The 67,664-nt window shown below is 52.8% G+C and overlaps 2 protein-coding genes across 3 annotated transcripts; one reads left to right on the top strand and one right to left on the bottom strand.

Moving 5' to 3' along the window:
* The first annotated feature begins 7,079 nt into the window (after positions 1 to 7,079).
* Positions 7,080 to 36,275, top strand: TTLL9 (tubulin tyrosine ligase like 9). Its single transcript, XM_044455464.1, has 14 exons — positions 7,080 to 7,094; positions 11,740 to 11,786; positions 13,705 to 13,797; positions 16,621 to 16,732; positions 18,118 to 18,303; positions 25,806 to 25,874; positions 27,129 to 27,219; positions 28,156 to 28,196; positions 28,298 to 28,385; positions 29,624 to 29,682; positions 31,224 to 31,420; positions 34,313 to 34,426; positions 35,431 to 35,552; positions 36,166 to 36,275. Exons 1-14 carry the CDS (start codon positions 7,080 to 7,082, stop codon positions 36,234 to 36,236), a joined length of 1,305 nt encoding a protein of 434 aa, XP_044311399.1. The 3' UTR covers positions 36,237 to 36,275.
* A 2,496-nt stretch (positions 36,276 to 38,771) lies between these two features.
* Positions 38,772 to 49,744, bottom strand: PDRG1 (p53 and DNA damage regulated 1). 2 transcript variants are annotated; one of them, XM_044455639.1, is made up of 5 exons: positions 49,631 to 49,744; positions 46,356 to 46,431; positions 41,885 to 41,959; positions 40,541 to 40,621; positions 38,772 to 39,252 (listed from the first exon to the last, which is right to left on the bottom strand). In XM_044455639.1, the coding sequence occupies exons 1-5, from the start codon at positions 49,715 to 49,717 to the stop codon at positions 39,170 to 39,172; spliced, it is 402 nt and encodes a 133-aa protein (XP_044311574.1). In that variant the 5' UTR covers positions 49,718 to 49,744; the 3' UTR covers positions 38,772 to 39,169. The 2 variants fall into 2 exon arrangements, with proteins under 2 accessions (XP_044311574.1, XP_044311575.1); XM_044455640.1 differs by lacking the exon at positions 41,885 to 41,959.
* Positions 49,745 to 67,664: the final 17,920 nt, after the last annotated feature.

Genomic DNA, 67,664 nt, shown 5'->3' with positions numbered 1-67,664 from the left:
GCTGAGGCGCGCGGGGCCGCGCCAATGGCGCGGCCCCGCGCGCCTCAGCCACAGCTACCGGCGCGGGCGCGCGCGGCGAGGCCTAGCGCCGCGTTTCCGCGGCCCGTCCGGCGCAGGGAGCGCAGCCCGCGGGGAGGCAGGGGCGCCGCAGTGCCGGCGAAGCTCCTGCTCCTCCCGGGAAGGCTCTGCCCGCGAGCCGGCCGAGGCGCGCCTGCCGGAGAGGCCCCTTCCTGCGCGCGTCCCGCGCCTGGCATGGTGACAGCCGGCGAGGCTCCTCCTGCCGTGCCGCGCGGGGGTGCGGGGCGCGGCGGCCGCCTGGCGGAGCCCGTTGCCCCGCTGGCCGTGCGGCGAGCGAGGGTGGCCAAGCGCCCCTCCGGCGCAGCGGCCCCGCGATCCTGGCCCCTTCCCAGAGCCCGGGGTGGTGGGAGCGAGGGCGGCCGTGCGCCGGGCGAGCGCGCAGCCCCGCGCGCGGGGCGCACGGGCGGGAAGCTGGCGCGAAGCCCCTCCCGGGGGCTGCGGCCCGTGAGCCCCCCAGCGAGGAGCAGCTGGTGAGAGCGGGGGCGTCCGTGGGATCCGATGTTCCCAGGGACCGGAATGTACCGGCAGCGCAGGGCTCGCCAGGTCTGGTTACAGCCCTGGAAGCCGCAGCACGAAAATAAACGGCACTGCCAGGCTGGAGGCCACGCTGGGGGGCAGAGAGCCCGTCAGCTTGGGGGCAGTTGGCGCCCCATGTCTGCTTAGCTGGGGGGAAAGCTGCAGCGGTTGAACGCAAGCATCAAAACTCCCGAGCTGCCTTCCCAAAGCCATGCTTTTAAGGTGCAGCCCCTTGCAAGGTTAGGCAGAAAAAAGGCCGACAAGCTCAGCATGTCTGAACTTACATAGGACTGAGGCCTAGAATGTCAGAAGCCCAAGAAGCATCTCAGTTCCTGAGGTATCTGTGATTTGTCCTTTAAAAGTAGGAGATTTCCCTAAAAATGGCAAGACCTGTATGTGCGGAGGATTCAGCTCCATCTTTTTAATTCCTCTGTGCTTAATGGGATTTCATGGAACTTCAAGAGGTTACGGAAGTTTGAAAAGCAGATGAGAGCGCTTTCTAAATAAAAAGAGGTGAATGCCCCATTGGCACTGTTTTCATGTGTTTATTTTAGGAAAACTATTTGATGGTTGTTGTTGTTGTTGCAAGCTGTCATGTTGTCTCCAACTTATGGAAACCCCGTGAATGGAAGCGCTCCAGAGTGTCCTATCCATGACAGCCCTTCAACTCTTCCTTCTCATATTTGGCCCCTTCCTTTCGCTCCTGCCTTCCATGCTGCCCAGCAGGATGGTGTTCTCCAGGGAGGCTGGCCTTCTCATGCTGTATCAAAAGTATGACCGCCTCAGCTTTGTCATTTTCGCTTCTGCGAAAAGCTCTGGCTCAATTTGCTCCAGGACCCCCTTCTCCATCTTTCTGTCGCTCCAGGGTATACACAGAGCGCTCTTCCAGCACCATTTCTGGACTGCAGCCATTTCCTTCCTGGCAGCTTTCTTCCCTGTCCAGCTTTCCCACCCTTACCTTGGTGTTTGGGACTACAAATAAACAGACATTTGTTGAGAAAAGCTTGGGGTGGTGACATCCCTGATGCAATAGCATGGACATGGGTTAAAGGGTAAAATGTTTAATTCACAAATGACACTCCTTTTCAGTTCAACAGGTGATGATCGAGTTTGCTGGTTGTTTTTTTTATTCTGGATGGGAATGATATGGATAAAGTAATTATTGTAATTGATGTAGATGCATATAATGCCTCTCTGGTTATGCTTCATGAATGTTTTAGCAAATCGTTTGATAACACTTAGGATTGTTTGATTGAGCTGGGGACTTTCATGAGATTTTAGGCCCTTTGATGGATAGGAGCACACCTGCCCCCAAGAGGAAAGGCTGGCCAGCTCTACACTTAAGCCTTATATGGCAGAACTTGGTTTGATTGGTGCTTGGAAAATTTTGGATCCTGGCAAGAGACATTATATTTGCATTTCTCCAGTCTGTCAGAATTACTTTTGATTAGATTTTGTTTGGTTTTGTAGCTCTATTATGTAAAATGCATGTTTGCAAGACTGTCTGTCTATGAACAGTTTGCTGGGAGTTCTAGTTTTTACACTTGCTCCCCCCCACACACAGAATCCTTGAATCTGGTGCTTTAATGTTTCTCTTCTGTTTAACACTCAGATTTCTGCTGAAATACTTGGCTGTACTGCTGATTCCTGTGCCATTGGGGGGGGGGGGGACAAGTTCAGCTTTTCCAAAAGGCCAAATTATTGCTTATGCTTCCCACAACAGAAATAATCAAAATATAAAAATATTCCCCAATAAGAAGCTGAAATATCTTATAACGCCGTTTGCCAACTGCACAACTTTGTCAAGAGCTTCGAAGTAGCAGGCAGAATTTGTCTTGTTTATGACAGGCGTATTGGGAAAATGGTAAACATCCCAGTAAGATTCTGGCACATTTTCTTAAACAGAAAAAAGGGGAAACAATGTCATTTCAGCTATTAAAGAGGAGAGTGATGTGTCATACTACTTTTTCCTAGACATAAACCCATAATATTTAAAGTGTCATTCAGATTGGTTTTAAACAGGTGATGAAACTCAAGATTAGATCCAGATGCTTTTTGCCTTGTTTTAATCTTCTGTGTTTAGATTCCTGACAATGCCAGCTTCTCTTGGCTTGCACGTAGGGAGGGATACTTGGAAATAGCTTGGTCTGGCCAAGTTTCCCATTGAGTGGCATAAAACATTTTCCAGCCTCCTACTTCCAAAGTTGTATCGTCTTACTAACAATATCTCTGAATTAATCCTCCTTCCTTCATTGCTAGATGATGCTTCTGTAACAAAGAGGTCCGAGTCTGGCAAGGCTCACACTGATTCTGCTAACTATTGATCTGTTTTGTTAATTAAGGTGGGTATTACATTATTAAGTGAAGTTCTGCCTCATAGATTGCAGCAAGTCATCACAACACTGGTTCAACCGAACCAGGTGAGATTTATTACACATAAGCAGGAGGCTGATCACCATAAGGAGCAACCCTAGGGTAACTAGACAGCATAATGTGGACAATAAGCTTGTTTGGATGCGCTATTGTGAGGTGCATCCCCCAGCATTTATTTATTTATTTAGAAAATGTGTAGGCTGCCCATCACTGTTGTCTCTGGACAGCTTACAACATTATTTCAGTCCTCAATAAAATAAGTTAACTGTTCCACACGGAGCATAAAACTAATCTATTTAAAATAGATTAAATAAATCTAACACAATTAAAATTACTGTATGTAAAAATATTGGTCAAATAAAAAGGTCTTGACCTGGCGCCAAAAAGCATATAATGACGGTGCCAGGCGGACCTCTCTGGGGAGCGCCTCCCATAGTCGGGGCGCCACCGCAGAGAAGGCCCTCCTCCGGGTACTCTGTCTCCTGACCTCTTTCGAAGAGGGTTCCCGGAGGAGGCCTTCTGTTGCCGATCTCAGGGGGCGGGAGGGCAATTAGGGAAAAAGGCGTTCTTTTAGGTATCCTCGTCCCAAGCCGTTTAGGGCTTTATAGGTAATAACCAGCTCCTTGAATTGAGCCCGGACTTCAATGGGAAGCCAGTGGAGCTGATAGAGGACTGGGGTTATGTGAGAATAACACCCAGTCCCCAACAGCATCCTGGCAGCTCTATTTTGCACCATCTGAAGGATCCAGACTGTCTTCAAGGGCAGCCCCACGTAGAGCACGTTGCAGAAACCCAACCGGGAAATAACCAGTGCGGGTGTCACTGTTGCCAGGCAGTTCTCCTCCAGGGAGGGACGCAGCTGATGGATCAGCCGAAGCTGAAGGAAAGCGCTCCTCGCTTTTAAGGAAGTGTTTGTTTTCGTTTTCCAAGGTGCAGAACTTGGATTTGTTCCCGCTGAATTTCCTTCTGTTGTTTTCAGCCCCGTGCTCCAACTGCTCAGGATCACCATGAATTTTCTTTCTGTCTTCCAGGGTATTAGCTCCCCCGCCCGGTTTTCTGTCATCTGCAGATCTGATAACTGTTCCCTGCACTTCCTCATCCAAATCATTAGCAAGAATGTGGAAGAGCACTGGGCCCAGGACTGAACCCTGGAGCACCCCCATTTATTCCCTCTCCCCAGTTTGAGAGGCTGCCATTGGTGAGCACTCTTTGAGTCCGATTCTTGAGCCGGCTTGGATCCACCTGACTGTTGTTCCACGCAGCCCATTTTGAGCTAGTTTGCTAAGCAGGAGATCATGGAGTCAAGATATATTACGGCCACGGTATTCCCACAGTCCATCAGGGAGGTTTCCCAGTCAAAAAATGAAATCACATTAGACCGGCAGGAATTGTTCCATGTTAGCTTCTAGTAATAACTGCACGTTTTCAAGGTGTTTGCAGACTGACTGCTTTATAATCTGCTCCAGAAATTTCCCAGGGATGGATATCAGACTGACTGGTGTGTAGTCCCCAAGTTCTTGTTTTCCTTTCTTGAAGATAGGGACAACATTAGCCCTTCTCCATTCACCTGGAACGTCTCCTGTCCTCCATGATTTTTCAAAGATAATAAACAGTGGTTCTGAGAGTTCTTCCGCCAGCTCCTTTACAACTTCCTGGAGTTCATTCTGAGTTCATCAGGGCCTGGAGAACTGAACTCATCCAACCCAGTTAGATGATCCTTAAGCATTTGCCTACCAATCTTGAGTTGCTCTCCTGTTCCATCAGCTTGGACTTCCCCTTCTTCAGAAAGGTCATGGATCTTCTTTTGGGAGGACTGAGCCAGAGTAGGGATTGAGGACTTCTGTCATCTGTTACCATTTTGCCATCCACACTGAGTGTTTGAACTGTTTCTTTCCTCTGCCTTTTACTTTGGACATATCCAAAGAAGGCTTTTTGGTTGCCTTTAGCATCCCTCACTGGCCTCAGTTCATTCCTAGCTTTAGTCTTCCTGACGCCATTCCTGCAATTCCCTGCAACCTGCCTATATGGCCTTCCTTCCACTTCCTATACATGTCCTTATTGTTTTCAAAGCTTTTAGTGAAGCCACATGGGCGTCTTCCGTTCTCTTCTACCCTTTTTCCTTGTTGGAATTGTTTGTAATTGTGCCGTTAGAATTTCCTTTTTAAAAAATTCCCTCCCTTCTTAGACTCCTTTTCTCATTAGAGTCACTTGCCATGGGACTTTACTTCTCATTGTTCTGAGTTTAGTAAAACTGGCTTTCCTGAAATCCAAGGTATATGCTTGGCTACATTTAGCTTTTGCTTCCTTTAGAATCAGGAATTCAAATATGGCATAGTGACTTTCCCCCAGAGTTCTTGCAGCTGCCACTTCATCCACCCCGTCTTCCCTGTGGTTAGTATCAAGTCAAGGATAGCCGCTCCTCTTGTTCCTTCCTCCGCTTTCCCTTGGAATAAGTTACGTTATTCCTAACACGTTAGGAATCTCTTGGAGGGGCCATGTTGGGCAGAATTTGTCTCCCAACAGATTTGGGGGAAATTATTATTATGTTGTGAGCCGCCTCGAGGCTTCGGCGAATGGGGCGGCATAGAAATGTTTTAATAAATAAAAATAAAATAAATAAATTGAAATTCCCCATCGGGCCTCCTTGAAACACGGGCCATTTTTTTCCAAAAGCTTCATCCTCATCTTCTCCTTGACAGGGAGGCTGGTAATAGCCTCCGGCCACTGCGTTCCTTTCATTCCTTGCTCCATTGCCATTAATCCAGACGCACTTGGAGGGGGTACTAAATCCCCCCTCACCTTCCCTTCCCGCAGGATTCTCTCCTTCTGCCTCAGCTGGCTGCTGCTCTTCTTCCTTCTGCACTGCTCTGAGCTTGCAGGCTCACTGCTCTGCCTCAAAACTCTTCGGCTTCCTTTATTCCCTTGAGGGCGGACACTCGTGGCTCCGGTACTTTCACCTTTTCTTTGAGCAGGGCGACTTGCTGGCTTGCGCGGTACACCATGTTGCCCTCAGGCAGGAAAACAAACACTGCACAGACGTCGCGGGTCACCACCATGCGGAGCCTTTCTGATTTTTCTTTGCTGGTCCCGTTGCAACACCAGTGGCTCCTCCTGTCTCTCCCAGAGGTGAACAACACCGCCTGACCTGCGAATAAGGGTGTGTTACAAGGGGCGGTGGCGGGGGGGGGGGCTTTGCTTCTGGCTTTGTCTCCTCTTTCGCTGCAACTCCGCCACTGCCAGTCTGTTTACTTCCTGGAAGCTCTGCATGTACAGACTCTGATTTGGAACCTCTGTAAGTGGCACGTGCTCCCAGGGAAACACATAAAAATGCTTCTGATCAAGATCCATGCAAGCGGAAAGCAGCTGATCTATTGCAGCTCATGTCATGGGATTTCTGAGTATCCACCCTTTCCCCCTTGCGAGGAACCTAAGCAAGTTTATATAGTTCCCCATTCTGTTTTTATCCTCACAAACTGGGATCAAACCATGCAGTGTTCAGGGGAAAGCACTCTTTATATCCTCAGAGTCACTCCTGCCTCGGTAGTAGTGGAACCAGTGTAGTGCAGTATTGGACTGGAACGTCAGAGGCCCGGGTTCTAGACTCCACTTCTGCCCTGAGCACCTTGGTGACCTTGGTTCAGTCACTCCCGTGCAGCCTCACCTACCTCACAGGGCTGCTGTGGTGAGGATAAGAACACAGCGGAGGAATGCCGTGTAATCAGCCTCAGGTTCTTGCATGAGGAACGAAGGGCAGGATATAAATGCGATGTGATGAGGAGGAGGGGGGGGGAGGAGGGGACTTTGAGCCAGCCCCCGACTCTCAGCCTGACCCACCTCGCAGGGCTGTGGTGAGGAGAAATCGGGGAGGAGGTCCCTGCAGGAACACGCTCACGAGAGAGAGCGAAGAGGCGACCGGGGCAGAGAGCGGCGGGCAGCACTCCCACGCCCAGAGCCGCGCTTGGCCCGCCCACGCCCCGCCCCCAGGGCCTGCCAGGCCCCGCCCCGCCGGGCCCGCCCCTCCCGGGCCCGCCTCCCGAGGCTCCGCCCACCCGGGCCTGCTCCGGTTGCCGTGGAGACGGGACGCGCCGAGGGCGGCGGAGGCCGAGCGTGCCATGGCCAAGAACAAGGTGGGGCGCCGGGGCCGCGGGGGGGGGGGGGGGAGCGACGCCGTCGAGGTGCGGTGGCAGCCCTGCAACTCCCAGCAGCTGGGGATACTGGGGGTTGTAGTCCAGCCCCTCTGGAAGGCCCCGGCTGGGGAAGGCTGCTCTACGGCGGGGGCTGATACCCCGTGGGGAGAAGAGACTCGTGCGGGGGGCGCGTACAGAAAAAGGCAATTAATCAGTTTGCAATTTGTAAAAGGAGTGGGGGAGAACGTGAAGAGGGGCTTGGGTAGGTGATAACAGACTTTTTCACCCTGGTGCCTCCCGGAGGTGCTGGACTGCAACCCCCATTCTCCCCAGCTGGCACAGCAGCCCGATCTGGGGACTAGTGTGTTTGGCCATGCTGGGGAGGATGGGAGCTGCAGTTCCACGTATCTGGGGAGCATCAGGTAGGAGAAGGCAGATTGCTAAGAACTCAAGCAGAGTTCATCCACAGCCCAGCAGGATGAAAACTAAATTAAGAGGATGCTGTGCTCATAATTCTCCAGCTGCTCACTTTTTCTGTCTCAGAAATGTGATGGACATGAGTGTCTTTCTTTTTATGGTTATATTTACCTCACCCATTACCTCCAAGGAACTGAATGTAGTTTTCATGGCCTTCCTCCCCGTTGTATCCTTACAGCAACCCTGTGAGGTAGAATGCACTGACTGGCCCAAAGTCACACAATGGATTTCATGGCTGAATGGGGATTTGAACCCAGATCTCCTGGGCCCCAGTCCTACCTTCTGACGACTATGATCAATGTATGTAGCTGATACCTACCAAAAATTAAGAGTGTGTGGGGTGGACAGGTGGAGAAATTACGGGCATAGGCAGCAAAAAGGGGGGGGATCCACCTGCCCATCAATGTGCATCACAAAGAACAGTCCAGGGTTAATGTGAAATTGATCTCTGCCCCTTCCTGATTGTCCTGTATCTGCCAATACTGGGAGTGCCATTGATTTCTGTTACTTCCAAATGGTTCCCAGTATCATAGCAATCAAGCCAGAAAGTGAGGTCCCTCCATATGGTCCCGTGGTACATCCAAGAAAGTACATTTATTTTATCATTTAGATGGATTCCCTCCAGCATTGCACAGATGGAAAGGGATCGTATCTGCACCCCCAGTTCTTACGGAGAAACATCTCATGAGGCCTGAAGATTCTCCTCTCTCCTCTCCTCTCCACATGACCATATCCTGTTATTAAGCATATCATGGCCTCCAGGGATTTAAAAGCATAAGAGTGTTTGTTCTTTTCGTTCTAGACATACTGGGAAAAACATAAGTGCCCCCAGTATTCTGTAACAGTGTGTTCTGAACAGTTCGGACCATACGTAATCTCAGCAGCTGGAGATTTGTGGTCAGAATTTTCTTTTAAACATATTGGTGGCCACATGTGGTACGTGTACGTGAGGGGGTGGTTGGGGCCACAGCAACGAGGGAAGAGAAACGTTCACCATTTCCCATATTTTGTTTTGCCAGTTTGAATTGCACTCTTCTGATCTGTTGTTTGCCTTGCAACACCATTTAGAATTGAATCCAGGATCGCCCGTCAGTTCCATCACCATAGCAATCCTGAGTTTGGTCCTAAAGGGTGCTTCCTAGGACCTACTGTGAGACGTAACCGTGTTGAGCCAGTTGGACAGAGTGACAATCCTGCCCTCAGCATGGATATATATCATTCGTTCTAGGGTGTAGGAGACCCTCCCTGGCTTTGTGTGTCATGTGAACCCAGGCAAGAGCCAAGCCACAGCCAAGCCAGGAACTGCACGGGCCCTTTGGCTCTCCGGCCACCCCATGCCTCTTCCTGCTCAAGCCCTGCTTAGGTCTTGAAACGGGAGGTGTGTCCTGGGGAAGGACACACCTGGCAGCTCCTCCACTCGCCCTCTGCAACCAGACCGCCCAAATTCTTGCTGGTTGGGTCAGGAGGAGCAACCCTGCCTGCCCGTCCCATGCACACGCGGGGCACTAACGGGCAGAATTGACTTGTCCAGTGAAAAGCTCTAGTTCTGAAGATAAGTCTGTCCACACCTAAAACACTGCCCGGTTCTGCCGACTGCGCCTGGCAAAGGACACTGTAAAGCGGGGGAAGGGGCGGAAAGGGAACTTTCTGGAACGAGCAAAGGGCTGGAGCAGCTCCCCCATGAGGGAAGGCTGCCGCACTGGAACAGTTTGGCTTAGTAAAAAGGCGAGGAAGGACAACGTTGTACAAAGTGTACAAAATCACAGGTGATGTGGAAAAGTAGATAGGGGGAGATTTTTCTCCCTCATAATATTTGATCCTGGGTCATCCCCAAAAGCTGACAGGTGGGAGATTCAGGACAGGTAGAAGGAAGCTCTTAGCTGCTGCAGTGCAGTGATTTGGGTAGCTTTAAAGGGGGAGTGGGCAAAATCATGAAGGAGAAGGCTACCATGGCTACTAGTCCTTCTGGCTGTATGCCACCTCCAGATCGGAGGAAGGGTGCCCTTGTATCCTTCCATGCTGATGGGGAGCATGAGCAGGAAGACGTTGCTCCCCGCAGGTCCGGCGTGTGGGATCCCGTGGGAGCTGAGTGGCCGCTGTGAGCAGTGCTGGCTTGCAGGGACCCTCGGTCTCATCCAGCAGGGCTTCCAAAGGGCAAATAACCTTAGTGAGGAGGGCGGAGTGGCTGCCATTTTTTAAAATCGTGGGCAATCAGAGATTTTCTACGTCTGGTTTGGCCCTTAAGGCTTCCCCTGCATGAATATGCTTCCACGCAGATGCAGACACCCTGCACCCCGAGACTCCACTCCCTCCCAGATCCCAAGGTGGGGAGCTTGGCCCACTCAGGCAACCAACATTGGCTCGGGTGCCTTTTCAGCAGCTCAGTCTGCACCTCCAGGCAGCATGTCCACTGTTTGAGGATGATGGGGGTTGTAATCTAAAAATGTAGAGGGCACCAGGTCGGGAAAAACTGGTGAGGCTCAGCAGAGGGAGCCGAACAGAGGAACTTTGCGGTAAGATGGGGCAGCTGGCGTGCGTGTCAACGTCACACCTTTCTGTCAGCCACAGAAGGATTCAGTGTCGCCCCTTGTGCAAAACACACTACGGGTGGGTGTGAAAATCACTTTGCATTCAGCAGCCCCAACAAGTGTATGACCAGGCTGCGGGAGGAGGCTGTGCCCTTTGTCCTCAGCTGCAGAGCACAGCGATTTCGGTACCAGGAAAAATTCCCTGACACTTAGAGCAGTGCGACCATGGAACCGATGACCTAGAATGGCTGTGAGGGTGCTGGAGGCACCCTGGACGCACCTGGACAGCCCTCCGAGAGGGATGGTTTAACTGGGAGTCCTGCACTCAGCAGGGGCCTGGATCCAGTGGCCTCCTGGCACCTTCCAACTTGACTATTCTATGATTCCGCGATACTCAGAAAATGGATTATCAGTGTACCAAAAGCACAAGTGAGGCGCAATGAACATATATGTGACAGACAGGAGGATAATTATGTCCTTAGGATACGGTCTTGGGGAAATTCTTTGCTGTGCTGATGCCGTGAGCTGTCTGGGCAATGCTTGAGCCAAAGGCTGTTGAGCACATTGAGCACTGACCCGTCTCCAGCCAGGGTGCTCTGAGTCTGCTCTGACCATTTGCAGGGCCTCTGTGCCAGAAACGGGCGGAGCAGGAAGCAATTGTCCGGCCTCCAGCCTGTAGCGGAGAGCGTCTGGCCACCAAGCCTCCTTGCACTTGAAAGACTCTCCGCAGCCCATGCTAGCGCTTGGGATGGAGGTCCTTGTGGTCCTACAGCGCAGACCATTGGTCCAACAGAAGGACTTTGCTGACGTCCGTGGAAAGTGCAGCAGCAGCTTCTGTGATGAGAATGCGGAGCCCTGGTCGGCTCTGTTGGGCTGGATTATTCCAGCTCTTCACAATGATATACAGCCCTGCTTAAAGTGTGTGTGTGTGTGTGGTGTGTGTTTGTGTTGGGAGCAGCATGTTCTTTAGCAAGATGAAGGGGAATTCTTTTCTTTTTTTTACTGTATCTTTTATTTTCATAGTTGGATGAGTAAACAAGTGTACTGCCAACACATTGCAGATTTTTCAGCCAATTAACTGCCTGATGTTCCACCAATTTATAAATTAATTAACCAGCTAAAGATGCATATTACATTTCCATGATGGTACTTTTTGAGGCCACCCAAATGAAGATGGCAGTATATCATAAGGATGAGGTAAATTACCATTTTAAACAGCTTTGCAGATAAACAAATCAATAAACACCCCCACTGATTCACTCTGTATCTGTATCTGCACCAAAGCACCCCCTACTGCCAGGACAAAGAGGATGCGACTGGGTTTTCTAAACCTGTGATTATCCTTAGTAGGAAAACAAAGACCTTACATCCAAGCATCACCTTGTCACCACTGTACTTTCTTTTCGGGAATGACTGACATGAGAAGCAGAGCTGTGTAGAATATCGCAAAGGGTTAAACATCACTATCAAGTTCCTAAAAGCTAGCGCCTCCAGACCTGCATGGAAAGCTTGTTTCTGATGCCCTATTCCTTGTATTACATTTTAGGGGATCCTGCCATTTTTCAGAGAAGGAGTGCTTTGGGGTGTTTTTCTTATTTTACAATCTTAAATCACTTGCTTCTCCAATTATCTCATTGCAGAACATAAACTATAAAGGGCCTTATGGTTACCAAAAGCTGAAAGAAAGGTGAGTGATGTTTCTCCCTCCCCCTCATAGAATGCACCCAGTGCCCCAGTGACAAATGTCCAAGTTAAGAACACCCCTACTTACAAATGAGCAAACCTGGAAGTCCCACGTCATCCTCAGGTGGCAAGGGGGCGCCCATGGGCAGCAGGCGAGCGCCAGGTGGCAAAGAGAGGAAGGAAGGGAAGGAGGAGGAAGAGAAAGGGATGGGGGAGGGAAAAAGCGAGCAGCAAAGTCAGAACTAATTCCACTGCAGTGGTAGAACCACAGTAATTTTTCATACTGCTATATCCTTTTTCTTTACCTTACTCTTTTCTTTAGGAATGAGAGAACAGGAAGGTAATTTTATGAATCCACTGCAGAAATGTGGATCTCTTCAGGCAGAACAGCAACTTCTAAATCTTTTGATGCAGGAAAAGCAAAGCTGAAATATAATGCAGACCGTAGAAAAATATGCAGAAGTTTCAGATAGGCCTGTTTGCCCAGTACTGTCAAGTATTTCACAGGAATAAGCCAGAATAAACCCCATGGAAATGATTGCCCTATAGAATAAAGTTATTACTGTCCTGTCTTTCCATATACGTTCCTAATTTGTCAGTCTTGTGTTACCTGAGAGAGAGAGAGAGAGCGCGCGCGGGCGCGCACACAGCTTTTTGTAAAGATTTTTTTCCCCTAATCACCTGTAGGCAGTTTTTACTCACCATAAGTGCATCACTGCCTACCAGCCTTGGAGTGAAACTAAGTAGAACTGCTGTAGCTCTGGAACCATCCATATAAATGCTGTGGAAGATATCACTCAATCTTAATGGGACATTGGAAGCTGCCTTATGTGAGGCAAGCCCTGGCTCCATCTAGCTTAGCAGCCACTGCTCTGCCTGGTTGCAACAGTCAGAGATTCAGACAGGCATCTTTTCAAGTCCTACTTGGAAATTCCAGCAGTGGCTCCCGGGAAAGGCCTTGCAAATGGAGATACTGCTTGGATCCAGAGAACCACGCGTAAAACTCCTTCCGTGGGCACCAACAGGAATTTTAGATTGGTGTTGCTCAGACGTTACCCCCTACTTCTGCCTGTTGCACCTCTTCTGAAACAGAAGTGCTTCGGAACTGTGCTGCTCTCCCCTTTGGTAATCACCACTCCAAAAGGCTTTGGGTCAAGGCCATACTGTGTAGCTCTCTTGGGCCAAGCTGAGCACGATGCTGATGGGCAGCTTTAAACCACTGTAATAAATCAATCAATATTAATGCTAGCTTGAGGGGAACACTTGTCCTTTCATCTCGAGGATTCCTTTTGGAGCCCATGTTGCTCGTGAGAAGTATAACCGAGGAAGGATTGTGGCAGCCAGTGCAGTCCAGTGAACCAAGAATGGTTTTCAGAAACCCGTGTGCCAGAATAGCATGAAGTGCTTTATGGTTCAAAAGCGCAGCGTGAATGAGGAATCGCACGCTTTGGTAGGAGGCGCAGAATTCCTGGGGAGACGCTGAGGCAGCTAAACTGCTAGAAAGCTGCGATTGGTTGGTAGAGCACAGAGGCCTTTCTGCTCACACTGCTTCTGGAGTGCGGGCACAGTGTGTCCGGAGGTTTCAGAACCATGAAGTGCAGCGATGGGAACCGCCACAAGAGCAAGAAATAAGGCCGGGGGGCGAGATGTTTTCCGTGTTCCTCCCCGCATAGCTGTTGCCAGCCGTCCACCGCTCCTCTTGAAAAGCATCTTCATAGAGTTCCGTTCCCCTCATTGTCAGCCATCTTCAAGCCTGTTGTTGAACCGAAAGGCAAGATAAGGAAATTTCATAAAATAATAAGCAATTTAATTGGCAAGATTACTCTGAAGGTGATTAAGTGGCTTGTTTGCAATATTCGTGGCGCATTCACAGTCCTGTGTGCGGTGGGATGTTTTTAAAAATTAATTTTTTTTTTTTACAGAGAACCCCGAGCTTGCATCCGATTCAAGTGTGCCCTCACGAACACCATTTCAGACGTCCTCCGGCAACGGCCAGGATGGGTCGAAGTGAAAGAGTAAGACCTGCGTTCTTACTGGTGAAGGGAATGGCAGACAGCACATTTGGGAGATCAGGGCAGGCTTTCCTCTCTTCATCCGGGCTGTGACAGAGAGAAAGGACATGTGTCTGGGTTTAATAGGTCAGCGCCCTAAGATTCTCCTGCCCAAGGTGAATGTGAGGCTCCTCTCTCAGATCGATGAGTTAATGGATCCCATGCCTAATGGAGCGTTACAAGCCGTGGTGCTTTCCTCACTCAAAAGGTTCCCACAGATTTCCCATGTACGGAGAAACGCTGCTAAGAAAATACACCGGGGTTTGCTCCTGAGGGGGAGGCTGAAGCAGGCATGGTCAGAAGTTGGATTCGAACCTATTCGTCAATCTCTAGGTGATTCACAGTAGATACCAGAGCAGTTCTACTCCCAGCTGTTTAACAGCTCCTCCCCTGCGTCACTCTCAAGTCAGGATGCTGGAGCAGAGAAAGCTTGCAGTGTGAAGTAGGCTTGGGATTTTGTGTGGAAGGACAAGGACCGAAAGCTCATTCCTGGGCTGAGATTCACTCGGACATACCCTGCTCCTTACTGTGAATGGATGCCTTTGTTGCTGAAGGCTGGACATTTGGCACATGGCCAGAGACACTCTCTGCCGTACTCCCTTTTCTAGAGTGGGGTCCTGGAGCACTGTCATGAGTAAAACTCACTCCACCGAAAGGCTGCCTTCTTACAGACCAGTTGAAGGCCATGTGATCACAGAGGACCTGGACTGAACCTTTTCTGAAAGACAGGAAAGGCAGCCGGGGAAGGTGGGTGGAGCAGCAGGACCACAGGAAGGTGTGCTTTGCCCTTCCCTCCCCTTCCGTTCACCGTGCGGAACAGTTTCACCATGATTGCGACTTTCTACAAGTGTTACTTCACACAGGCACAGAGCTTCTTTATTCAAAGTAAGGAGAGGGCATTCAGTGTTCCTTCTTCTGGAGCTGGGAAAGCTGTTCAGAGTTCATATTCTTTTGAATGCAGACTTTGGCCCACGGGGAAGGGGTGAAACTCCCCCCTCCTCAGGGCTTCAGTCAAATTCAGAGTTTGCAGAGGCTGCTTGGCCCTCTCAGATCGAAAGCTTGATTCCAGTGGGTAGACAGTCACCCTTTCTGCCATCTCCAGCTGCCCAAGGTTGAGTTTCTGTTTTAACAAGGGACCACTGCTTGTTGCAAAGGCAACTTTGGCAGGACTAGAGAGGTTTGTGGCCTAAGACTGCAAAGATCAAACCCTTTGAGGTCTCCCCATTGATTTCACCCTGAGTTACACGGCTCTCTGCCTAAATTCCACTTTGCCTGTTGTGTCTGAAAATGAAACTGGAGTAGGCAAGTCTTGGCTAACTTGAATTGCTATAGCGGCCCCTAAAGAACAATCTTCAGGGGGCCATTAGATAATCTACCATCACATTGCTGCCAGGTGAGAGAGAAAAGTGATTTAACAGAGCTGCTTGTCCTATAACATGAAGAAATATGAGGAGAGAGCTTTCCTAAATTACTTATTTCTAGTAAGGCATTAAAAAATTCCAGGTATTTGTGTAATAACTTTATTAGTCTAACCAAAGCCTCACAGAAAAGTGCACGTTTTCAATATCCCAATCCCTTCATTCCAGGAAGATTTATTCCTTGCAATGAGCAATTCAGCAAATGCAGTATTTACTATAAAGCTAATAGTCAACTTTTTTCTGTTTCAGAACATCCATATCTACCCAGACTCTTAAGTTTTTCTTAGTGATTTTCAGATTGTTCCAGATTCCCCTGAAGTGAGGGACCTCCAGGGAGATAACCTTGCATTGGTGTTATTCCACCCTAACTCTCACAGCTTCCTCCAAAAATCCTTGGAAAACGAAGTGCTGTGAATTTATTTAAAGTACTTTTATCCCATTTCTGAGAGACAGACTTTCCCAGAGCAATTTGCATAGATTCAACAAAACTAGCATGTTTATTTAAAATATTTCTAGTTTGCCTTTCAGGATAGGAGCCCTCACACAGCAGCTTTCAACCATAAAAAAATCATCAACATGATGACACGGTAATAAAGCATGCAATGTTCATAAAAACAATAAACATGGCAAAAACTAACACCAGCATAAAGCATCTGGCCTAGACCAGATAAAAAGCCAGCAGCAGAGTTGCAACTCCAGCCCAGAACATGCCAGTAAAATGGTCGGGAAGGCCAGAATATACGAATGCGTGTTCAGGACATTCCTACAAGATAGCCTGTGCTTGCAGGCATGCAATCTAAAAAGACATGACACACATGAAAAACAATAATGGGGAGGGAAGAGTGAAAAAGCCAACTCTCTTGGAGGGCCCCCGCCGCACCCCTGCCTCCCCTCGCAGAGCCAGGATTCCCAGGCTGAGGAAAAAGCGTGAGAGCAGCGGAGCGGAAGGGGCTGCCTCACCAGCACCTGCAACCTCCAGCAACCTTTTATCAGGGAGTTCCCTAATTTGATAACCCCACAAAGGAGCCCTGTTAGTCTTCATTGAAACATATATTAAAAGCGTCAGGCTGCACCTTGAAGACTAACCCAAATGATTTCTTTTCAAAGAGCATTCGGTACACTCAGCTTTGATTGTTTCCAATAAACACGTCACTGCAGCAGTACGGTTATCATAGTTCCGGAAAATTGATATTTTCAGATTGAAGCAGGCCTGGGAGCAGCACTCGCTCTTAAAATTAAAGGCCCGGGAAGTTTATGACATTTTAAGCCAGTTAATTAACAAACCCATAAAAGTGCAGTGAGAGCATAAAAGAGGCGCTGACATGCTGTGTGTGCGCCCAGCTGGATGCGGTCTGACCTTTCGTGGCAGGGAAGGCGAGTGGGACTTCTACTGGTGCGACGTCCGCTGGCTGCAGGAGAACTTTGACCATACCTACATGGACGAGCACGTGCGCATCAGCCACTTCCGCAATCACTACGAGGTAGGGGGAGCAGGCGGGGGCACGGGGCTTCGGGGTGGAGCAGCGCAAACTCTGGCTGAGCGCGTCTGCAGCTTTCCCGGGGGCTTGCTTGTTGCATCGGAAGTGACCCGCTCCATAGGGCTCTCTGCGAAATCGCCATGTCTGAGGTCCTCTCTCGCTCAAAACAGGCCTGGTTTCAAAAAATGTGTCTCTGACTCTGGCCCCTGTACTTGTGGAAGCGGGACCGGTGGAAGGCGCTTCTGCTGCATGAGGCCTCTCCTGCTCCCCACAGCCCCAGTGACCCTGCTCTGGAGGGCTCCTCACCCTCAGGAGCAGAGTTTGAGGACACACAGAAGACTGCAGGGGGGAGGGGGGTCTCTGCCTTCTCTCCGTCCCTCTAACAGGAACCGTCTCAGCAGCAGACCAAAGCATCAGATTTTACCTCACGTCTGTGGCACAAATTACATGTCCAGTGCAGGCAGGCGCACGCTGGCTCTGAATTGTGCATCTTGGTGATGCATCACGTCGATGGGATCTGGGACATCCTGCTGGGGGTGCAAGGAGGGTGGAGACGAAGATCGCCTGCCTTGGATGGCTGATCTCAGCGGGCAGAAGCTTTTGCCCCAGAGCGCAAGGGAAACGGGCTGAAGCAGCACCTGGATGCTGCCCGTCCTGCCCACAAGCTCCAGTGCCAGAGCGCTTTCCTCTGGGCTGCAGCTGGCGTGCATCTTCCGGCGCCAGCTGTGAGGGCAGCGGGGGGATGCTGTGCGGGTGGAGCCCCGGCTCTGACGTGCGAGTGTGTTTCCGGGGCTGGAACGGAGGGCTCAGCCCCTCCCGTGGCCACCCACACCCTGCCTTGTGGCCCTAGGATTGCACCGAGTCCATTTTGTCCCGGTCAGTTGGATCCTTTCGCCCCAGTGGCCGTGTGGTTTGTGTTCAATACCCTTTTTGTCACCTTGTTCCTATTTTCTAATGCAGAGTGTGATTTTGCAGTTTGTGTGTCACCTTGTGAGCAGACAGAGGGAGTTAGAATGACTTCAAATAAATAATGATAGTATACAGAAAGGCAGTGACTTTATCCCCATATTAAAGATGGGACTTGGGACTGGTGCCAGGAGAGGGTGGCTGGTTTGTGGTTATCCTAGAATGCGACGGCTGAAGCAAGCATGGCACGGCATTCACGCGGGGGGGCGGGGGGCCATTGCTCTGGGAGAACAGCCACCGCCCCGGCAACGTGTCCCAGATTCATCGCATGATAGCTTGATGGAAGCTGATACTTGTGGGAGACGGAGGCCCTACAGAATTACAGCCAGTTAAGGGCACGTCTGTGCAGCACCTTCCTGCGCTGAAGCGGTTTTATATTCGCATTTACGAGGCTGTTCTGATGGTCTTTGATGTGTGTTCAGCTGACCCGGAAGAACTACATCGTGAAGAACCTGAAGCGGTTTCGGAAGCAGCTGGAGCGAGACGCCGGGAAGCTGGAGGCCGCCAAGTGTGACTTTTTCCCGAAGACCTTTGAGATGCCCTCGGAGTACCACTTGTTTGTGGAAGAGTTCCGCAAGAACCCCGGCATCACCTGGATTATGAAACCTGTAAGAGAACCGCTGGCTGAGGGAGAGCAGGACGAGGGAAAGCAGCTCTGGAGTCGGCCCGAGAGAAACGAAGCACATAAATTGACGTGCGCAAACGAGTGCATGAAAAGGGCCCCAGCGCCATCCCGGCAGTCGGGGAGGCAGGCTTAGTTCAAGCCGGGACGGGGCCAGTTCTCTTCCGGCACACGTGGCCGTTCTCGTTCTGAGCCAGGCAGCTTCCTGTGCTCTGGGCTGGTTGCCCGAGTGGATGTGGGTGTCCAGGCAGCCAACACGCTGCGCTCCATCCGCGCCTCGGTCTCTGCCGTAAGTGGCCCAGAGCTGCAGGCCTGCGCTGGTTTCCCTTTCCTGTTCAAACCAGGCGGTCACTCAGCCAGGCTCTTTCCACGGAGAACCAGGCTTCCAGATCTAACGTGCTAGAAGGGATCGTAGGTCAGAGAACAGAGGGAAGGCACACGGCCGCCGTTGAGTCAGTGAAGCTAAAGGGGCCTGGCTTTGGTCCTGGGCAGCTCGCACAGGAGGCTGGGTACCCGGCCAAGGCTGCTTCGCGCTCCCCCCCTTGCAAGAGGACCAGGGTGGGAATGCAGTAAGCCAGCACCGCTGGGTTTCTGTGGGTGGCCCCTGGCCTTGCCCGTCCCCTGGAGCTTCAACTGCCCCTTTCCAACACCTTCAGAGGAGTTGTATTTTCCCGAACGCTCCGATTCTGCTCACTCACCTCCCTAATGCAAGCAGGAAGAATGCTGCCTCTTTTGGAGGCTGGCAGGATGCTGGGGCGAGCTGGGGCAAGGCTTGGCTGTTGCCAGATTATGAGAGAGATGGCGCATCATGAATACTGCACCGCCGCGCATCATTACCTGCACACCCATCTGTGAGGCTCGCAGCGGGACAGGTCGTTTGCCGGGCAGATAAAAGCGGCACCAGCCGCTTCGCCTCCCACCGGCAAACACAGGGCGTGCTTCCAAGTGTGGGAAAGGGAGGTAATTATGCAAACGAGCATGTGAATTACTGCCAGGAGGATAACAGCCTGCGATTATCTAAGTCTACAAATGATAATTTGCGTTAATTGCCAGCAAGAAACCTTACATTAAGTCGATTTGGGCCCACATCCTCAATTAACATTGGGGAGAAAACCAGGATACACTAAATGAGACGGTATTGAAAAGGTTGCAATTACCAATGTTGCATCGACAAGTGGAAGGATGCAGGCTGCAGAAGGCTCCGAGGTCGTGATGGGAGCTGGACTTACCTCATATTTTGGTTAATATTTGTGTATTTATAGTCCCTCTGTTGCTTAGGGCGCAGGAAAGCATAAATACAGATAAGTTAACATGGATCTAAAATACTTGCTTACATAGCTCTTTTGTGCTGCTTTTGGGAAGGCCTTGCGGCAACCGATAACATGGCTTCCATTCTGCTTCCCCTTGTCGCAGGTGGGGTTGGGCTGGACTCAATGGCAAGGAGCTGTAAATTTCTGCACTGCAAATTCTGCAAGCTGAAAATCTCCCTTTCATGCCCGCAGAATATGAAGCCAGAATATGTCATAGTTGCGGCATTGTCCTAAGAGGGCGCGATTGAAAAGGAATGAGCCGACCTATATGGCGAGGCCGGTAGGGAGGGAAGGATAAAGCACAAAGATGCACGTTTTGGGGCTTTTGTCCCTTTTTGGAAGTGCGCATTTGCACAACTCTGAATTTGCAGAGATGTGTACAAATGCAATTTCTCAAAATCAGTTCTCCGAACACACAGAGGACAAAAATGAATGGCACCAGACTTTCTGTGAAGGATATACAGTATATGTACGCTGGGAACTGACTGGGGAATGCTGGGAATTATAGGCATTTTTTCTGCCTAAACCTGTATAAGGATTGCTCAAGAAATTATTCTAATCACGGTCACTTTAACAGCACTAGTAACCCTAACCTGAGTAGTTTTAAGAATATGCTTCCCGGCTGCTCTTTCTTGCTGTGCTGCTAGTCCATGGATCAAGGCCCTTCCTGCATGTGAAGGGGTTGTTTTGTCTAGTTTATCTTGTCTCTGCTGGTCAAAACACGCTGGCCAGAACGGCTTTCATGTTTTCTCCCGCACTCTTTCCCCTCACTTGCCCCACCCCAGGACATGCAGTAAGGAGGAAGAGAGGTGGATCCTTCCGCCTCTAATCGGTTCAACTAGCCCACCCAGTGCCCAGCCCCAGTGGCCTGCTTGTCCCCAGTTACATGGGACTGATGGAGGAGCAGATATAATTGCTGAGCAAACCATGCTAACTGACATCACGATCGTTAGAAGCACAGCGGCCTGCATGGAGCGTGCGCACCGTCCTCCTCGGTGGGGCAGAATCTGCCAGTCCCCTCCCAGGCCCCCGTAAAACAGGCCGGCGGCCAAGGCACCTTTTTTCGGATGACTTCTTGCCACGCTGTGCTCTGTGCTGCTTTCAGGCAGCTATCACTTAAAAGGTGGCGGGCGGGCAGGATATCTCAAGAAAGTGCCTGCAATAAAAACATTTCTTTCTTTGCCTTACAAAATGTTCTGCTGGGAAAAAATACATGGGTCTTAAAACCCAGAAGGTTATATACAAGCCTGACTCAGGGACAGTTTAACAGCCCAATATCTCACTTCCTGCAGGGCTCCGAACGCTTGCTTTATCACCTGGGGGAACTAGGATGCCGGGATTGCTAAGCCAGCGCCCAAGAGGGCTGCTAAGGCTGCAGAAATGCAGAGGACTTCCGTGACTTTAGATGGACAGACAGACCTGCAAAATTCCAGGGATGCCGACAGGGGATTAGTTTAGGACCAAACCTTCCAGATACACAGAGGGATTCTAGCAAGGAGTGAATTCCAGAAGCCACAGTGATCTAGCATGATGCTGTAGCTCGTGCTGCACTATTGATTTTTTTTATCGTTAGGAAATGCCCATTGGATGTGGAACATGAGTGGCCTTGGTACCTATGGGGGAGAGAGTGAGGGGGGTGGGTTGCTAATCTCAACAGCTTTGCCCCATATGTTTTGCTAAGACCAAGTTTCAAAGGAGACAAGAACCTCGGGAATCTTGGATAGGGTCCCCCATGGCAAGTCCAGCTGCAGAGCTGGGAGAGGGTTTGGCAGGGCCTGTAATGCTTGGGGGGCAGCACTGACCTCCTTCCCAGTTGAAGTCAACCTCCCAAGGTGGCTGTTTGCCCCAGGCGGTCTCTGTGGATCAGGCTGGATGGGGCCCTCCCTTCCAGCCGCATCTGCTCTTTTAAGAAACAGGCGGAAGAACCTTGCGGGTCCCTCCCCACAGGTCTTGTTAGACCCACAGGCCCCTTGTTCCAGCCCCTCCTGTGCTGTTGTTGGACTCGAGGGGTCCAGATACACTGCGCCCTGCCAGTTCAGCACGGTGGCGATGGGAGGCAGAAAAACTATTTTATTCTGCAGAATAAACTTCGATCACAGCAAAGTGGCGGTCGACTTGAGGGCACAGCGGTGTCCCTTTTACACCCCACGTGACCAGGTAGCGATGGCAGCTGCTTATTGGGCTGGAATTCCCGCCGCAATTGCCGATAGGCACCGTCAAACTCAGGTGGCCCCTGCGCTTGCTTGGGCGGCTGGGCTACCTGGGAGCTTCAGGAGGCGGGACCTCTAAATCCCGCACCGCATGACTCGCCTGCCCCGCTTAACTCCCGTCGGGCTTTCTGTGAGCCTCTCCCAGCCTCGACCGTTCCGCCTGCCATAAGGGGCTGACCGCACGCGCCTCTTGTAAGGATTGCGAGCACGATATATGTGCCGTGCGTCGAACGCTCCAAAGAGCCAAATGTTTGCTAAATGCAGCGATTCTTCAAGGACTCGCTCCTTTCTCTTACTTCATCTGCTGGGTTTCGTGCCTCTTCCCCCTGCACCTCCTGCTCCCCATGTTCCTTGGGGCTCGCCCTCTCTGTTTCTCTAAGGCGTATGCTTGGAACAAGAGAAAAATGTGATTTACAGGTGTATCGGATAGAGGAGTATAAAACGTTGCAAGATGCAGGGAAAGCGGAGGAGATGTTTTTCACTCTCTCAAGGGGCTGGTTTGGATGATACGCTGGACTGACCGTGGGTTATTTAACCCACAGTGAGCCGTGGAACATGCCAGGAATGTGCAGCCACTACTGTGCAAGCCCTAATGGGGTGGTAGTGTGCTGTCCAAACCCAACCACTGTGGGTTCTTGGAGGGTTGAACCACCCTCACATAAGCCTCCCATAAACTGAGAGTCATGTGAGGGCTGTTTAACCCTCAATTTACCTGCTGTGGCCAGGTTCAGATGATACTTGAGTAACCCACATTCTCCGTCGTGGCCTCTGTGCATCACACATATGGGTGCGATCTTCCGGCCAAAGGCACTGCGCAGGTACAGCACCCGTATGTGTGACTGCACAGATGGCCACTTGAAGAACATCAGTTACAGGTAAGCAACCTGCTTTTGTTCATACCCAGAAGCCATTTGCACCATAGTTTATCATGGGTTAGATAACCCACGGTGAGCTTGGTGTAGAATTCAACGGGAAGCTGAATGGTAAGGGATTTCAGGGAAAGGCTTCTTCAGACATTGCTTAATTCAGCCTTCCCAGCCTGGTGCCTGGGTTGAATACTCTGTTGGTTGGGGCTGATGGGAGTTACAATACAACACATTTGGAAGATACCAGGTTGAGGGAGGCTGGCATAATTTATGGAACTCGCTGCAGGAAGATGTGGCAGTGGCCAGTCGGTCAGATGGCTTTAAAAGGGGATTTTAGACAAATTCATGGCAGGGTGGAATCTAACCCTAACTCTTATTTATGGACAGACAGGTTGTCTGCATCCTGTGGCTTGTACACAGGTTGTCTGCATCCTGTGGCTTCTGTCTGGCAGTAGAAAGCAGAATGCTGAGCTCAACGGCCTTTTGGCATGAACCAGCAGTTGGCCACAAAGCTGGTGGTGGATCAGCAGGAGTGGCACTCTGCTATGGATTATTTTCTTGTTTGCATTGTTTGAAGCCCAGCTCCAGAACCTTCTGATTTACAAGGAGAATAGCTGTGGAAAAAAACATAGTCCTACTAAAACCTTTCCCAAATACTTGCAAGAGCACAGGAAACTTTTGCCTGAAATGTAGAAGAGACAAATTGTAGAGTAACACAAGAGGCCGTAAAGATTTTACCAGCTCTCCTTTGGGATGGCCAGCATAACTCACCCAGTGCACCACTCCGCCTGAGTAATGCCACCATCCCAAAGTTGTGCCCATAAAACCTTTATATCATGGCACACCATCAAGCATTCCCTTTTATACTGCTAAATAAAATGGCACTGTCAACTTGAGAAACACAGCCTCGGCTTTCCACTGAGCTGCAGCTGGAAAGTTTGTGGATGACTGGCTTTGAGACAAATCAGGGCCTTCTTCTAGGCTTCTTCCCAAAGAGCTCAAGGGTGGGCGGGTCGGTCGGATGGTGGTTTCACAAGATGTGCATTAACGGAGCCCCAGGAAGCATCTATTAAGTGGGAAAGGGTCGTGGGGTCCTTTGAGCCACAGACAGCCACAGAAATAACACATTGCAGCTACCAGAGGTTAATCGCAGTTTTGTTAATTATTTCAGAATAAGAGAAGGGGCAGAGCTCAGTGGTGCGACATGGACATAGTTCAGTGGTAGAGCACATACTTTGCATTATTTATTTATTTATTTATTATTTTTCCATTTATATGCCATCTTATTACCAAAGTCATTTTTAAAAGATCAGGTGATAAGACAGAGGAAAGAACTTCTCCAAATTTTGACCTGGAACTAGTTGCAATTTAAATTGTTATGGATCTTATACTGTTTTATTATTGCTTGTTTGTTTAGTTGCGAAGTTGTGTCTGACCCATCACGACCCCATGGACAACATTCCTCCAGGCCTTCCTGTCCTCTGGAGTCTACCCAAACCCACACCTACCATCCCAGTGACTCCATCCAGCCACATCATCCTCTGCCGTCCCCTCCTTCTTTTGCCATCTATTGTTCCCAGCATCAGGCTCTTCTCCAGGAAGTCTTTCCTTCTCATGAGGTGGCCAAAGCATTTGAGTTTCATCTTCAGGATCTGGTCTTCTAAAGAGCAGTCAGGGTTGATCTCCTCTAGGACTGACCGGTTTGATCGCCTTGCGGTCCAAGGGACTCGCAGGAGTCTCCTCCAGCACCACAATTCAAAGGGTCAGTTCATTGACGCTCAGTTTTTCTTATGGTCCAACTCTCACAGCCTTACATTACAACTGGGAAAACCATAGCTTTGGCTATACGCACTTTTGTTGGCAGGGTGATGTCTCTGCTTTTTAGTATGCTGTCTAGATTTGCCATAGCTTTCACCTCTCTTAATTTCAAGGCTGCAGTCCCTGTCTGCGGTTATCTTGGAGCCCAGGAAAATTAAATCTGTCACTACCTCCATTTCTTCCCCATCTACTTGTCAGGAAGTGAGAGGACCGGATGCCATGCTCTTAGTTTTCTTAAATGTTGAGTTTCAAGCCAACTTTTGCACTCTCCTCCTTCACCCGCATCAAGAGGCTGTTTAGTTCCTCTTCACTTTCTGCCAGGAGAGTGGTATCATCTGCATATCTGAGGTTGCTGATATTTCCCCCAGCAATCTTAATGCCAACTTGTATTTCATCCAGCCCGGCCTTTGACATGATGTACTCTGCATATAAGTTAAATAGGCAGGGGGACAGTATACATCTTTGCCATACGCCTTTCCCAATTTTGAACCATCCATTCCTATAGCTGTAGAATAATTCTGTTTGGTTCTACAGTGATTTGAAATCCAAAACAAAATGAAGAGGAGTAGAAAAGAATTTTCCCCTGCTTTTGACCCCTCAGCCAGTAGATTTTGCGTCGCTTAGACAGGCCTGGTGTGCCTGGGTGTGGGCAGCTTTGTTCATTCTTCTGTAGCGCGCCAGTGGCCAGAGCAGTGAAGCCATGGCTTGTGCTTCAGTAGGAAGGTCAACAGTCCAGTCTTCTGCTTAGCCTTTATGCAGCCCAGAATGAGGCCGTGACCTGTGCCAGTTTTGGAGAATAGTTCCAGGAAGTGGTGTTGGCAGCAGAATTGAGCTTCCCAAGGCGCTCTGGTTTTCATTTTGGGAAAAGGCGCTTCCAGCTCTTTTGCCTGTGAAGATATGCATGACGTATGCAAGCAATGCCTGGCATGTTTCAAAGAGGTGGCTGTATTACTAAGATGGCAGTGGGCAGGGGACAGAATTTTCTCCCCCGATAGAAGCAGAATGGCCTATATAATTTTCTAAAACTTCAGAATGAAAGATGTAAAATGACAGAATTGTGGACACGGGCAGAATGTATGCAATCTGTGGAATCCGGCTGTTCTGAGGCACTGCTTTGGTTACTGGAGCGCAATTGATTAGCGGTTTGCAGGTTCATGTATTGATTAAGAGCAGGGTGTTGACAGCCCTGGAAACCGTCACTTCATCACCGCTTGCTTTCTGTGGGCCAAGAAGCAGCAGCCAGTCGGGTGAAAGGCGAGTGACGGTTTTCTTCCTTTCCTGCAGGTTGCCCGGTCTCAAGGGAGAGGCATTTTTCTCTTCCGGAAGCTCAAGGATGTGATTGACTGGAGGAAGGTGAGATGCCTTCTCCTTCTCACCTCTCAGGAAGGGATTAGTTGGGAACATCCCGCCTTACAGTTTTGCTCGGTGAGCAACACCTTTCCATCCGGCAGCTAGAGGCTGGGACCCCCTTTTCCTCCTGCTCTTTGCTTAGGATTTAGATTGGTCAGTGGGGGCTTCCTGTGGCTTATGCTGCCATGGCGAGGTGGTAGGCCTGGGAGCATTTACTCTCTTCCAGCCTCTTCAGATCCTGTGGCCTAGTTCGTACAAAACAGTACCCCATGGTTTATCTAACCCATGGTTTGTTGGATCCTCTGACAGAAGATTGAACAAACCATGGTTTGTTTTCCCCCTCCCCTTCCCTCCATATATTCCACATGCAGCACTGTGGGACTGGTGTATGGAACATTGTTTTAACTACCCTTGCCCATCATCTCTGTAGCCTGGTGAGACAACCATGAACAGCTGGCGGCTCTGGGTGCACAATGAGCAAGCCATAATTTAAAAAACCCAGTTCACAATCCAACATAAAGCCATGCTGGCACATCATGATAGCCCAGAATTCAACAAACTGCACCATGGGCTAGCAGACGAGGCCTTGGCCTGAGCTGAACAGTGTCGTCCTGTGAATTCTCAAGTGTAGAGCAGAGATGACAGCCAAATGAACTTATGGGGCAGATGGAGAACCCCCAAGTTCTGGTTTCCCATTCGTGCCCCATACAATGCCTTTGCCCCTCTCGCCAAAGGGACCCAGTGATTCTAGTCTGGAGAAGGTGCTGGGCCTCCCAGCTCTCGCTCTGGACAACACACGCACCCAGGACCTGTCCCCCAGGCAGACAGGCAGACAGACTCTTCCAGCCATCATATCAGAAGAGGCCTAGGATGGGGCTGCCCATGCTGAGCTCTGCGGTCCTTGACATTCCACATTCATCACGTCCAGGCATCCCTGGCTTCCATCACGGGGGGTTGTAAAGCTTTGTGTGGCAGCCCAGGAAGCCAAGGGTGGGTGGCCCACGCTTGCCCGCTGCTGCCTCGCGTGGCCCGGCTGGCTGTTCAGCAGCATTTCGGTGCAGTGCTGGCTCCCGGCAGCAGAAGCAGACGGCAAAACCCGCATCAGAGCCGAACCCAGGGAAGACCTTCCCTGCCGGGCCCCAAACCGTGCAGCCGGCCTCCTCCTGCGCACCGGCAAGTGCCGAGTCCAGGCCAGCCTGGCTGAGCAGTTGCTCCCGTGCTTCCGATCCCAGCAAGTCCCCTCATTTCTTTCCACAGGACGGTGCTCGCTTCGATGAGCAGAAAGATGAAATCCCGGTGGAGAATTATGTGGCTCAGCGATATATCGAGAACCCGTATTTAATAGGTGGTGAGTTGCCTGCCCAGTCTCTCTACCAGTCCAAAATGCGGTTTTCTTGGTAACCACGTTGTCTTTAATACAGAGCTGTTCTTGGGGCGACCCGCCAGCACAGAGCTCCTCCCGTGGAAATTGCTCCCTCTGCTGGTCCGGCCTGAAATGGCGGTGGGGCACAAAGGCCGTGCCCACGGGACACCTCCCCCTGAGGTCCCTCTCTGGGAAGTCCAAGAGACGCTCGGGCTTCCGCTGGCAACGGCCTATGCACTTGGCAGCCCATGGCTTGCAGCACACTGCCACCTCGGAGAAGACAAGGCAGCAGTTCTGTTGTTCCCAATTATGCTGGACTATTGTACAAGAGTCCGTGGTTTCTTTGATGACCTCGACTTTCCACCTGCTCTTAGCTGCTTTGCAGATGATGTGGCATCGGAAGAGTGGGGAAGGGGTGGCTGCTGGTCCGTCTTGGCAGGATAATCGGGGGGAATTGCCGTTGCCTCTTGGGAGGGGAAAGTTTGGCTGCACTTTGCTTTATTCTCCCTTCGGCCAAGCTGGTGGATTATATCAATGAATTTGCACTGTTTTATTCCACATTGTTTGGCTGGACCGCCTTTTTCATAGGCGTTTCCTTACCGGCACTGTCGTGCTTTGTCACCATGCTGAATCGCCACGTTCATTGCTGCGCATCTGATAAGCTGTTAGCCACTAGGGGAATGGACTCACAGAAAGAGGCATACAACTACATGGATGCCCCTGATGGTTTTTAAAAATTACGACTTCCTGGTATTCTCCGGCAGTGTTTCGGGCGTCCGTGTTTCAGTCCTTCCCTCCCTAAGCAGCAGCGTCAAGCTAATCTGTGCTGCACAGAGACCGATCTGAGCTCCGGGGTGCGGTGTTCCTGGACCGCAAGGAATGAATCGCAGTCTCCCCGACGCTTTTCTCTTTGGTTTGCAGGTCGGAAGTTCGACCTGCGGGTGTACGTCCTGGTCATGTCGGTGAGTGAGCCGGAGTGCTTGGGCCACCCGCGGCCTCCCCGCCCGCGTGGGGTCTTCCCGGGAAGGCCTCACCGCTCACCTCTGCTTTCCCTCCCTCCCAGTACCTCCCGCTCAAAGCGTGGCTCTACCGGGACGGCTTCGCCCGCTTCTCCAACACCCGCTTCACGCTGAATTCCATCGACGACCACTGTATCCTGGCCCGTTGCCTCCCTCCCCACGGGCTGCCTCGCAAGGCGCGAGCGAGGCCCCGGCGCACGGGGCCGCCTGCCGGCCCGTGAGCGTGCGGCCCCTTGGCAGCCGTCCGCAGCCTGGTACCCTCCGGCAGTGCTGGACCACAGCTCCCAGCGGGGTGGGCCGGGGGATGCTGGGAGCCGCTGTGCAACACGTCCGCCGTACATCTGGGATGGGGAACGGGCGGCTGGCAGGAGGCTGTTGGACTACAGCTGCCATCTGCCCCAGCCCGGACAGTGCATGGCAGCTGTACCCGAGAACAGCTGGAGGACCATGACTTCCCCAGCCTCTATTCATCTATTTATTTACATGTATTTATAGGCCGCCTAACAGCGTTCCGAGCACCTCGGTGTTTAGCCATGCCGGCCACACGACCACGGAGACCGTCTGCAGACAAACGCTGGCTCCCTCGGCCAGGAAACGGAGAGCCAGTGTGGTGTCGTGGTGAAGAGCGTGGGACTGGGACTCAGGCGATCCAGGTTCGAGTCCCCGCTCGGCCACGGAACCAGCTGGGTGACTTTGGACCAGTCACAGACTCTCAGCCCAACCTACCTCACAGGGCTGTTGTTGTGGGGATAAGATGGAGGAGGAGAATGATGTCAGCTGCCTTGAGCCCTTTGAGGAAAAAGGCAGGATATGAATTGAAAAATAAAAAATAGAAAATAAAAAATGAGCACCGCCCCTGAGAGTCAGGCATGGCTGGACTTAATGTCAAGGGGAAACCTTGACCTTTATCATGGCCGAGGCCTCCCTAGGCAGCCTTCATACCTGCGGCCGTCTGTGGCCACGGACGTGCCCCTGCCTAACCCCACACTGATGAGCAGGAGCCCTCCGCGCTGCCGGACAGGCTGTGGCCGGAAGTGCCGGGGCTGAACCGGGACCCCGGTGCGCGGCAAGGGCTGTGGAGCCTCAGGTGAGGGAGGGAAGCCCAGCTTGGGACCATCAGGGCAGCTTCGGCCTTTAGCTCTCCACTTTCCTGCACGGACAGCGAGATGCCCATTTCCTCCTGCTTCACCTTGTCATGGACAGACCCTGCCTGTTTCCCCCTCGGGGGCCCAGGTATCGGTCGGGTGGGTGGGTGAGAGGATACATGGCTGGGAGCCAGAGCTCCGTGGGGCTGCTGGGGGGCAGGCCTGACCTTCGGGTGCTGAGCGCGCCCCTCCTGCGCATGCTTTCCTTACCCCACTTCGTGGCAGATGTTCACCTAACGAATGTCGCGGTGCAGAAGACGGCCCCCGACTACGACCCCGAGAAGGTGAGCCATCTTCTGGGCACTTCCTTCACCTCCCCGTGCTGTTCCTTAGCGTGCATCCAGCAGGTGGGCCAAGCTACACAAAACAAATCCATGAAGCAAAAGCAGCAAACATGCTGCAGCAACATTTCGAGCAACCTGTGAACGCGTACGGTTTTTCAGCACGTTGCAGGCACTTTGGTGCAATCGCAGAAACACTCTGGGGGCGACAGGGAAGGGAACTGCACCCAAGCTACTGGGCTATCATAGGTGGATTTAACCTGGGTTAATCGTGGCCCGTGAACTGATTAACATGCTAACGTTGGCTGGGAATTATGGGAGTTGTAGTCCAGCGCAGCTGGAGGACATTCAGGTGGGAAGGGAAACCTGTCCTACCCACAGCCAGGTTTCCCCCACTGAAATGGGCACAGCTTCGAAAGTAGCGGAGTGTTTTAAGGGTTTGCTGCAGGGGAAACGCAGGCAGGCTTGGAAGGAACACGGGGGAGCGCTTCCCAGCTGCTCCTGGTTCTTTACCTCCTGGTTCTCATCTGTTGCTGGAAGGACTCGAGTCCCCCACTGGCCTCTGGGGACCCTGGAGTGTTCGTGCACGGCTGCCACACACTCCTCCTTGGGGCCTCCCCGGTGCCTGCAACGGCCACCTTCCGGGGCTGCGACCATGCCTTCTCTCCCTTCTCTTGCCTCGCCGCACTGGCTTCCCGGGCCCTCTGTGTCAGCTTCCTGCTCCCAATGCTCACGAAGCCCTCCAGCTCTCCCCGGGCTCCATGTCCCTGCCTCTCCCCCTGTCCCTCGCGTGCTTACAGACGCTTGTGTCGCGGGAGCAGCAGCTTCAGTGTGTTCCTTGCACCTTCGGTGTGGCACAGGCATGCCCAGGAGAGCCACAGGCCAGGCCTGCCCTGGTTCCCCCCTAGCACTAGGCCCAGGTCTCCCCTCCAATACATGCTCGATGGCTGCCGACCCCATCCCCTCTGCCTCCTCCCACCGGGGTGCCCTTCAGCACACCACTCGGTCCTTCCCATTCAGCAGGTCGTGTGCCTGTCCTGCGAGAAGCACCTCCTGAACTGCCCCGTGCTCGGCCGTAGCTGTGCCGCCCGCACACGCAGCCCTGCATGCACCGGTCGGTCTGCCCCTCATCGTGGCAGGTTTCTGGGCAGAGGCTGCCTCCACGCTTCGTTCCGTTCAGTGCTGCGCACGCTCGTCGTGATGGCCGTCCTCCCTGCAGCACGGCAAATGCAGAAAAGCCCCGGGGTGCGGAAACCCCCGAGGGCCACCCGGGCCAGCTGGGGGGGCGGCGGTGGCGGCAGCGGCCGCTCCTGGTGATCCGGGGGCGTGTCTGTCTGTCGCTTCAGCCCCAGCTGCACCTCGCTTTCACCCGCCTGCGTTGTAGCCAGTGGTCACTGTGTGAGCTGGTTTGGCAGCGGCCCAGTAGTGAGGGGGCTGCCTGGCTGAGCGGTGGTCTGAGCCCAGGCCAGCCCAGTCCAAGCTCAGCAGGCTGCCTCCTCGGCTCGGCTCGGCTCGGCTCCACTAATCAGCCTGTCTTGGGGCAGGGATGCAAGTGGATGATCCAGCAGTTCCGCCTGTACCTGACGGCCAAGCACGGGGCGGAGAGCACCGAGAACCTCTTCTCCGAGATGGACAACATCTTCATCAGGAGCCTGCAGAGCGTCCAGAAAGTCATCATCAGCGACAAGCACTGCTTCGAGCTGTACGGTTACGACATCCTGATCGACCAGGACCTCAAGCCGTAAGGAGGGAAACGGAGGAGCAGAGCGAGCCGGAAGGGGTCTCCTGGGCCATCTAGTCTGAGAGCAGCTGGGAGGCAGGGAGAGTTGGCGGGGGCGGCAGCGGGCAGCTGGGGGGACGGAGGGCAGGATCGCCAGGCGATGGGGATGCAAGCTTCTGCGGGACGCGTGGGCGAGTTCCTGTGGCCTGTGCCCAGGACGCATCGCCGCAGGGAACCCACGGATGGGCGGCGTCCTTGCTGAGATCACGAGCGGCGGCCTCGCCGCAGGGCACTCTCTGTGTTTGATATTCCTGGGGGGCTTCCCCTGCATGTGATGGCTCGGACTGGACGGGTGGGGGGTTCGCACTTGAGCAGGCACTGGTGGAAAGGAGTCCTTTTCACTGGCCTCTTTCGAGCCAGGAGTGGCGGCTTGCCTTGCGGTCCCCGCGTCTTTCAGCCGAGGGCCCCCATCAGCCCTGGCCAGCAGAGGCGCAGGGGCGGTATATTGGGCGGTATAGATACGAATTAAATGAATTGTAAATAAACAGGACCGGCGTGAGCTCGAGCTCAGGGCTACAGGGTAACGTTGCTCCAGACCGGAATTTTGTCTTGCTGGCTATTGACTGCTCCTGAGAGGGGCTCTCCGCAGTCTCAGGCCCCAGGTTCTTTCGGAGCCCAGCTGCCCAAGACCCTCACACCAGGGGTTGAGCCTGGGGCCCTCTGCATGCGGACCTCGTGCTCCGCCATCGAGCGAGCGGCAGCGCCTCCCGTCACCAGAGGGAGCTCCCGGCAGCCTTCAGAACTGCTGCTGATGCATTCCCTGTGCTCTTCAGGGGATACCCACCTCGTGGTGGCGGCAGGGGGGACAGATGTCCTCCGAGCCTAGGAAGGCTCTGAAGCCGGTGGCTCGACCCGCTGCCACTGGCTAGAAAGGCGAGGGCAAGACGTAGCAACGCTTCCCCCGTGCAGCTCTGTGTCGCGTTCCTTGGATGGACCGCAGGCTTCTTAGGCACCCCAAGCTTTCTGCCCTGCGGCCAAGGTCCAGGGCGCCGACGCCCCAAATTACCAGCCAGGGAGTGGCTGGCGATGAGGGCAGCAGACACAGGCCCTGTAGGCATGCTGACGTTTCGATTCAAGCAGGTTTAAAATACAGGGCTGCATGTGCTCAGGGTGTCGCCATCATTAAGGCAATGCTGGCAAACCGTTTGCGCAGAAGGGCGAAGGAGCTGCGAGGCATGGAAAGGTGGTTGGGGGCGAAGGGGTGCCCTCCGCTACGGAGGGGCCCAGGAGACCCTAGGCCGAGCTCTGGAGTTCCCCGGCTGCGTCGCTGGCTCGATGGGCGCTCAAGAAGACGCTCGAAGACAAGGCTGCCTCTTCGGCCACAAAGGCGGCCAGGACGGAAGCACCTCTGCATGAGCGAGGGGCATGCAGAACGCCACTCGAATGCCAAGAGGAGACACGGGCCTGCCCGTGCCGGTGCGAACTGGACCAGGGCCGTGCAGTGAGCTCAGCTGAGCGGCGGAAGGTCGCCGAAGCGGGGGCTGCAAGCACGGCTTGCTCACACGCCTCTTTCTTCCAAGGAGATGTGCCTGTCGCTCGCGTTGTCTCATGCCCGTGCCGCCCAGTAGCGCTGCGTTGAGGGGCCACACTCCCAGCTCAGAGAGGGAAGGGGCAGCGCCTTGGGCTGCGTTGAGCAGTTGCTGCTGCACCCCCCCCCGCCCCCGTGGGAAAGAGCAATCGTACTGCTGTCGGGAACCGGGGTCTGGAAAGGCATTCCCAGCGCTGCGCTCCTTGGGTCCTTCAGAGGTGCGATAAGGATCGAACTGGCTGAGAGCCCTTGGGTGTGTTTGCCGGGGAAATGTAGCGGGGCTGCATGGCACGCGATTCTCGCTGGGGTGGACCAGATAAAAGACCCGTCAGGTGGATCCAGAAGCGGCTACAGATTTGGACTCAAAGAGCACTCTTTCATTCATTCATTCATATCCTGCCTTTTTCCTACAAAGGGCTCAAGGCAGCTTACATCATTCTCCTCCTCCATCTTCTCCCCACAACAACCCTGTGAGGTAGGCTGGGCTGAGAGTCTGTGACTGGCCCAAGGTCACCTAGTTGGCTCCATGGCTGAGCAGGGACTCGAACAAAGGCCGTCTGAGTCCCAGTCCCACGCTCTTCACCACGACACCACACTGCTCATCAGCAGCATCTTCTCAAACCAGGGAGAGGTAACCAGTGGGGTGCCCCAGGCTTCGGTCCTGGGCCCCGTGCTTCTCAATTTCCTTATTCCTCATCTAGATGAGGAAGTACAAGGAATGATACATCTGCAGGTGACATAAAACTGGAGGACAGAAAGAAGACCCAGGATAAGCTGGGATGCTGGGCTGGAATCAACAGAATGAAATTCATTAGGAAGAAATGCCAAGTCCTCCACCGAGGGAAAAAGACCCAAATGCCTCAGTACAAGATGGGAAATACTTGGCTCAGCAGTACGGTGGAAAAGAAGGACCTTGAAGTGGTTGTGGACAAGCTAAATATGAGCCAACAATGTGTTGTAGCCGCTAAAAGGGCAAATGCAATTTTTGGGGTGCATTAATAAAAGAACCACTTCCAAACCACAAGAATTAATAGTTCACCTTTACTCAGAACTAGTTAGGCCTCACCTGGGGTATTGTGTGCATTTCTGGGCACCGAAGTTCAAGAAAGATGCAGAAAAATTGGAAAGGGTCCAGAGGAGGCCGGTCTCGCTCAGCCTTGCCCCTCTCCTCCTCCCACCCCCGGGGCATTGTGGCTCAGCTCGCACCCCCAGTGGCAGGTCAGCCTGGCTCTCCGGACCGGCCGCCACCTCAGCAGCAGACTGACGAGGCAGGCGGATGGCACGGCCCTTTCTCACCCGATGCTCTGCTCCGCTTCCCTTGGCAGGTGGCTGCTAGAAGTGAACGCCTCCCCGTCTCTCACGGCTAGCAGCCAGGAGGACTATGAACTCAAGACCCGCCTTCTCGAGGACACACTGAACATAGTGGACATGGAGGGCAGGTGAGCTGTGGACGATGGGCTGCGTTATTTGTGCTGTCCACCATACTGAGGCCTGTTACCATTTCTGTGTGCATTTTCCATTATTCCAGTGGGAGGGGGGTCCCACTGGAGTCTCTGTCCAATGAAAATACGCAGGCTGGCAAGCAAGCTGTGCTTAGGGGCCCCGCTTCATCGCCCCTGCCTCCCCCCTCCCCGCCCCCCATCCTGTGTATTTCAAGCCCTGCCTTTATTCAGATTAGGTCAAAGGCTCAGAAACAAGGAGTGGGTTTCCAGCCTTCTGCTCCCCATGACTGTTTCCCCACAGGACACAGTCCTCCAGGCATCCTGGGTGAGATGACGGGGCTTGCCCTTCAGCGGAAGAGGGTCCCAACCCCCTGCTTGCCAGGTTGTACCTTCTGGCATTCTGCAGGTGCTAAATTTATGTTCCCAGAACACTGCGTCCACAGGGAGCAGAGCGGTAAACATTTCAGGAAGGCAAAGCGTGCAAACGAGTCTTGTCCACCCATAAACCAGATGGGCCAGTCTGCTCTGGAGGGATTCTCCCTGAGCCGCAGCTTTCCCGATTCTCTGTCCAGCATCCTGCAGCGAGGAGCGAGCGGATACGATCCGTGCCCACAAAGGGATCGCTGTGCAGCTGCGGGGCTGCACCCCATTGACCGCGCCCCATTCGGATCCCTGTGCTCTCCGATCCGGGTGGGGAGCAGGGTGGAGTTGCTGGTGCAGTTAGCGACAGGGGACGGGTATAAACCCAGGCGTGCCCTCCCATGCTCCTATCTGGACTTGTCCTTGGACAAACACGGGGCCATGGGCAGCAGAGGCAGGGAATCCGTCCAGCAGGCCAAAGGCCCGCGCTTTTGCTGGAACCCTGGGCAGGGTGAGCTTGGCGCTGGCGCCCGCATGCAAGCGTTAAAGGCGTGTCTGTATTTTAGACCAGCTGCAGAGTTCGGCCCTTTGAGGCAGTTACACGGCAGTGGACTCATTCAGTGCTGCTTTCGCTCCTGCAGGTTGACAGGGAAAGAGAAGCGCGTGGGAGGCTTCGACCTCATATGGAATGACGGGCCTGTCAGCAGAGGAGACGGGAACCTGGATACACCCATGAACGGCTTTGTGGCAAACACACATCTAGGTACCGAGCTGCAGGGCCCTTGCGGGCTGTGGGCAGGACTCTGGCCCATCACCTGCGTGAGGCTGCAGGTCTCGCTGTTTTTCTCCCCAGGTACCCCCAAAGAGACATGCAAACTCCCACCACTGGTAGTGGTCAGGCGGCCTCGTGGGCGTAGGACTTGCCAAACTATTCAGAGGACTTGTTCCCAAATCAATTTTGCTGTCCTAAGTGAGCGGTTCAGTCAGCATGGTTGAGAGATGAGAATATGATAGTTTGAGATTTTTTAAAAAATGTTCTCGTATAGTTCCTTTAGAGAACCATGCAGCCCTGTGGTTCTCCATTTCCCTTGGAAAACACCGCCTAGAAGGCACACAATGAAGGTACCACAATTTTGCGATCCATTCCTGGCTTGACGCTGGAGAGACGTGGCTCTCGCTCCCCACCTTCGCTTCCCCCAGCCCCGTGCCCGTCACAGCCTGCCCGGTAGCATCAGGGGCTGAGAGGCACGTACAGCATTTCCTCCAGGTGGACGTTCCAATGGGCAGCGGCTCAGCTCGGTCGGAGCAGCCAATTATCTTCTACTCCGCGGAGGAGACAAGTCGCACACAATGCCTTGTTATCGCTCTCGTTCCAGGCTACAACAATGACAGGAAGAAACAGCTGAAGCAGCTCTTCAAGCCTTTTCAGACACAGCCGAAAGTGTAGCACTCAGCCAGAGTGCTGCAGGAGAGACAGTCGAGACAGTCCTGCGCCGGGGACCTGCCGAATCCTCCTCCTCACTGCCTGGCTGAACAGCGCTCCTTGCCCCAGCATGCAGCTGCTGGAATTCCTTTGGGATCTTTGGGATCACCCTCGGAGAAACAGATTCCCGTTTCCCACAGGCAGGCCGAAGGCAGGCCAGAGTGGATTCCAGTGCAGCCTATTGCAAGGCGGAGCCATTGCCGTGTTTGGTGAGAAGCCGGTGTGTGACTTGCCCAGAAAGCATTTAACCTGGACCGCGCAATCGGAGGAGACTGGGGCGGGGGGCGGGGGGGACACAGTTTTTGCTCTGCCTGCTGACGACAGCGACACAGCTGCCCTCACCCACAATGCAGGGGGAGCGCATCCCAGCTGAAGACCTCACGCGAAGGCATTTCAAGAAGTGGGAATAAAAGTTGATGCCTCATGACGGCGGTGCATCCTTTGGTTTGTGACAAGAGACTCAAGTCCAGGATCGGGGTAGGGAGACACGGGGCACCTAGACTGAGCCGATGCGCCCCTTCCTCTCCTTTGGTGCGCATGGCTGTGGTGCAAGCATTGATATCGAAGCAAAACATGCTAAGCACACTGTTCAGGGCAAGACCTCTCTGTTTTTGCAGGTGGGAGATAAATGGATTTCGCCACTTGGGGGAAACTGTCCCGTTTCAAAGCACAAGGCATCCGTGGATGTCAAGGTTCTGAGCGAGTTCTTGCACACGGAAGGTGACTTCCCTGCTGTTCTAAGCAGTGGAACTAAAGGAATAAATACTTGAAGGACTGTCATGGTACAGGGATGCCCAGGCCACGAAAGCCACTGGCAGCTTGCAGATGCAACTGGGAAGAGGCCCCCTCCAGTAGGCTGGGCTAACCAGTGACCCCCCTGCCCCGCCCCAGTTTCACCGTATCACAGGAAGCCCCTTTGTGGGTGGGAGCTGGTCAGAGTGGCTCCCTGGGCATTTGAAAAACTGTGGGAAATAGAAAGGGTAGAGCCCCAATCCCGTGACACCCCACAGGGCTTCTGGTGTGGGTGCTGCATCTTTGCCATGGGGAACTAGTGCAGCCTTACCTGAGCTTGCACCCTGCAGACAGGCGGTCAGCAACTCCCAGCATGCCCCTGCCGTGGAACAGGGCAGAAAACAGAACTGCCAAACTCTTACTTCCCCTAAACCAATCTTTGCTGGGACTGCAGTTGGAATGTTGTTTCACGCTGGTCCCCTTACCAGAAAAAGAACACCGAGTTGGAAGAAGTGCAGAGAAGGGCAATGAAAATGATGGTGGGGGGGAGGCTGGAAAAAGGGCAAACGAAGGGGAAACAGGATAGAGGTCTTCAAAATGATGCATGGTGTGGAGGAAGTGGAGCAAAGGCATTTTTCTCCAACTCTCGAACCCGGGACATCCCATGAGGCTGAGCGGTAGCTGGTTTCAGACGGATAGAACTATTTCCGCACACAGCATGTAGTCCAGCTGTGAGATTCTCCACCTCGGGAAGTGGTGATGGCGTCGCAAGGGGGTCGGGCAGAGAAATGGGGGAGGCAATCTGTGGGTGCTAGCCTGGCTGGCCACGTGCTGCCCCCTCCACCAGAGGCGGCCTGCCTGCCTACTCCAGCTGCTGAAGCGCTTGGGCAGGAAGGTCTCGCCCCCGTCCTGCTGGAATCCTGTGGGCAGCAGGTTTGCCTCCGCGTGTACGGCACGTTGGACCGGTCGGACCTTGGGCCTGATCCAGCAGGGCCTTTCTCAGGTTATTGAGGGTCAGCTTTCATTGACCCAGACGTTTGGGGAGACTGTGTGACAGCAGTAGGTCTGACCCGCTCATACACGTCCATCATCAGGGGATGTGGGTGGGAATGGGCTGCGTGGAAAGGCAGGGCAGCAGCCGCTTTCAAGAAAGCCTGCTGAAAAAATGTCCCGGCCAGGATTCCTGTGGCTCCCGGCGAACGCTCCTGTAATCCCCAGTTAAGCCTCAGTCCCCACGGGGAGCCAAATCCCGTGGGAATGCCGGCAGAGCAGCTTGACGCGGCCCTTTCCAGGCTGAGCCTGGGAGGGGGGGACGTGTGCCATCTACTGGTGGAAATAAGATGTGTAAAGGAAATTTTGGCCATAGGGGATAACCCGAACTCAGAACTCCTCTATTTTTGAAGGTGGTATTTTTGGGTTTCTGCCTTCCTCGCCACTCTTAGTAATTAATGCAAACAGGAAAGTTAATTATATCAACGTAAATCAATTAGCAGCATCCAGAATCCCAGAGAGCACACTCGCTTTGAGGCTGGCAGAAACACTAGCAGATGTTTGACTGAAGCCAAGAGATGAGGCGAGCATTCCCAGCTGTGCTGTTCGGTGCTTTACCCACCTGGCCTGCAACACTCTTCACACAGTGCCGGAAGACAGGCTGCCAGGCGAAGGGACACTTCAGGCTACCTGGGCTTGGTGCCCAGAGTTTTAACCGATGAGAATTGCTGACTTCAGGCAAAGAGTTTTAACACGAGCAAGCTGAACAAGAGCACCTTTTAAATTTGAGTGTACGATTTATTGTCTCAGAGCTACACACATTTTAACTGCGCATTCTCGTCCTGGGTGAGGGGGATGACGGTTCTGTTCCTGCCGCTTTATTTCCAGCAGTCTGAATTACAGTGGCAGAGTCCTGGCCCATCGCAGCTCTTCTGTTCCTCAGGTTTTAATGCTTGTACGCCAGCCAGACTGTCAGATGTGAGAAAGCTGAAGCGTGCTTCTCTGCAGATTTGCAGTAACTTGACTGGCTGGAGGAAACGCTGCCACAGAAGATGCCAATAATCAGATGCTGAACAGCTCAGGAAATACAGATCTGGGTGTGAAGTTGCCTCCTGTGCGATCAGCAACTTTCTCCATGAAAGAAGCAGCTGCAAAGTCTGCATGAAGAGACCGCCTCAGCCCTCCACCACCTTTCTCATGAACAACATTTCTTCAGTATTCAAGGGCTTTAGATTGTAGCCTTTCAGCTCCGGTTTACCTTCAGAAAGAATAAGGAGATACCACATTGTCCTGAAGACTCTTTTGTAGCAGCACTAACCAGATCGGTAGAGCCTCTGTGCCGCCCACATTGCCTGGAGCCGGGTATTCCATCAACGGGCACAATGCTGCCCAGCGTTAGCAGAAGCAACGCCCAAGCCCTCAGCACAAGGAGCTGACGGCCGGGAGGGAAAGGCAAGGGAGGCGAAAGCAGCAAGTGAGCCGGTGCATTTAGATACTTGGGTGGCTTCACTGGGGCAGGAAGGCCAGGTTAAGCCCAACTCTGCTCAGAAGTCCCTATTTTCTTCGGTGGAAGAACAAACAGCAGGAAAGGAGCCTGCTTTGGAAAGCTTCTCCGCTGCCTTTGGGCCCTGCAGCTTGATAAGCCATTGCTGAGGAGTCCTGGGGGAAGGGAGGGGTGGAATCCAGCACCAGCACCTTCCGTCCCCAAGAAACCTTGCTCGGACACTGCCAGGAAGAGGCCCGTCTGCCGGGGCAGGAGGGGGAGGGACCAGACGGTGTCACTCAGTGTTCAAGCGGGAGGGACACCGACAGCCACAACGCGTGCAGAGCCAGCTACGGCGTGGATGCCTTTTTAGATTCACTGGCAGGGGCTGCTTCCTCTGCCTGGATATGGCCCTAGACGCCCGCTGCTGCTCGCCCGCGTCCCACTCCAGGTCCGGGCCCTGGTGCCTGCTGCTCTGGCCCAAAGGAAGAGCTGCTACTGCTGGAAATGGCGGCGTTTGCTTCCAGTGAGCCCAGCCTGGACTGGAATCAGAGCAGCAGGCCAAGGGCCAGCCCCCCCCCCCCCCGGGACCACAATGGTCCTGAGAAAGCCCCCTGCCCCTGCTTGCTCCTTTTTAGAAACCACTGACACATTTCCTTCAATTCGGCCCTGTTTACTAGGCCTGTGATTTTGTTCAGTGGATGCATTCTACAAGTGCCTCAATCTGTGAAGGACACACAGTTGTTTCTATCCTTGCACACCTCCCCCTGCACAAGAGTGAGGCCCCTTCATCGGCACGTGGAGCGGCACAGCCCAGAAGGTGTACTTCTTGGAGCCGTGACCCCAGCCGCCCCCCAGGTTCAACACGGGAAGCACCCACCACAAACCGCCATGCCTCCATTCTCGGGCCTCGCCTCGCTTTCTGGGATGGCATGAAGAGCGGCGGCAACCGGCAGAAGACAACAGCCCACCCACGTGATCTGTGCCTGAGACACTACAAAGAGCCCAGCTTCCCATCACATTCGGTACCAAACCCGGTGATTACATCCTGCTTAGCAAATACCTTGCGCTTCCAGGAGATTGTTGACCTTGACTTTTAGCTCTTCTCGCAGTTTGGCTATCTCCTCATCTAGGAGTTCCTGATCTGGAGGAAAAGTTCAGGTTATTCCTTGTTTTGTCCCTCAGAGGCAATCGTGACTGTACAAGGGCCCTTTTGCCATACCCCAAACTTGCTGACTGCGTTACATGAAGACGCCTGTTCCCCTTCCCTGCCCAACAGGCACGCCACCATGTTACAGGGCGGGGCAGGAAGCAGCCCGGGGGCTCCGGGCAGCGCACAGCTTGGCTGACTGGCTTTGGTCTTTGCAAGCCTCCCATTCTAGCTGCCTGACAGGCACTCCCTGCACACGCTTCATATACCACGGCTAGAAACAGATCTCGGAAAGCAAAGCTCAGGGGTGCGTTTTTTTAAACCACGCATCCCCTCGTGCAAAACTGCAGAGGGCCAACGAGCACATGGGCAGCTACGGGCTCTTTCTGGACAGGTGCGGTGCTGAGGCAGTCCGGCTAGATGTTGTCTGTGCCACATGGGCAGGTGTCATGTGGAAGCCATACTTTGGCTGCTGCAAATTCTGATGTCCCCCACAGGCAGGCAGGCAGGCAGGCAGGCAACGTGGGCCGCGAGCGGGGATCACCAGTTCGCTCAGCGCCCGTCTTCCGCTTCACTCATCTCGTTTCCAGCAGCAAATTGCCCCGTCAGCCCCCAAATCCTGTTTGACCAACATTTACTACCTCACCACAAAGCTGCCAGAACGGAGGAAGCAAAGGTGGTGCTGAGCTCTGAACTGAACTCAGATGAGCCATCACTAGCGCCATGTGAGGGATCTGCTTGGGGGTGGGAATCCACTGGATTCCTAGTTTGCCTGGATGCGTTTGCCTTCTCTGGCCTAAGCCCACCTCGCTGAGTGTTCCTATATGCATGTGGCAGGAAGCAAGTCCCTGAAGCCAGGTTCCCCACAGGCCACCCATGTGCCCTCTGCACAAGCGCAATTCTGCTTCTGCACATGCAGTCTGCGGACTTCGCAGACTGTGTGCAAAAAATCATCTGCTCTGTGCAAAGAAGCTGCTAGCGTTCCCAGTGCTCACGCTCATCTTGGCTCGGCTTGCTTCCTGGCCTGGCCGGGTGCAGGAAAGCTCAGCAAGCACACAAAGGGCTGAATCCGTCCCGGGCGTCACGTCCCCATGGACAGCTGTGAACTGCTCAGGCAGCTTCAGCTACGGGGAGGTGGAGAAATGAGGTAAAATACTCCCGAGCTATCTCTGGCAGTATTCCCATCTGGTAGAGAGACTCGGCCCTTGAAACAGGGAGACTTTGCAAGCACGATGCCGCAGCGTTGCTGGATCTCACCTCTTTGCAACATGTCCCTGGTCTTTGTTTTCGAAAGCTGCACAAACATATTCCCAAAGCAAACCATGACTTCATCTGAAAGCAAAGAAGCAAACCCTCATTAAAGCACCAGTGTCCAAGTCTCTACGTTATAATGGCAGATCCTCATACTGGTCCTCCGCTTATATCGCCAACTAGGTGCCCCAACTCGACCGCACAATGTAGGCAGGTGCAGCAGAGGGGAGGAATCACCAGCGAGCTTGGGATGAGAAATAACCCACAATGCCACGTCACAAGCACAGAAGAGGTACAGCAGACACTCAAGTTTCTCACTGGACAGAGGCCTGGCCCGTCTTACAAGAATCCAGGCGCCATCACGGGCTGAGAATGTGTCTTCCACACCTTGCCCTCATTAACACAAAAGCTTCAGGGTGTGCAAGGGAAGCCAGACAATTTGCTGTATGTGCTCGTCCCCCAGAGAGAAGAGGAATCAAGCTGCTACTTGTGGCCGACATTCGTCATCCGACTTAATGTGCTCTCAGAAAGCATCCACATAAGATGGGCATGTATGAGATACAGAGGAGGGAGAAAACAGCAGTTTTGAAGAGTAATGGCAACTGTAACTTGTCACGGAACGCCACAATCCCTGCACCAGCTCCTGTACTAACCCTCCCTATTTACAGTTGCAAGCAAGCGCTGGGCAGTTACTAGCAGCACTGCAAAACCTCCATGGTGCACGGTTCAGCACAGGCATCAGGCTGGCTCCTGTTCTCGATGCCAGTCAGGATCATGCAAGAAAATCTTTTCTGTCTGCTCCCCACTGACACCGAGAAAACCACTGCCAATTTTATAATTGATTAATTTAAACAGGTTTGGGAAAAACTGTATTATTAGGAAATAGCCCAACACAAAGATGGACTAGTTTTTCAAAATCTTCTGGAACCCAGCATCAAATTTACAGGGGTTGAGGTTAGGGTTAGGTCTTAATATACAGCTGATTAAAGAAAACGCCCCAAATGGAAAGGAATTGTAACATTTCCAAAAGCTGTGGCGAGTCTCTGAGAGACATGAGTTCCAGAACAGAGGAGCAGCTGCCAAGATCTTCGTACCCTTCATGCCTATGGAGGGAGAAGCAGGCAGTAAACTCAAGAGAGTTCTCACAGCCAAACCAAATGAGAACTACAAGGCAGAGGGGAAAAGGTGGCACAGCCAAGATTTTGCATGTTGGAACTTCAGTGCCATTGTACACCCAGGCTATTGGCCACGTCATTCTGTAATTCTAGGTATGCAGCCTTCTCCAAAGATTGGAACCTGTTGCAGAAGCGCTCCGAGGATTTAAGCATGTGCTTTGTTTCCATCCGATTTATTAAAAAGCAGTAAATTCGGTCTCAACGATCACGATGGTGCGGGTGTTCAAGGATAGGCTGGACATCCACATGGTGGGCCTGTCGTGAGCAGAGCCAGCTGGTGCCGGAGGTCAGACTGGATGGCCCGGGAGGCCCCTTCTGACTCGCTCTGTTTCTATGTAATGTTCAAAAAGGAACATAGTCTCATTTGTACTATTCTTTCCGAGTGTGGAATCTCAGTCTTCTAAATGCAGGCTTGGGAGTACTTTCAACAAGGAATACAAGCAGCCTTGACAATTTAATGATCTTGCTTTCCGGGCATAATCATCTTGCATTCAACTTCTATCATTCGCATCTGCAACAATTAGTTGTTTTTGTAAGTTTGAGCTTCCTTGTTGTTCCATGCCAGGAACGGCAGTGTGAGGCTCCCCTACGGCATTTGAGGGGATACAAAGGAGGGGCTGCATTTAGGTAGCTGCTTCGAGGCATCTGCCCCAGTCACAAGGGTAAACTTCTCCTTGCTATCACTTGAAAAGCATTTCTCTTGAATGCTTCAAATCACTGTTGGACTAGCCAGTAGCAGGTGACTTACATGTAATAAGCAAGTATACAGTAATGCTGTATACTTGCTGTGAAAGCTGGACCGTAAGGAAGGCTGAGCGCCAAAGGATTGAGGCCTTGGAATTGTGGTGCTGGAGGAGACGCCTGCGAGTCCCCTGGACCGCAAGGCGATCAAACCGGTCAGTCCTGGTGGAGATCAACCCTGACTGCTCTTTAGAAGGCCAGATACTGAAGATGAAACAAATACTTTGGCCACCTAATGAGAAGGAAGGACTCCCTGGAGAAGAGCCTAATGCTGGGGACGATGGAGGGCAAAAGAAGAAGGGGACGGCAGAGGATGAGGTGGCTGGATGGGGTCACTGAGGCAGTGGGTGTGGGCTTGGGTGGACTCCAGGGGATGGTGGAGGACAGGAAGGCCTGGAGGAATGTTGTCCATGGGGTCGCGATGGGTCGGACACGACTTTGTGACTAACAACATACAGTAATGCATGTTGGGCTAAAAATCACAACTTCATGTATATGCTGATGGGATCTGAGCTGGCAGTGACTGAGCAAGAAAGGGATCTCGGGGTTGTGGTGGACAACTAATGAAAATGTCAAACCAGTGCTCAGTTGCTGTGAAAAAGGCAAACTCCATGCTAGGCAGAATTAGGAAAGGAATAAAAAGAGAACTGCCAAAACATTACTTTCCTTATAACTGTTCAGTTTAATGTCCCTGGAATATTGTGTTTAGTTCTGGTTGCCTTACCTAAAAAAGGACATTATTGAGTTGGAAAAGGGGCAACGAAAATTATCATGAGGCTGAAACAGCTCCCCTGAGGAGTGGCTATATCAAAAGGGATTGTTCAGCTTAGAAAAAGGGTGAATAATACACGATAGAGGTGTTCAAAATAATGTATGGTGTGGACAAAGTAGAGAGAGAAAAACATTTTTCTCCCTCTCTCATAACACTCAAACCCAGGGTCATTCCACGAAGGTGACTGGTGGGAGGTTTAGGCCAGATAAAAGGAAGTCCTTCTTCACACAGCATTGAGTTAAACTATGGGATTCGCTGCCACAGGGAGTGGTGCCGGCCGCCAATCTGGATGGCTCGAAAAGGGGACTAGACAGATTCACGAGGAGGGAGGAGGCTATCCAGGGCTACTAGCCTTGCTGGCCATGAGCTGCCGCCTCCACCAGAGGCACACCAGTTGCTGGGGAACTGGGCAGGAGCAGCTCTTGCCCCCGTCCTGCGAGCAGCTGGTTTGCCACCATGTGTACAGACTGGTAGATTAGATGGGCCACTGGTTTGATCCAGCGGGACTTTTCTCGTGTTCTCTATTCCAGATTTGCTTCTGGGGAAGTGCTTACAGTGGGCAACCACAGCAGTACCTCCAGTACTGAGAGGAGGAAGGATTAGGGACAACAGCGACCCCATGAGCAGACAAAAGCTCAGCTTATGGAAAACAAGGCAGAATGCAGATTTCACTGGTCTCACGGCACGGCTGCCACAGCAACCTTCCCCGCCTGTTGCCCTCCAGAGGTGCTGGACTGCAACTCCCAGCATCCCTGGTTCAGCTTCAGCTTCCTCAGTCTTCACAGCCTTCTCTGTCACCGACTCCAAGATGACACAATTCCTCGTCATTCACCATTTCTTTCCTACTGGTCAGGATGAAGCCCAGAACCACAGATCCTCCCATTCCTTGTCCTAAGTAATGAAGCTACAAGCAAGTAAAAATTGGGTCGCTGAGGCTCCATCGGTGCGGGTGTTCAAGGATAGGCTGGACATGCACATGGTGGGCATTTCGTGAGCGGAGCTGGCTGGTGCCAGAGGTCAGACTAGATGGCCCAAGAGACCCCTTCTGACTCGCTCTGTTTCTATGTTTTGTTCTTTGCAGAGCTAAGAAGAAGCTGAAATTCCCCCATTGCCACTACGGTTTGGCTCTATGAACGCTGCGTCATCTGTCCTAGAAAAGCACAGTCCATGCCATCGTCTCAGCGGGGCAGTTCAGTATACGCTGCCCCAACGACATCACCTTTTTTATCACAATCTGTTTATCCTGCTCTCTGCAGGATTCCCATCTTCAGCATCATCCATTCCCATATAGGTGTCCCTGCGCTTTACACAAACTGTGATTCATCACTCACTTTTCTTTTGAAAAGGCATACCCTTCAACTGCCACATTTATTTATTTACTGAATTTATAAACCATGCCAATAGTCCCAAGTCCTCTCTGAGCAGGGAACGATTAAAACCAATGAAGTACAGTAAGTACAAAATAGCACAATTTAGGCAAATACATAGATCAGTTAAATATTAAGAGGTATAGTAAACTAAAACCATCAATAAATTCATCTGAAATTTTAAAACACTATACAGTCCGAAAAATAAAAATGCCTTCACCTGGCGCCAAAATGATTGCATTGAGGGTGCAAGTCGCCTTGCTCTGGGGAGCTTATTCCAGAGCTGGAATTTTTATTTATGCCTGGAAAAGGCACCTTCCAAAGACCCTGGAGAACTGCTGCCAGTTGGAGTAGGCAAGCTTGCATCCAATGGACCAAGAGTCTGACTGGGAATGCAGCCATTTGTCAAAGAGACCCCTCACCTGTGGCGTCCACCTCCTTACTCAGAGCCGTCAGGGCCTCCCGGTTCTGATTCCGCTTCTGATCCAGATCTACAATCTAAATAAAAAATGGTTAACTGTCCAGGTTTTGTTAACAAGATCACATCAAAAACCAGACCACAATCCTTTTGAACATAAGTTACTGGCAGATTAAAAATCCAGTAAACTGTTGTTGTTATTAAAGAATATTTATATAGTGCATCTCATTTGAAACAAATCACAAGCAACTTATGAAAGAATGAAAACAAATGAAAAAGGCTGCATACACAATCGCAGTGATCATCAGAGGATGAACCTCCCAGGGTGCCACATGCTCCAGAGGGTTAATCCTCAGGTGCGCTGCAGCACCTGCCTTCTGGAACGTTTCCCCACATGACCTTAGATGGACAGCCAGTCTCAACAGTGCGGTATTTTCTTAAAAGTCACTTTTTGCACAGGCTGTCCCTAAAGTGGGAGCCAGCCAGCTCATGGTTTGTACTACACAGTAGAGAGTGCTGTTTTATCACTAATTAATTTATACGATCTTGCTTTCATTCTACTGATTGTTGCTTTTTTCTGCCTTGGTTCACCATTTTGATACCTCTGCACAAAGGAGTATATACATTTGAATGAATGAATGAATCATGAGGTTGGTCCAATGGTACAAGTGTTCCTGATCACCCACACATACTTATGGTAAACAGGTCATCAGCATATATAAGTTTCTGTATTTTACGTGCTTTTACAAGTTTTTATACATGTTTCTTGAAAGTGGGAGAAGGGGAAGGAAAAGGCAGAGACCCCCTGCAAACGTATTATCAGGACCCCATGAAAATGGCTGAAGCTACGGCTTTGACAGGAGCATGAAAGGGCAAGAAGATTACAAGCAGTTTTAATAAAGAGTGCTCGTAAGTGATGGGCGCTGAGTGAGGAAAGAACTTGGGACGCTGCTGGACTAGTGCTCCTCCTCTCTCAGTGATGGAGCAGAGGGGCACTTTTAATTCCCCTGCCTCAAAACTGGAAAGGCAAGAACCAACGGAGGTGGGCAGTCCTGCCTGGAGCAAGAAGGGTTCAGAGGAAGGCAAGGGAGTCTAACACGGCAGAAAGCAGGAAAAGGTCACACGAGGGAGCAGACCAACACCTGTATGTCAGACTTCAGGTGCAAGCTCTTTACCAAACATTTTTAAAATTCTTCTACAAAGAAAGTTCACTAGACAGGGTTCTGGTGTAGTCTTCTCCCTATGGAGTTAACTTTCGAGGTGCAGAATTTTGTTTTTTATTTTATTTTAACAAAAGGTAGTATCCCATCAAGCAAGCCCCAGCCAGTGGTCTGAAGGGATACAGTTCTGGCATACTCTTCCAACTTCCAAAGACAGCAATGAAAGAACTATAAAAGATCAAGTGTCTCTGGAGACCAAGGCCAGGATTACCCATGCTGATGTATCCCCAGTCATTAAGTATGGATGTGAAAGCTGGACAGAGAAGAAAGCTGACAAGAAGAACATTGATGCATTTGAAACATGCTGCTGGAAAAGGGCTTTGTGAATGCTGTGGGCTGACAGAAAGATGAGCAAGGAGGTCCTGGATCAGATTAAGGCAGAGCTTTCCCTAGAAACAAAAATAATGCAACTGATGCTGTCGTACTTTGGACACATCTTGGGAAGGCAAGACTCTCCAGGGAAGACTCATCCGGCCAGGGCAAATCAAAGACTGAAGACAAAAGCTCCGTCGCTAATTTACCAACCACAACCCTCTCTGGACAGGCAGAGCCTAGTCACAGTGATGCAGCTCCGGTAACCCCTTGTTCGGACTACTGCAATGCACTCAGTGTGAGGCTGCCTTCGAAAACAGTGTGGAATCGTCAACAGATTCAAAACAGGGCAGCACAGAGGTTACTAGGGACTGACCCACGAGATCACATCATGCCTGTCCTCTTTCAGCTGCACTGGTTGTCAGTTCAAGTCTGGGCTCAATTCAAAGTGCTTGTACTAACATTTAAAGACCTAAACAGCTTGGGGCCAGGTTATCTGAAGGAGCGCCTTTTCCGGTATGTACCTACCCAGGCCTTAAGATCATCCTTTGGGGTCCTTCTTAAGGGAAGAAGGCCTTCTCAGTTGTGGCACCCCATCTTTGGAATAAGCTCCCCAGAAAGGTTCACCTGGCGCCTACTCTTTTTTCCTACTGGCACTAGGTGAAAACCTATTTTTAGTTTCCAGGCATTTTAATAGTTAAAGTTGTAGTTTTAATAGGCTTTTATTAGATGCTGCTGTACCTGTGTACCAAACTGATACCAACCAAGTTGTGTTGGGGTTGTTTTTAATTATTTTTGTTCATTGACTGTAATGGTTTTTATTGTGAATCACTATTTTTATCTCTGCTTATGTGTTTTAATCTTTGTAAATCACCCAGAGAGACTTTCCGGCTAGAGGCCAGTATATAAATGAAATAAATAACAAAGAACAACAAATAAAAGGGAAGACCAAACATGAGGAGGGCAGACTCCAGAAGGGAAGCCATGGCCTTGACCTGAGAAATGCTCCGCAGGGCTTTCCCGCACAGGGCGGCCTCGAGTCAGGGATGGCCCGGTGGCACAGGGCAGGAGGCCGAGACACGCAGCAGGGAGCCCCGGGTTCAAACCCCAGGAATGCCATTATTTATTTTATTTTTATTTATTTTCCGATTTATAGCCTGCCTTTTTCCTACAAAGGGCTCAAGGCAGCTGACATCATTCTCCCCCTCCATCTTATCCCCACAACAACAGCCCTGTGAGGTAGGCTGGGCTGAGGGTCTGTGACTGGCCCAAAGCCACCCAGTGGGCTCCATGGCCGAGCGGGGACTCGAACCCGGATCGCCCGGGTCCCGGTCCGAGGGTCTTGGCCACCACACACGCTGCCATGGACAAGCCAGCGGGCAACCCCCTTCCCGCACCCCACCGCCCGAGCCACGAGGGCTGCAATGCGGCCGGGGCAGAAACCCCTCCAGCCCCCAAAGGCTAAGCTGGCGGCGACGACGGGCCCCACTCCGGCCACAGCCACTGCCCTCCTAGCCCCGTGCGTCCTCCAGTATCAGAGGAGCCGTGCCCGTGCGCCCCGGCTGCCGGGGAGCATGGGCCAGAGGATGCCGCCGCTTCCTTGCCTCCTGCTTTCCCGCGGGCAGCTGCGCGCCCCGTGTGACCCCCGCCCGCCGCCGGGCCTGATCCAGCGCCAGCGATTTTCGCGGAGATGTGAGGCGGACTATGTGAGGCGGGGCAGGGGGCCCACAAGCCCCGCCGGGCCTACCTGCTGCCTCCCGGCCATCACCTCCTCGGCCAGCGCCTCCACCTCGGCCAAGTAGCGCAGCACGAAGTCCGCGTCCCGCTCGCCCATGGCGGCCGCGGAGAAGACGCGTCGGCGCAGGCGCGCGGTCTCCGTGGCAACCGAGCAGGCCCCGCGGGGTGCGGTGCGGCCTACTCCGCGCTCTCCCGCGGCAGCTGCTCCGGCGGGCGAAGCGGCGCCGCTTCTGGGCCTGCTGGGGGCCGGCCGGCCGACCGACCGGCCGTGCGAGCGCGCGGGGAGGCCCGGCTGCCCTTCCGCGCGGGGGTAAGCCGCTGGACACGCTAGGCCCGGTTAGGCGAAACCAGCCCAAGGCCTACACTTCCCAGCATGCCCCGGCCAGCAGCGGGAACTGGGGCATGCTGGGAGTTGTAGGCTTTGGGGTTGGCTTGAACGGGCATAAAATTACGCCCGGAAGAGGCATAAGATCGCGCCCCAATATGCATACAGGCGTAAAAATTTTTACAGGTGCAGTCCTATGCATGTTTGGAGAGGAATAAAAAGGCCCTGAACCTCCTAGCTGAGGAAGCTCTGGGAGTTGAAGGGGTTTTTTTCTGTCTAATCATACATAGGATTGCACCTTGAGTCTTGTTTTCTTTTTTTAGGGAAGTGGCCCATTTGTTAAAACATGGCTGCTCCAGAAACCAGTGCAGGGCACAATAATATCTAAGTAGACCTGGGGCCAGAAAAGATATCCCTGAGATGCTAGTGCTTCAGTGCGGATTGGGGTGTTGCAAATTTAGAGGATCCAATGTCCGTCTAGAAAGCCCTGGACATTATTAGGGTTAGGGGTTAGGTAAAATTCCCTCTTGGGCCTCCATGGAGAGTAAGGGTGGCAGCGTTTTCTGTTCATGCCTTGCCGGAGGGACAACTCCAGCCCCCAGTTCTCTTTTCCTTCCTCTAATAATGATACAATTCTCCTCCTTTGCACTTTCTTTGTGTTTTTTCCCAGAAATCCAGCAGTAGAAAACATTTCCTGCCAATTATTTGCATGCCAAAGGAAGAAAAAGAAAAACCCAGCAATGCACACTTCTTAAAGCCACATTTATGTATGTCAGCTGCTATTAAGAGCACCAGAGCAGGGCCTGGAAAAGAAATGGGAACTGTACCCCATTTTCGCCCCACGTCCAATATGCGTTTCTTCCCTTAAAAATGGTTTGGGCATCGTTGTGCACTCATTGACTGAGGGGGCCAAACTGGCTGCTGATTCTGGCAACGGGAGTCATTTTTATCCTTGACATCTGCTCTGGGTAAATGGCTTAAAAGCACTATCAAAAACTGGACCAGTGAGCAGATGAAGGGACAAGGCCTGCGGAAACGAATCAGCATGGCTTCCGCGAGGGAAGGTCTTGTCTCACTAATCTGTTGGCGTTCTTTAAGAGTGTCATCCAGGAAGCATTTTTCAGTTGGACTAAAGAATACGATGCTTTGGCGCAACTGCACATGGAATACCGTGTTCAGTTTTGGTCACCCTACCCGAAAAAGAGCATTTTTAAGTTGGAAAAAGTACAGAGAAGGGCAACAAAAATTATCAGAGGGCTTGGAGCATCTCCCCTATGTGGGGAGAAAAGGTGAGGAAGGAAATAATGCCTGGTGTGGAGAAAGGGAAGAGGGAGACCTTTTTCCCGCTCTGCCATAACACGCTCGTCCCATAAAGCTGAAGGATGGGAAGGTTAGGACAGATCACAGGAAGGACTTCTTGGCACAAGCACAAAGTGTGGGATTTGCTACCACTGGAAGTGGTGACGGTCACCAATGTGGACGGCTTTAAAAGGCAACAGGACATTCATGGAGGAGGAGGAGGAGCCTATCCGAGTGGCTGCTAGCCTCGCTGGCCATGAGCTGCCTCCTTCAGCAGAGGCGGCCCGCCTGCACACACCAGTTGCTGGGGAGCTTGGGCAGGAGGAGGTCTCGCCCCCATCCCGCTGGAGGGATCCTGCGGGCAGCTGCTTTGCCACCAAGGTTTGGCAGAGTGGTGACCTCCTCCGGACGTATCACGGATGGTGTCCTTGGGGATGCCACAAACCAAGCGGCAAGGGCACGAGGGCATGAGGCAGCTCACTCCCGTGGGCGCTGTGCACGGCCACTGCCCTCGCAGGTGCTTCTGCTGCTCGAATGGTAGTGAGCAGGTGCCTGGCAGGAAGGTGGCCAGGTGTGGGAGGACAGGGCGCGTCTCCTGCCGCCCCCAAGACATTACAGGGGCCATGAGGGGCTTCACCATTCCCTGCGCACAAGAGTTTTCTGTTTTCCTTCCCTCTTTCATTCCATATGACGTGGCTACTCGTTCCTCAGTGGGCTGTTTCGGGGGGAGCTGGCCCCGTAGGCATATTTTTGCAAGCTCTCTTGTGCTTCTGGGAAGCTTCCCCCTGCCCCCCAAGCATGCCGCCCTCTCGTTTCTCGCTGGCCCCGTTTGGGCTCCCTTTCTGTCAGCAGCATGCACCGCCCATGTTTGCTCACCGAGGGAGGGAAGGCAGTCGGCACCAAGTGCCCCTCTCTAGGGCAGATCCCAGGACCTGCTCCTCGTCTCTGGGGAATGCTGAAGTTCTAGCAGCACGTGGGTTGGCGGAGCAGCCAGTCATTCCGCAGCGCTCCACTCCCATCCTGGGGACCCCAGAAGCTGAACGGCGGCCTGGGACGGAGGTGGAGGCAGAGTTGTAAACACACAGGCGCCAGCATCAGAAGTGTCATGTGGAACGCCGCCTGCCATTCCATATGCCAGTGAGGTTCATTTTGAACTCTTGATAACAGATTGCAAGACAATTCTGTTTTCCCAGCATATCTATCCTAAAAGAACAAACATCTTATCATTCGTAAGCCGTGGGGGATCGGCTTTTTGAGGCTAAATGAATACAACAGACAGAACAATGTGCAACGTGGCTTGGATAGCCAGTACAAGGAGCCTAGTCTTGCAAACACGGCGTTATTTTTGTCTGTGAAATGTTGGAGGAGGTACAACTCCGACAGAAGTTCTCCTTTCTGTTCTGCAAATGTTCGCTTCCAAGCAAGAGCCGGCACTGATGAAGAGGAGGGAGCGTCTGAGTTACACAACCCCAGCAGGGCCCCCGGTGCTGCTCACAGGCGGAGAGGAGGAGGGGAGGGGCACTTTATGTCACGAGCGCAGCGAGCGGCCGAGGCGTGTGGCAACAACGTCGCAGGGGGCCAAGCCAGGCTCTTCGTGCCGTGCTCGGTGTGGCAGAGGGGACCCCAAAGGCCTTGGCCTGTAGCGTCGCTGACAGTGGCGGCTGGGCATCAGTGCATGGACGGAGCCGTGGTGCCGTTCCTGCAGCCCTCTGCCCACTTCAAAACACTTGACGACTTACGCAACTCCCTGAGTGTGTGGACACTTTGAGGGCTTTGCAAGCAAAAGGCAGCAGGTCTTCACCCCCAGGGAGCTTACAGTCTACAAACTGGAAAGGTGTGAATGAGAGCAAACAACTGAAGGCAGACTCCATTACAGTTGCCGAGGAAGGAAAATGTGGGCTGGCGAAATCTCGACTGACTCCTGGGAGGCCCTTCCAGGGGCGGAGTGCAGCGAAGGAGCTACCCCAGGCCGCCGAGGGGGGTAGCAGCACTTATATTAAAGTGGCGTGCTGTTTGCTCGCCTGCCTGTTTGTGTATTCCATTTCTGTGTCAGCCCAAAGGTTCTCTGGGCAGCTTACAATGTTCGCATTAGTCAGGATTGCGCAAACAAAACAGAAGCATCTGTTGAACTGTGAGAGCAGAAAAGTGAGATGGAGCCAATCCTTGGAGAGCTCCATAATGTGGAAATGGAGCTGGATGTGGAAGCAGCTGGGAAGCAGGTGAGCATTTCCGAGGAAGGCAGTGCAAACCGAGCCGTTCACTGCCAAGAGAGGCTCGGAGCACTACGGCAACGGAGGGGACTTCTTGGTGGTGGCTTCCAAGTTGTGGGATGATCTTCCCACTAAGCTGCGCCTGGTGCAAACGCCACCGTCTTTTTCGTGTTTGGATTTCCTCTGCTCCCAGGCATTCGGTGGCATCGTATGCTTCCCCACAGCCATTAAATGTCAGTTATTGTATCTCATTCTAACTGCTCTTAGTTGCTTGAATTGTTTATTAACTGGTATGTTTGTTTGTTTAAGGCTTTTATAGACCATCTTCTGGCGCCTCAGGAAGATTTACAGCAAAGTGATAAATAAAATAGGGCACAGCATCCAATAATTCGATATTATAAAATTTTGTCATTTCTGTGAGCTATATCCAGAGTTTTGGTCACTGGGGAGTATAGAAACAAAACGAATCAGCAAATATGGGAATACATTTAAAACAAGTGGATGTCTGAGGATTTAAGAAGCGATCCTATGAATGTATAGGCAGAAATCCCTTTTTGGTTCCTGTAGATGAGGTTTGCTCATGTTCCCTCTCCAGCAAAGGCATTTCTCCCAGTCATGCTGACAAGTGACCCTTGGATCCCCCTCCCACCCTTGGCAGGGCTTGGGGCTCTCTCTGGTTGCCTGGAGCTCTTCGGCTTGGCTTTCTGAACCACGTTCTCTGATAGTGGCGTGTTTTGCATGTCCTGGATTGCATGAATGCTATTTCCTTGTAGCAGAGTTTTGGATGGATGTTCTTTCCAGCTGCATGGGCCCATGACTTGTACTTCTCAGGGCAGCCTGCAGTGTAAAAAGCACTTTGCCAATTTTCTCTCAATTATCTAACTTATGGCTGAGCAGCGATTGAAATCTAGACGTCGGACATCCAAAGCTGGCCCTTTCTCTTGAAGAATGCACAGGACAATTTGTTTTCTTTTTTTCTATTTGTGTGCGGGCTCTCAGTTTTCCATCGTCGTTTCCTCCATATATTCTGTACAGTGAGAAATGTGTGCGGTTCTTCGTCATCACACATATGCGCAGAAGTTGCTGCTTTGCTGGGTGTCGACAGCCTTCGCGTGCCAGAACGCCCCGTGATGGATTGTTTGCTGCAGAAACGGCCTCTGAATATTTGGCAGCTCCAAACCGTGGACGGGGGAGGATGAATCTCTCTGTGTACACGAGTCAGCAGAACTTCTGATGAACTGGCAACTCTGCTGCATGAAGTCCTAAATTACGTTAATGTAATTAAGCAGGGGCAGGCAGTTCACGAGCGGCATCTGCTATATGCGCAAGAGCCGTAAAAGTGAGGCTTTCCAGCTTCTCGGAGACTTGTCCCTGCCCAAGTGTAGGCCCAGTTGCTATTAGGAGAGCTTGCTTCAAGCAGAAAGTTAGTCTACAGCTCCAGTTCTCTAGATGGAAAAGCAGTCTGCATGCTTGGAGCTTAGGCCTGGATGGGAAACGGGAAACTATGTGCTGTGGAGCAAGAGATAAAGAAGGGGGTACTAGGCTGTCCTTCGAGCAATGCTGAGGGGAATTCTAAAAGCAGAGGCTAGAGCTGTGTCCGGGGATATGCCCGGCAGATAACTAATTCTGAGTCACGATACGAGCACAAAAGAACCGTGTTGTATCAGACCAAATCCTATTTAGGCCAGGCTTTAGGCCTTCCTGCAAGGAGCAAAAGGAGCTGTCTGAGCATGCAGGAGAGGACTGGCGTGCAGAGATCTCACTCAAGGTGGAGACATACCGGGGACGGGCCTCAGGGAGGCTTCCGGGCTGGGAAGACGGTGCTGCTCGGGAAGCCCCGTCTCTGGCGGGGTAGCCGCTCCCCGCCTGGTAAGCCTGGAAACCTGGCTAGCAGCACCTCGGCTTCGCTGCCTGCATCCTTCTGCACTGGGCCACAAGCGGACTCCATCCACTGGCACCCTCGACCTCGTTGGGTTTTGCAATTACTTGTGGGCGGGTTACAAGAACAGGAAGATCTCAGAACAGCTGGGGACTTAGTGGATGTGGAAACTTTTATGGACTTGCTCTTGGACGTGTGTTGATTTTTTGGACTGGTGAAACCTGGCCCCGCGCGCCACAGCGACCGCGATGCAGTGTGCAGAGTTCATGCAGAACGCCGTGGGTCCTGCTCCCTGTCCCCTGTCCTGTTTTCCGAGCCGCAGGGGTCGCATCGCAACCGGGAAATGAATGCTCTCTGCCTCTCCCATCAAGCTGCAGCCGTTCCTCTGCAGTCTCGTAAGAGTACGGCTGTGCCTTCGGCGACGAGTCATCAGCCCCCCGCCAAACTTTTGCTGTAAGACGTCTTGCGGTACCGAGTCCCACTCCTTCGGGGTCTCCTGTCTCAATCGGTCAGAGCCGGTGCGGGCAGGCCCAAGATCCTGCCACTAAGGGAATTCCAAGTCGTTGAATGAAGCATCATCACACAGTCCCGTATGGACCTTGGAGTGGTAGTCAATCGCAGGATGAGCCTCGGGGAGCAGGTGTGATGTGTCTGCAAAAAGACAGGTGCAAGGCCAGGCTGCATCAATGAAATTATTGGTACAGTCACGGGAAGTAATCGTTCCACTGCTCTCTCTGCTGGCCAGACTACCCTGGATCCTGTGCCCACGTCACAATACCGCCTTAAGGGGATCCAGATAAACTGGGATGAGTTCAGAGCAGCAACGATAGTCAAGGGGCTAGAAAGAAACTCCTCCAAGGAAAGTTTGAAGGATCTGGGCATGTTTAATCTTGAGAAAAGCAGTCTGAGAGGAAACAGCACTCTTAAGATAACGAAAGGTTGTCAGAAGAGCCCCACAATCTGTTTTCATCCAGGACCGTCAGACATGAAATTAGAAGCCTAAGTTACAGGATGGAAGTGTTTGGTTGAACATCAAGAAAAACCTTTACAGTCAGAGCACTCGGACAACGGAATCAACTGCCGCTCCAGGGGATGGCTCTCCATGACTGGAAGTGTCCAAGCAGAGATTGGGCAGCCATCTGTCAAGGATGCCATAAACTGGATTTCTGCCCTGAGCAAGGGTTGGGCTGCGTGGTCCATGAAATGCCCCCCGGCTCTAGGATTCTAGGATTCCTGTTGAGATGATCTGTCTGTCTAAATTTGCCTTTTGCTGGATCCATTAATTCACCTAATCTGTCCCCGCTCTAAGTTACGTTAGCCAGCGGCCACCACCAAACCTTCCAGCAGCAAACCCCCCAAGACAATTCGTGTTGCAGGGTTTGCTTCAATGCCTGGGAAAGATTCCAGGCCAGCCAGTCTTGCACACTTCTACTCAGAAGCAAGTCCCACTCAGTTCGCTGGGGCTTACTCCAGTGAAGCGTCCCCAGGATCCCATCTGGAGAGATGTCCTTCGCAAGTCCAGGGAGCCAGGTTGGTTGCCAATCCCCACATCTTAGCATCTGTGCATTATTTATGCTTTGTCACATGCAATTCCCACCACCTCGCCACCGCCTCCCGGGCAACGCACGCTGATGGCTGCTCTTTCTAACAGCTACCCGTGTCAGACAGATGGGCTCGTTACAGGAGATGGGGGTTGCTTCCTTGGGCTTTGGTTGATTAGTCCATCTTCATCACTGAGAGAGCGCTGGAGAGATCGCAGCTGATGAGATCAGATTTCGTACTCTGGCCTGAGCTGAGTTCTCTGGGGCAGCACCCGCGCTCTCTCCCTCTTTTTAAACTTGTTCACAAATGATTTATACTTGCGGGGGAGAGGTGGATTGGCCACGACTGAAAACACCAAATTCTTAGGGTGGCCAAAATTAAAATGGCCATCAAAGAGCTCCAAAAAGGGCAGGGTTTTGACATGAGGAACACAATGCTATGTAAACAGGCTGGGAGAAAAACATTATAACGTCACATATGAACTTTTGCGGGTTGAACGGTGGTGACGGACCAGCAAAAGGGATCTTCAGGTTGTGACTGATACACAGAAACAGGCAAATCAGGGTGACTGGGAAAGAAAGCAGAGCAAAATGGCCAGTATGGCAGTGGCTTTACGCAAATCTGTGTTGGGACCGTATAGTTCAGGAAAGAATATGTAGAGCGAAAGGGGAAGCCTGCGGCAGCTCCCTCTGGGTACAAGGGCAGCCTCCTGCCCACGCTCCCCAGTTGCTCCCCCGCGGGCTTTTTAGCTTCGCAAAATGGTGTGTAAGGGGCGACAAAACATGGCTTGCAGAATTATGCGTGGTGTGCAGGAAGTGGAGGGGAAAACATTCTTTCTCCTTGCGTAATGCTGGACCCCAGAAGGGGGTCATTCCACGCCTCTCTCTGGGGGAGATTCAAGCCAGACAAAAGGACTCTGCTCTGTGCGGCAGCACAACTCGCCCAGTGGCCACCAGTTGAAGGGGGCTTGAAAAATGCACGGGACACGAGGCTAGGAATGGCTCCTAGTCATCCTGGCTGTACATCTGTGACTATGTGCCTGTGCACAGCAGCTGCTGGGGAGCATGGGCAGGAGGCCTCTCGCCCTCGTGTCCTGCTTGTGGCTCTCCCGTGAGCCCGCTGGTTTGCCGGGGTGAGCAGAACATGAGACAAGGGCGGCCCCTGACCTGATGCAGCAGGGCTGCTCCTGAGCTCTCCTCGTGCTTAGGTGTACACCGAGCATGCGTCAGGTGCCCAACAACGCACAGCTGCGAGCACAAGGATGTGACGGATATATCCAGGATTGGTGCCAGCTCCCCTTTGCATGTACAATTATTGGCGAATTCAGTTTGCTGCAGTGAAGCATGGAAATGGCTCTTCTTTTCCTTATTTTGCCATTGTGTTGTGGCAAGATTGTGAAAGATTGCTGCTTGTTTGCATTTGACCGGCACAGACAAGCCGGCCCGGGCTGGTCCTCCTCTTGCGCAGCTGTGTTCTCACAGCAAGCGCAATCTACCTTTGGCTGTCAGCAGGACCACACACCTGGCCCCGCTGGACTGCCCTGGTGGGCATTCCCCACAGGCCACACAGAAGCCCCAGCTCCTGACACCCGGGGTGAGGCTTGTCACCAGGAACAGAGACCTGAGCAAAGACGACGCTCTTGGCGTCTTACTCCCTGATCGGAACACAGGGGTTGGGAACCTTGCTTGGGAATGTCAGAGAAGGAAGCCCCCTTTTCCTTCACATCCCCGCTTCAAACGTTCTTCCTTTGTGCAGTCTTTGAGTTGAGAAATTGGCTACCTGGCCGGGCCAGTCCACAAAAGAATTTCCAGCCATGGCATTCTTGACCATCCACAAAAGAATTTCCAGTATGGCATTCTTGACGGTCCACAAAAGAATTTCCAGCCACGGCGTTCTTGACGGTCCACAAAAGAATTTCCAGCCAGAGGCACGGGCACTGACTCTCTCCTTGCTTTATTCATGAACAGAAGTGCTGCAAAAAAGATGGGAGTGGAGATGATAAATGTTTATTGAATTATATATGGCACAGGGAGAAAGGCAGGCATCGGTGATGTCGATGCTGCGGATGAGGCATCTCTCTCAAAACGTGGGGCCGTCTGATAAAAGTGATTTGCAGGCAGGTTAAGGCAACCCAAAGGGGATGTTCCCTCATGCAGCACATGCTTAGCATAGGTTGGTCATGGAGCAAAATGACGTGCGCAGTGAATTACCTGCGTTCAGGTAGGTCAAAGGCACGGTGGCTGCCAGACCTGTGGAGGACTGGTCAGTCGGCGATTCTTCACCATCAGGAAAGCAAAAAAGAGCCAGAGGTGGTTTTGCTGGCCATTCAACACTCAACTGGATGCAACATCTCGGAGGCGGGTCTTCTGAGATACCTGCCCTCTGGGAAACTCACCCCCAATGCGGTGTGTTTCAGCTGCAGTGCATACATTAAAATGGACTCGTTCATCCAGGCCTTCCCCTGCTTGTAAATCTCTGCAATTCATAATATGGTGTCCCTTTGGTGTTATTGTAGCTGATTTTTTCAACATACATTGTATTGTTATGGTAGTTGAAATTGTTTTTAATAGTGCATTTAAATGTGGCTTTAAATATTCATATGTGAATTGCATCAAGATTTTCTTACATTAAGTGGCATGTACGTACTGCAGATAAAAAAATGTTAAAAATGGATAGCTGACTATCAGGTACCAAGCATCTTTGACTGCCCCAGATTGTGTTGGTGGCCAAATCGACAATAGCCAGTTCTGTCTTGTCACACACGTACATTTCCCAGGGGCTTGTGGCTGGCTGTGGCTGGAGGCAGGAGCAGAACCAGTGAACCAGAAAGGCGGTTGGTGCCGGCAGTGCCAGAAGAGCGAGCCATGACTCACGTTTCCTCTTTGGCACCTTGCAAGCGGCAGGAGCAAAGCTAGCGAAGGATCTCGTGATGCCGCAGTCCCCAAAAGCTTCTGCCAGAGCAAATCACGCCCCTTTCGGGCGCCACAAGAGGGTTTCTGGCAAGAGCTAAGGCGGGGACCCTCTGGAAAGAGCAGTGTGCCCTGTGCGTAAGAGCCAAAAGAGGAAAAAGGTGCCGGGGTTGTGCTTCGTCCCCGAATGGGGCGATGCCATGCGTCCCGCATAAACCCCAACGGCCTGTGGGGCCCACTCACGCCAAAAGGTTCTGCACAGGACTTTGGGTACCTCGAACATTAACCTGCACCAGCGCACCCAGAGAGCTGTTCAAGCTGCAATCCTCTGGCCACTGCCGCTTCCACAGCCCCATCGTCCTTCGGCGACTACTGTGGCCAAAGCCCTCATGCATTTTTAACAGAAAACACAATTAGATCATGATAGACAGGAACGTAGGCACCGCAGTAATGGCCGAGAGGCGATTGTACACTTCCTCTGTAGCATCCGGCCCCGGCCAACTGTCCAGCAGTGTAATATACGGGCTAGTTAGCCTGTGATGCATTAGGGCTGCTCTCCTTGCTGTTAAGGCTCCGGCCCCCGGCTTCCTTTTCCCCTCCCGCTGGTGCTCGCAAGTGCTGATGGTGACAAATTGCGCCTTGTTTCCATCCATCCACAACTGACAGCCTGCCAATGGCAAATCTGGCTCTTCTGCTGATGCTTCAAGGACTGGCTTGGCGGTCGCGTTTTATCACGCCCGAAAGCAGCCGTGCTGACCACCGCACTGCCCCCGGCTTGGCCAGCGGCCACGCACCGCTCGAGCCTGGGAAGGCTGCCGCCGGCCGACTGAGAAGTCACCCCGCAGGTTCCGGGGGACCAGAGCCATGTGGGGCCCTCTGTACGGATGCCACGTCCGCGTTGATATTTAAGTAGCTGGAAGCACATTTCAGCCAGGAAGAGCGCGTCCCGCACCGCGCGTGTCCACTCAGTCCGTGACCCCGGGTGCGTTTGCTGGGCAACGTCAAGGCCCACCCTTTCCTCCTGGTAGTTCTCGCTCTTTAAGCTGGCCCCGCAGAGGACTGCCCTTCCCATAGAGGACACCCTCAAAGCAAAGGCCAGTAGGAGGGAGTACATAACTCCTCGAAGGAGCATCGTGCCCAAAGGGGCGGGAGAGAAAATACAGGAAGCTTGAACTCAAAAGAAGGGAAACTGCAGGAGGAAGGAAGAGAAGGACAAGCCAGCCTGCAAGGACGCGAGACTCGGTGCAAACCCAGTGCTGTTGGTTCCCGAGTGAGTATCTGCACACGCGTTTGGGCAAAGGAGGCGAGTGTCGCCATCTTGCTTGCCTTCTCCTCCCTCCGAAACCCATTCCTTGAGTCACCCGCCCCTTCGTATCAACCCGAAGGAAGGGAGCGCTGAGTGACTGCTTCTTGCAAGGGGCTTTGGGAGCCCTTTGACTGAAGAGGGGGATAAAAGGGGTTGCGTGAAGAAAGCAGACAACCCACCTCACTTGCGTTCTGAGCTTGGCTAGTTCAGAAAACGGCACGTTTACGGAATTGGCTGCCCCCAGGAGCCCTGGCGATGGCCCCGAGGGGGGACCGGGCATGGCGCGGGAGCGGTCCCGCTCAGACCCACTGGCCAGCTGCCTCCGCAAGAACTGTGCGAAAGGCAGGACTGTCACGTGCCAGATCGTTATTAATTCTGATGGTTGCTGTCTTTATTAGAAATGTCGTTTATACTCTGCCCTTGTCCCGCGTGTGAGGAACCCGCGGCAGCTTGCACTTTTCATTTTCACAACAGCCCTGTGAGGTAGGTTGGGCTGAGGATGAGCGACTGGCTGTATGGGATCAGTCCATCTCATCTGGTCTTCCTTTTTTGCGTCTGCCTTCGACCCTCTCCCACAGGATCATCTTCTCCGGGGAGCCTGGCCTTCTCGGGATGCGCAGTGATAAAGCCTTGAGCTGTCGTGACTTTGCTCTCCTTCCCCTCCAGCTTTGTTCCTCATCCTCCATGTTGGCTGGGGATAATGGGAGTTGTGGCCCATCCCATTTGGAGGGTGCCAAGCTGGGGAAGGCTGAGCTGGCCCACAGAGACCGCCCAGGCCGGCTGCCTCCCTTTGCGGCCCCCGGGCCACCCAGCCCCTTCCCACTGCCTTGGCGGCAGCTGCTGGCCAGCGCCGTGCAATTTGCCAGCCTCACTTTAGTATTCCAGAAGTGCCTCGTGAGCCTTTTCACAGCAAGCTGCACATGATTCCTTCCTTTCCCCTGCAATCCTCGCTCTTTTTCTCCTGATTAAAATCCGACTGTTTTGTGTCACCCGCAGATTCCGGAGGGTCAAGGAGAGGAGGCAGCTGGAGGGATGAGCAGGTGCCTTTCAAAAGGGGTTGGTTTGGTCTGGTCCTCAGTCATCACTGGAATGATCAGCACAGGAAGCGGGAAATGGTTTTCAGCCAAAAAAAGAAACCCCAGCCCTCCGTCGCTCCATAGCTGCTTGCCAGGGAGAAATCCTATGTTTCGGACTCCAGTTCCTATCAGCCCCACCCAGGAATCCTGGGAGTTTGGGTGCAAATATCTGGAAGACCTCAGGGCAGGGAAAGCTGGAGCCCACCTCTTCCTCTGTTCCAAAAAGCAGAGGTCTCCACTCTCTTTCTGACCTGAGCCCCATCCAAGGTGCTTCGTCGGCAATGGCCAGGCAGTCTCTCTGGACCTCCTGTGATTCCAGAACAGCCCTGCACGTGCGTCTTTGATTTGGCAAACAGGAGGCAGCATCCTCCGAGTCCCAGCAAGTTGCTAGCCCTTAGGGCAGTAGTGGCAAACCTATGGCGCGCGTGCCACAGTGGGCACGGCGAGCCCTCTCTCGGCCCGCGAGCCAAGTCTCCCCAGCAGCCGGGCATCGGATAATAGTGCACCCAGGGGCCATGCGCGTGCTCGGAAAGGAGTTGTGGCGCCCAGCGGTGACATCACAAGCTGCGACTCATTGGCTGCGACTCGTCCGAGCTTTTGCGTGGCCAGTCAGTGCGCTGCCGCTTGGACTGGCTGTGAGGTGTTTTTTCTAAAGTAAAACAGTTTTCAGCTTTTATTACACTGTCGGCACTTTGCGATAAATAAGTGGGTTTTGGGTTGCAGTTTGGGCACTGGGTCTCTAAAAGGTTCACCATCACTGGGTTAGGGTTTGAAAAATGAGGTGCCCCAGCATGATTTTGATGGCTGGAATGTGTTTAGAATGGGCAGAAATGATGAGCTGTGCAGAAAAAGCTGCTGAAGGAAGGCTTTTTCAAAATCGCCCTATTTCCAATGGAACTTTCACCCTATATTAGGGTTAGGGGTGTGCCCAGGGCAGGGTTGGGGCACTGCTGGTGAACCTATGGCACACGTACCACAGCGGGCCCTCAGGGCCCTCTGTCGGCACGTGAGCCGAGTCACGCCAGCATCGCCCCAGCAGCCGATCATTGAATAACCGTGCACCCAGGGGCCACGCGCACGCTCGGGACAGACCAGCAGCACCAGATGATGGCATCACAAGTCGCAACACATTAGCCGCGACTCGTCCGAGCTTTCGCATGGCCAGTCAGTGCGCTGCCAAGGATATATATATATTTGCTTGGACTGGCTGTGAGTTGTTTTTTCTAAACCAGAACCTCAGTTTTCAGGTTTTATTGCCGTGTTGGCACTTTGTGATAAATAAGTGGGTTTTGGGTTGCAGTTTGGGCACTGGGTCTCTAAAAGGTTCACCATCACTGCCTTAGGGAATGTGGAACTGTTTGGTCCGTGCCTGTCAAAACCTCGACGTGGGCTCAAATGCCCAGCTTCCAGCAGCCGTGCAGGGGAGCGTCTGGACTCGGCCGGCTCCTTGCTTCTTTCTGGGTCTCATGGAGGCAAAGCAGAGCAGCTGCACACATTTCCCCCAGTGCTAAAGAAAGCGCACCTTCTGGCGGTCAGTGCCAACTGAGCACGCATCCAGCACATGGAGGAAGGCACTTCTAATGCCCTGGGTGAGAATCCCCTCTTCCCCTTCCCCAAAAGAGCAAGACTGGGTTCCAGCCTGCAAGCAGGACCACTTGTCCTGTGTGTTCCCAGGGTGGATTAAGAGTGAGAATTCAGGTGGAGGTGGAGGTGCCTAGTCTTCTCACCTTGCGGTGGGCAGGGAACGTTCTGATCCAAGGCAGTCCGGCCCCCGGGCTCAAACTTCCCCCTCTGGATCACAACCGCAAGTGTGCGGGGGCCATGCCTGTGCAGAAAGGAGAGGCAATTGCTCTGGCTTGGAGCCACCGTCTCTCACCCGTCGTCAAGATGCACCTGCCCAAGGAAGCAGGGCAGTGCCTGAGCCCCATCAGCTCCTTCCCTGAAAGGCTCCTGTTTCGGACAGTTTAGGGCAGCCTTCTGCAAACTGGTGCCTTCCAGGTGTGCCGGACTGCACGGTCATTGCTGGGGAGGATGGGAGTTGCAGGCCGGCTCCAGGCTGGGGAAGACTGCCTTAGATGACCCGTGCGTTGGATTTCTTCTTATGAAAGCTACTGCTAGAGAAGTCCTTAACCACCAGTAAAAGAGAGCTTTATCAGTAATCTGAAGTGTCTCTAAGCATCAGCTGAAACGCTCATCAAGCCCTCTCTGGGGGAAACGGGAAGGGGAGACAAAGGCTCTCCTGCCAGACATCTCCATTCCTCCGCAGCAAGAGGCAAGCACCATCTGGACCATAAGGTGGGGCTGCCATGCTCCGTATGCCGCACTGATGAGGTTTTGTACAACGGGAAGTGGACTTCTCCAACCCGCAGGTATTTTGCCGAATTGCATAGTTAACCTGCTGTTCCGCACCACGCATTTGGCTTTTTCTGGTCATCGTCGTGGGACACTGCTGAAAACATCCCCCTCTGCCCCCAGTGGGACTCTTGTGCCGCCACCTCTCTGGCTTCCCCGATTTCAGAAAGCCTTGGCCACACGCTTTCAAACAGACTTTTTTGGCCACAGGGACTAGAAACTTCTTCTCCTTTTTAAGTGTTTTAACAAAGCTGTTTGGACACTGTTTGGGGAGGGTGTGTCTCTGAAGAGCGGTCTCTCCATGCTTAAAATAACTGCATTGCTTATGCTAATGAAAGCTTCCGCTTCCAGCAAGCAAGTGTCACAGCTGTCCCATGGGCCACACAGGCGCACAGCTGTGATGCTGAAGCTGGGTGCAGACCAACCCCCTCCCGGCCGAGGACCCCCGTCCTGCCAGCTTGCATCAGACACGCCACCCCTCTTTCAACAGCCAGGGATCGGGTGACCGCTGGGCTTCGCAGGGTGCCGGCTCCAGTGAGCTCGCCGCTTCGGATTCCACCATTATGGACTCTGGGCAGGGCCAGGGCTGGATATCTGGCAGCCCGGTCCTGCCAGGAGATAGCCAAGCAGGGGCTGGTGGCCAGTGCAAGCCCTCTCTCCTGTGCCCAAGCACCAGGCGAAGGAGCCGGTGTTCTGAGGGCGACAAGCACCTCCGTCGTGTGTGCCGATCATGTCTTCCGGAGGAACGCCCCACACTGGAAGATTATGCGTCATAATTGCATGGAAGCTTTTTGTTCTGGCTCACCACAGGCGCTGTTTTGGCGACCAAAGCCAGAGGCTGGTGAGAACATGGTCCCAGCCTTGGCACAGCCAGTTTGTCCGAGGAATGGCTCCCAAAGATGAAGCTGTTAAGTGGCCCACAAGGGCCAGAATCGTTCCTTCCGGAGCCCCAAATCCCTGGGAAGCCACTTGCCCTCCCGCCCCCCCACCACTGCTGCCCATGAGCGTTTGTGGATGAGCTCTGTTGCATCTGAATCTGCTCCCCCATGGCTGACTTTTTGCTGCACCCCCACCCCAAATCTATCTGCCTGAGCTTTTTTCCTGAAATAAAATGCTCTCTTCCCCCTTTCTGTGCATCCCTTTTTGGAGGCAGGGATGTCCTTTAGGGATGTGCAGACAGACCCGCGAGCATCTCAAGTTAGCATCTGCACATTTGTGCTTGGTGGCTGTTCCTGTGCCCTAGAGCCACTTGGTCCCCAGCTTCACCCCGATGGTCACACAGAGATCTTGCTCAAAACCCTTTTCCTTCTTGTTGAATATCGGGGCTCAGCCACCTGACCAAAATGCCTTTCACCGCACATTGGAAGGCCAAGCCCTGGTTTTGCTCCGAAGTCAAATTTGGTTAGTGAAGACAGTCTGGTGCAGCAGGCAGAGTACTAGGTTGGAAGAGGAGGCAATCCTGTTAAGGCTGGGTGGCCAGGTGCTCTGCTTTAGAGAGAACAGTCCTCTGAAGTGAAGAAGTAGACTGACACGGTCAGGGTGGTCGCCATGGATCGTCCACTCCAGAACGGAGCCAGAAGGAAAAGCAGAGCATGGCAGCCTCGTTACCCAGACTTCCAAGTCCAAAGTACTCCTGGGGTAGCACAAGTGATCTATGGGGCAACCAAGGGGAGCCAGGTGGCCTCCTTTACAGTCCTCTCCTTGGAGTGCTGTCAGAGGACAGATCTTGGTTTGAAGGTGTTCTCTCTGTGAAGGTGTATCTGGTCTGAAACCAGCTGAAAGAGGACACTGCCCACCCTCACCTGGAGAGCAGGCCACAGCTCCCGGGGCCACCCGGACACTGTCTTCCGCAAAGTGGTGAGCAGCACTGCATTCTGTTTCAGCTACACTTGCTATTTTCACATTTGCATCTCCCCACTAAATTAGCATCTGCAAATGCCACACAGAAGGGTGTCCTCATCTGGTGATTTGTCCTCTGATTTGGCAACACGTGCCGTATTTTGATGTGGATAATCAAGAAAGCCAGAAAGAAAGACTGGAGGTCTAAGTACAAAGTTCCTTAAGGGCTGGGACTGGGGCTGGCCCTCCCCACCCTGCCTGCCAACCCATTTACCAGATTCCTGTTTTGCTCCTTAGTCATTTGATTGCGTGCCCAAGAGAAAGTGGGTCAGAGATGGCTTTGAACTGGTTTCGTGGGGCGCCCCAGCTGGCTTCTTGGCTCTGGTGGCATCTTCAGAAATGCATAAATGGCACAACTGTTTCCTCCCCTTTCTGATTTGTTTCAGGAATGTGACCCAGGGCTGGCCGTCACATTCCTGAAGGGATGAACCAGGGAAGGCCTGGAAAGAGCCACAGATGGGCTACCCAGTTAAAATCAGACCGGTTGTTGCCACTGCCCTGGGCAAGGAGACCTGGAGGGACCAGGAGGAGTGTGGCACCCCCAAACCCCAGAGGGGCCGGAGGGGCTGCTCTGAAGCAGAACCACGCTCATTGCTGGCACATGCCAGAAATGAGAAAGAAAGGCTCAGTCATGAAATGTGGACCAACTGCACACCAGATATGGAGCAGGGAAAGTTATGTGAGAGGGGCGTGTACATGTCAGGTGGCATCTCCAGGTAGCGGGGGAAGGGACCTCCCAGGCCATCTAGTCTGACCTCCGTCTCCAGCTGGCTCCGCTCACGACATGCCCACCATGTGCATGTCCAGCCTATCCTTGAACACCCGCACCAATGGGGCCTCAACCACCTCCCGAGGAAGCCCACTCCACACCCTCGGGGTCCTGACTGTCAGGAAGTGCTTCCTGGCATCCACCTTGAATCTTGGCTCCCTGAGCTTTGCTCCATTGGAGCATGTCCTGCCTTCCTCTGCAGGGAGGAATAGGCCTCTACCCACCTCTGTGTGACACCCCCTCGCATACCTGTATGTCACCAACAGATCTGAGTCTCTGAGTCTCCTCTTCTCCAGGCTGAAGAGACCCCATTCCCTCAGTCTCGCCTCATACGGCATCCCTGCAAACCGGCCCCCAACCTTGTGGCCCTACGCTGCACTGACTCTAACCTGGCTATATCCTTTCTGTAATGAGGGGTCCAAAACTGAGCATAATACTCCAGTTGCGGGCGCATCTTCCGTGACAATGCATCTTGCGG

This window comes from Varanus komodoensis, unplaced genomic scaffold, assembly GCF_004798865.1.
Source record: "Varanus komodoensis strain SLA01 unplaced genomic scaffold, ASM479886v1 scaffold8, whole genome shotgun sequence".
Classification (NCBI taxonomy): Eukaryota; Metazoa; Chordata; class Lepidosauria; order Squamata; family Varanidae; genus Varanus; species Varanus komodoensis.
This window is presented reverse-complemented; position numbering and strand designations above follow the sequence as displayed.

Coding starts and splice junctions, on each gene's coding strand:
- PDRG1 (XM_044455639.1), bottom strand. CDS start 49,717: ATGGGCGAGCGGGACGCGGACTTCGTGCTGCGCTACTTGGCCGAGGTG. Junction 41,960..46,355: donor TAAGGAGGTGGACGCCACAG/GTGAGGGGTCTC, acceptor CTTTGCTTTCAG/ATGAAGTCATGGTTTGCTTT. Junction 40,622..41,884: donor CAGGGACATGTTGCAAAGAG/GTGAGATCCAGC, acceptor CTTTTCCTCCAG/ATCAGGAACTCCTAGATGAG.
- TTLL9 (XM_044455464.1), top strand. Junction 16,733..18,117: donor ACTTCCGCAATCACTACGAG/GTAGGGGGAGCA, acceptor ATGTGTGTTCAG/CTGACCCGGAAGAACTACAT. Junction 29,683..31,223: donor CCGACTACGACCCCGAGAAG/GTGAGCCATCTT, acceptor GTCTTGGGGCAG/GGATGCAAGTGGATGATCCA.